Source organism: Schistocerca nitens, chromosome 5, assembly GCF_023898315.1.
Source record: "Schistocerca nitens isolate TAMUIC-IGC-003100 chromosome 5, iqSchNite1.1, whole genome shotgun sequence".
NCBI classification, from domain to species: domain Eukaryota; kingdom Metazoa; phylum Arthropoda; class Insecta; order Orthoptera; family Acrididae; genus Schistocerca; species Schistocerca nitens.
In genome coordinates this window covers 475,737,056-475,809,144 of record NC_064618.1, presented here as the reverse complement: position 1 = coordinate 475,809,144, position 72,089 = coordinate 475,737,056, and positions in this window count along the sequence as shown.

The following is a 72,089-nucleotide window of genomic DNA, read 5'->3' as shown; positions in this document are numbered from 1 at the left end:
TGCGTCCGTAAACTCCTGCACGCAAGTGTACAATTGCGGAGTCCGTCACTAGTCAATACTCAAGCTACTTGCACATATGCCAAGAGTAGTTGGTCGACTCAAGTGCGCGGCAGCAAAGGTACACTTCAGATTGCATATGAACACCACAAGTTTGTACAAATCTGTCTCTCTCCTCAGAGGAACAGATAATGCTACGTGTGTGGAGTCGTATGCTCTAAACTATTCAGACTTGGAGAGTAACCACGAGACTCAATGCCGGTAATTTCTCCAACCCACTTCTCTCCACGCCTCTTGAAGCAGAGCAGCCAGACACCGCGACTGCTCTCCTCCACAGCCGACCCCCGAGTCCTCCTTCAGAGTTTTTGCAAACCTGGCCGTTCTTCGCCGAATGGATCCGTGCGCGTTGGTAACCAATCAAGACACAGTCTTTCATGTATCCGTGCGCGTTTGTACCCAACCATGACACAGAATTCTCCCGCGGTTACTGTTGCCGCCAAACTTTTAACACGTATCCCTACGCGCTCTGCGCCAATCCCGTCACAGTCTTCCGCAAATTTTCCACTGTGGCGCGAAATCGTCTTTCTCTCTTTCGCATATAGCTCGTTCTCGCTTCTTGTTGTGATGGCCCAGCCTCTCGCAACGTCTTTGGTGGTCTGAAGTGCCAGCCGACAAAGGGGTCCGGCCGCGGCCATGCCGTTAGTTTTACATGACATAAACATCTTCCTTAGGGACTCCGGCCATGTTCCAGCCTCTGAGCCCATCTCGTTAGTCTGACATGACACACACAACTTCCTTTTCTGTGTCCATTCTCTCCTACCGGTGTGGCCAATTATCAATTATTATTCGGTGTATTAATACTGATTTAGCATCATGTAAGGTGCAAAATCTGCTACCTTACAGGGTTTCTGTTTACTTGTGTGTTGCATAGCAATGGTATAACACGTGACACATGCTACAAATTCTGCATAAGACAAACCTTTAGTAACTTCAGAATTAGATACAAAGAGCATACCACAGAAAATGAAAATAAACCGTCCAGATTTTTTCAGCATCTACAAACAGAAAAACACGACGTAAAACCTATAAACGAAGCACTAGAAATCCTCCATGTTACGCTGAAGGGAGCATTCATGAACGTCCTTGAGGAAACAGAGACATATTCACATGTGTACAGCAACCCTACAAATTTACTTAACGAACAAACCGACATAACACACAAAAAGTACATAGAAAACTTTATTCACATTATAAATCAGGAAACCGAATAAAGTAATAAATCAGAGCCACTAAATAACACATACCCATAGTAATAGCGACAGCATGAAGAGTACAAATCAAAGAAATAACATATCTCATAGACAATAACAAAATTATTTCGAAAAAAATAACATATAAATCTCAAATAAAATCAAAACAAATAACAGACAAAAATGTAACTCAGTCAAACTTATAAAAGTAATAAAAAACAAACGAAATCTACGAGTATATTTCACTTACTTGTAATGGTAACTATGTAAATATGTAACACCGCTAACCCACTGTCATCCAAGCTGTCAAGAAAAATAGCATACGTAATAATCAACTAAAATCTCTAGTGTACATCTAAGGAGAAACTAATAATTCCAAAAAGGAAACAGGACATAGCACTAACGATATTACATATCAGGTAAAACCACCTAACGATGTACTGTAACTTTTATGATCGTAGTTACTGACCATTATATTAAGACCATTGCTTACGTATATATATATTTACAGAGCACCTGATATGGACAGCATGGCGAAATATGCTCATCGTGAATAAATTATGCTACTAAACAAAGAGATTTATTTTTCTGTAAGTATAGAAATCCTTTAATTGGCAGCGAGGAAATATACTCTACAGGATATAGTCACTTTTCCCTCATATTCTGCGTCGAGGCCCTGTAGGATCACGCAAAGGATTTTGCCTTATTTGGGCATTCTTTCTGATCCTCCACGATTATCTCATTTTTTCTCCATGGAGTCTCTTTCCATATTCAATCCACTTTGTCCTTGTTTCTTTGGCACTTCATTCTCTGACCTCACATTCCACTTGTGTATCTTGTCTCTGCATACATATCCGTCTTCAGTTTCTATTGGATCGACTTTTGCTGTCCAATTTGACTTGTGTGCTTCATGGTATTGTTAATTTGACCCGATGTGTGTAGGTTAGAATTCCCTTGGTGAGTCGTTTTAATGGAAGCCTGATGATGTGCCCATAGAATTTCAACCTTATTTTTCTGATATCTGCTGTTATGTTTGACATCATCTTTGTAGTTTTCCTAGAGTGTAATCTGTATCCCTCTTCAGTCAGCTTCGCGCCGAGAATTTTCCTAATAATTTTCCTTTCCTCCTTCAGTATACTTTCCATATCCCTTTTCGTATGGAGTGTTAGCGTCTCACTTGCATAAGTGTTTCAGGCCTGATTACTGAGTTGTAGCGTCTGACTTTCTGTGAATGGACATGCGTTTTTTATCATATACGTGCTGTGTCTTGCCGAACGCCCCCTTCACGCTTTGTAGTCGAGTCTTCTGTGCGATGTTGTATCCTCCTGTAAGTTCAAGGAGTTCACATAGATACTGGAAGTGTGCAACTGTGTTTATTTTGCCATATTTTGTGTCTAAGTTTGTTATGTTTAATTTTGATCATAAAAATTCGGACTTCTCGAAAGAGATTTGCAGTCCAACTTTTCCGAGCATTCTTTCAGTACCTCTATTTGTTTGGTTGCTGTTGCTTCGTCGTCTGATAGCATGGCCAGGTCGTCCGCGAAAGCTAGGTTTGCTATTTCTCTTTTGTACATGTAAATTAACATACACACAGACACACACACGTGCGCGCGCGCGCGCACACACACACACACACACACACACCTGAGACCTCAAATATCTCTGGAACAACAATAGATATTCTAAAACGGTTTTCACCAGTATGAACATACGGCAGGGACTTAGGAAACCAAATACTACGTGAGATTTTAAAACTTAAACAAATAATATATTCAACACAAAATTGTGTATTTTTAAATGGACACCCCCTATCATTTCGTATGCAATCAATAGCATCAAAAATTACAAAAATAATGGAATTGGATGCATCGCAATACGTCAATTACGTCCCGGGAAATTGCGAAGCGAAGTTGACGCTTGAAATAAATGAAACGCACAGCTAGCGCACGTCCTGAGACACATGCGTGCATTTCACGCTGCATGTGTCAGGCGCTCACACAATGGGAAAGTATGCATAATCCACAAAAATAATCAAGTAACACGTCCAACGCGAAGTTACGTTTTTGAAATTGTAAATTTATGTTTATTCTAGCGAAATAACAACTAGAGCTACAATTAGAGATAACACACTTGAATTCACTTTGCTAAACACATTTACCACTGCCCTGTCACCCACAGAAACTGTATTGCTATGTATTACATCCAGCATAGAAAATACACTCACATCTTGACCATTGAAACTGTGTCACGTCAACATATGTTCTAAGTGCCGTTCGTTTGCATCAATACACGTTTGCAGACGGGTAACGAGAGAGTGTTGCACAGGTTGTAGAGTTTCTACATATATTCCTGCACACGCCGCAGCAGTACGATATTGCTTATCCTCTACTGTCGCTGGAGGTTCTTGATGCAATCTGTCTCTCACTGCGCCCCAGAGTAAGAAGGTTTATGGCGTGAAGTCGGGGGACTGTGCTGGCCATCCGTACCATCCACCTATTTGGAAATGTCGCATCTAGAACGTCTCTGGCAACTTTTGCATTGTGTGTGGGACATCCATCATGTTGGAACCACATTGACAGACGAGCTTCCAATCCTAGATCCTCCATAAGGAGCGCTAGTGTCTGTTGAAGAAATGATGCATATCGCTATCCATTCAATGTTCCACGGTAAAAATAGGGACCTACGATAAAGTTAGCAATGATGCCGTACCAAAAATTGACACTCCACTGTCTTTGAAGAGCAACTTGGCGAATCCAGTGGGGATTTTGCACGGACCAGTAATGCATTTTCCGCAGGTCCACATTACCATGATTTATAAATGAAGCATCGTCCGTAAACAACGTATTGCTTAGGAATACTGGATTACCTTGCAACTGCTGAAGTGCAAAACGACAGAATGCAATGCGGGATTCAAATTCATTCCCGTACAGTTCTTGGTGCAGTGAGATATGGAACGGATGAAATCGATGCCGATGCAAGATTCTGCACACACTACTGTGACTTATTTCCTACACCTCGTGCAATTTCTCGTACAGCCACCTGAGGACTGTGCGCTACAGCAGCCAGAACAGCAATTTCGTTTCCATTGCCAGTCGCTGGCGTTGTACGTCGACGTTTTGTGGGAGCCCAGCTTCCTTTCTCAGTGAGTGTCTTGCATGTGTTGCAAATGGTTTGACGTGACAGACACCGCCGATCTGGGTAGCGTTCAGCATACAGTGTCACAGCTGCGGTTGCATTTCTGTGACATTCATCATAAATTAAAATAATATCTAGTTTTTCTTCATTACTGAAGACTGGCATATCGACTAGATGATGGCAAGTGTAACAAGCCACAAGAAAACAGGTTTTAATGTGACAACGTATGTGAATTATGTTACAGTATGAGAGCAGTTCAGCGGACCAGATTAGAAGACACTTGTACACTGAAGGTAAGGCGTGCCGTGGTGATATTGGTATGTTTACTTCAGAATGAAGGCCACAGTACAGGCAACCCATGCTCTGTCACAGTACTACATGCGATGCATTACGTCAGAAACTGTGACACCGTTGCTGTCCTTCACATGCCACATATTTATGAACTTATGAGGTTTAGAAACTAGAAACCAAGTGTGTTGCCACTAATTGTACCTCTAGTAGTCATTTAGAAACAATAAATATTATTTGCAGGACATCCATCATTCTGATACCGCATTATTTGACACATTATAAGAGGTGGACCGGTTCAAGTGAGGTACAGTTCAAGAACGGGCTAACTATCCACCTTTAAGAGCGCCATCAATGAAATATGGGCCAATGATGTGTTGTCATACAATACCACACCATACATTAACACTCCACTGACGTAGTACGTCAATCACATCACGATAACCGGCAGTGTGAGGTGCAGGCTTGAGTTTCGGGAAGTGCGCCAGGTGTGCGCTTCATTTATTTCAAGCGTCAACTTCGCTTCGCAATTTCTCGGGGTGTAATTGAGGTATTGCGATGCAACCAACGCCATTACTTTTGTGAGTCTTCATGCTATTGATTGCATACGAAATAATAGGGGGCGTCCATTTAAAAATACACAAGTTTGCGTTGAAAGTAGTATTTATTTACGTTTTAAAATTTTGCAAAGTATTTGGTTTCCTAAGCCGCTACCCTTCATTCGTGATGGTGGAAACCGTTTTAGAATATCTATTGTTGTTCCAGAGACATTTGAGGTGGCAGAGTTAGGTGAGACACCTTGTCTATATTGAATCACATGTACAGTTTTCCAAAATAACATAGGAATGGCTGATCTGAAACCGAAATTTCATGGGTAAAAACAGATGTATAAAATGGAAACTTACGACCATACAGATTATAGGAAAGTGACAAGCATTTGTTTGAATGATAAATCTACATGCAGCAGTAACCTCTGTCTTCATGCAGTAGAAGCAATGGAGCATTGTTGTATTGCAAGGATGAAAATCATGAGTTTTGGCAGGAGATGGTGCAATACTCGCAATACTGGCCCGCGTAAAAATGATTATCGGCATACAGTAAATTAAGAAGCGTACTGTGCGCCAAATCCGAGACAGAACTGTAAATTCAGAGGCTCTATCATTTCGCAAGCTATGCGTTGTTGTTGAGTAATATTTAGCAGTCACATCGAGGTGTCGTACGAATGAAGAAGAATCTCTGACTTCGTAAATCGCATTGTTTCTATATACAAGACTACAATAAATGGTTCATTCATTTTCAGAGTTCTATATTTTCCAAAGTACTACGTGTATGAATATGTACGGTGTGTGAACATAACCGTAAACACAAATTTGCATTTTGTTCTCTACAAATGTCTATGTATGTTCCTGTGGTCACACGAAACACGTCTAAGCGGTGGTAGTTTTGAGGTATACATTATGTAGCAATATCCTGTCAGTTATCATGGGTTCTCTGAGCTGATCCAGTGTTCTTGCCAAGGGGGTACATAAATACGATCTGTAATATACCCCAAAGGAAACAGTCATTAGGACGTGTGATCACAGCCACCCGAAAAGAACAACATCACCTTCACCACTACACCCAATGCAGCGATGTGAAAGTTCGTCATTTAGGTAGCAACAGACCTCGATGCTCCGATGAGGGGGTGTTCCTACTTGTTGGCAGGTGAAATTCTAGGAATCCAGCAGTCAATTGTATAAAAATAATACAACTGCAACCTACCAAGGTAAGTCTTCTCACTGAATAGAAACGGACCATTCAGCTTCTTCTGTGAAACTGGACAGAAAACATTAACTCTCGGCGAATGTCGATAAAGAACGACAGTTTCATGATGATTTTCAGTGGCGATTCCCCTTTCCTGGTTAATGGAAGGTTAATTTTGAATACCACCTTAGATACGAAACGTCCATCCCAAAGTGCACCTTACGTTGCAATGCAAAATTGAAGGTGCCGGCCATTAACTTACGGTTTGAATTTCACCACGAGCTGCAGACGGTGCGGTTGGACATGAAAGTGCCTTAGAAAAATCCTCCACACAATTTGCTACGTTATTTCAAGTTCATTTCAAGTTCTTCACTTGCGACGAACTTTGATTTTCTTGCGACTACGAAACTTTCACTCACCCTCCCTACGGTTGCAGCTGGCTGCCTTGGCTGACCAGTACTTTTATGTTTATAAAGATGTAACGTATTACTATCTTTACGACGTTTTTCATCGAGCCATATACGTTATCTCGCATTTCTCGCTGCTTCCCTCATACAAATAATGATAAGAATTCAGAAATTCAGGGTCGCCACCAGCCCAAGCCCTTCCTAACCATTTAGAAAAAAACGGAGCTGGAAAATTATTAGTTTAATTACTTCAATAATTTAATTGCAAGTATGCAAATTTCTTTAAGTAGCCAGATAAATAGCACTCCATTTCGTGCATGAAGCATCTTGATTAATTCAAGATTGGAAATCGGAGTAAGTGGGTAAGATGAACACGAAAGAATTTATGTTTCATGTAGATTATTTATTGTACCTAAGAATTTTGTTGCACATCCTAACTACACATAACTGGTGCCTGACTAGAAATATTTGAGTAAGAATTACGTGAGAATGTAATAGAGAACAATTTGACAAGATCAAGAAGAAACACAGCAAACGGGGGTGGGAGACAATGATACTATCATCTCCTTTGCATTCATACCATAAAAATATCTCAGTGAGATTCGCATTACGATTCTACTCATGCACTATTCTGGACAGAGGTTTAACCAATGCACGAGGTTCTGCGATAATTATTCAACAAACTAACTGCGTCTGCTGCTTCCAAACGGCCGAACTAGAGCACATGGTGCATTCCGAATCAACTGTTGTGCTGCTTTGTAGAAAGCGCACGAAGGAACAGATATTGTTGCAGAAATTATAGCTCATTAAACAAGCGAACTGTTAAAATAAAGCTTGTTGTGGTGCTGTGGTGGACCAGAAGGGTCATTGATTACCAAACACGTGTCACAAAATCGACACACAAAGACAAAAGCAACTTCCACAAAATATAAGATTAAAAATTATTAAAAATCATACTCGCTTTGACACAGTATTACACTCACGTACGATTCAAGTGATCCTAACCAGCTTTTCCTAGTCAGATTTACCGTTTAAAATTCTACTTCATCGTGGTTCAAAATGAACAAAGTAACTTCCACACTTTTAACTCAAACATCCAAAACTCGCCTATTTAAAGCTATATAATTACGGCATATTCGGAAAAATAACTCGCTTCACACGCTCCAGTTAAGATGAAGTTCTTAAGTATTTCAACAGTTAAACATAACGAAGTCCTAACTCAACCCGCTTCCTATCACCTGGCTACGATCCGTACTCACCAAGCCTTGACCAAAGAGAGCCGCTTTCTCTTTCGAGATTACCTAGCACCACGTGCAGCGGAAGCTACCAGAGGGGTAGCCCTCCGTCACCAACCTCACACACAAAAACAGCCTTCGACTAAGATAGGTAAACCTCTCTGTTCAGGTATTGGAAACCTAAGTTGGTCATCCTGTGCTCTCCTTCGAACGAGAAGCAACATCGTCTGCTCCCAGCAGACGATGACCAACTCAGCGTTTTCCAAAAAAACAATACCGAAACCCCACATTAAAACACAAATATAATATTCAATAGGCCTTATTTGAGTGCTCAGTCTTTCTGGAAAAGTTCATGAATTGAGCTAAAATCAGGTAGTAAAGTGAATAAGTTGTACCGAATTCGACAAGTGTCTTACGAAACGACTTCACAGAGACGTTTCAGAGACAACTAGCGTCCATAGATTGCACTGTTTAGCGCAGATAAACATCTCGCAGTCTATAACACACAAAACCTTATTTCTTGCTCTATCGCCATTTTGTCAAGGAATTGTGCTCGTAACATCAACTGGTGTCCATAAAGCAAACACCTTGAGTTTACAGTTGTATTCATGCATCAGTCGTAGTTGTACATGTAACACTTTGGAAAATGTAGAGCTCTGAAAAGAAATGAATCATTTATAGTACAGCCCTATATGTTTGGTGTTGGAAAAATATAATCGTTTTCTTCCAAATGGTAGTTTATCTGCTCTTATTCATGAACATTTATGCAAGCCCATTGCCAAACACTACTTTCCATTTTTATAGTTTCTATTGAGGTTGAAATTTTTAACAACACCGTCTGAGTCTGACATCCACTAACTTCCAAAGCAGTGATACTAGAAATGAGGTGAACTTGTTGACCAAATACGGCATACAAAGTCTGTTTAGGCACAGAACATTTCAACGTACTTAATACGACTGGATTTTTTTCTCAAAAGTTTAATACATGAGAGTAATAGCAGAAGTTCTATCTTCTGTGATTGTTTAATGTTATCAGTGTAACGACTTTGAAAAATTGTATTAGCAAAGTTAGATGCAGTTTGAATTCAAACAGATTTGTGCCAGAGTTTGCACATTATTCGTTGTACGAAATTACGAGTGGATGACAAACTTCGTCAAATACGTCATTACCTGCTCAAAATTAGGACTTTCGATAAAATCATTCAGTAAAAGAATCTATCTGAGATTGAAACATAAAATCAAACTGAGTGAAACTTATTTCCCCTCATTGCAAAGAGTTTTAGGTAGTGTAAATGTCAGGAGATGCTTATTATATCTACAGGTACGTATTCAGTGAATCCATAAAGTCATTCCATGTTTCAGCCTAATAATCAAGAGTAAGATGATCACAGAGGAAAATACAGCAATAAGCAAACTGTATTTAATAGCTAAGAATTGCAATAGATGTAAGTAATAGTTTCTTCAGAGTTGATGTGAGACATTCTCGCCACATCAGATCACCGTGTTAGAAGTTCAGGTTGATGATCATAGAGGAAAATACAGCAATAAGCAAACTGTATTTAATAGCTAAGAATTGCAATAGATGTAAGTAATAGTTTCTTCAGAGTTGATGTGAGACATTCTCGCCACATCAGATCACCGTGTTAGAAGTTCAGGTTGATACCTAATAGAAGAGGCGCTTTCTGCATTCACATGTACAGTCGTGCTCAAAAGTATCCGAACGACCTGAATTGCATTTCGCCTGATTAGAATGCAACCCATATAGCGCAGCTTTCTAGCAGGTCGTCTAATCGCCCCTCGGTACAGTCGTTTGACTATTGAAAATGGTTCCAACAAGTCACCACTAGAAAACACTGCACTGTATCACAAAAACTCAAGACGTAAAGTAATACCAAGGTACTACAAATATCAGGGAACTACTTATCACAGATAAGACGGTTCTTCAGGATTGTAAGTTCACATTTATTACAATAAATGATAGACATGAAATGTTACCACTCTTATTATTACGTCAGATAGGTAATTCACGTAGTAAGTTCGTCGTATTCATGATTTCCTCTTCAAAATAACATACCGTACTTATTATTTAATACAAAATGACATTAAAAATTTAAGTTATTCACGAGCAGCTAGTTGAGAATATGTATGAACTTCAAATGACACGACGAACCGTCTCGTTCTGCATATGGATTCCCACCCAGGTCATGCAGACTAAGCAAAGACTTCGTGACTGACGGAAACTAACAGTCATTCCTGACTAGGCATACAGAGAGTGATATACCTCGATTTTAGACAGTATCAGTTACTAAATATCAACTTTAAATTACATAACGTAAACATTGTTAACGGACGCGAATTCCTACCCAGCATCTATTTTCCATGTTAACGAACTACGAGGGATGTTAAATATTGCTTCTTCACAAGTAACTTACTTGTAATGCCGTGAGGTAAAGCTTTGTGTTGGACAGGGATTCGAACCCAGAACCTAATTGGATTGTCATCGAAGCACAATCAACTGTGACATATCGGATTTTCTCGGCAGTAGCTAGATGTTTTTACTGAAATGACGAGACGAAACATTAATTTTTTCTTTCCCAGAACTCCAACCTGGCACATATCGCTGTTATATTCTAGAGGAAACGAACGTTAAAAATGGGTCTGTTACACCAGCAGCGACATGTGAGCATGTTTGAACTAGAAATAATATGACGAAGAGTTCCGTGCTGGCTAGGAATCGAGCCCCACACATATCGTTCACTGCACACAAAGAGACGTCAGCTACCGAATTTTTCTCCACCAGCAACTCGGAATAATATCCTTGAATTTACAATGATTCCGCAAACAGTTCTGTGTCTCACTGGGACTCAAAAACGTCAGATACCGTTAGTGTTGACAACGAATGAAAATACATTAAAAATCAAAATTATTGCCCACCAGCAGATAGGTGTTCTCATGCTAGAGCTTGATAATTCATAATGAAAGCTTTAGTGCCGGGCCAGGATTCGAACCCTTTCACGCGCAATATGTGGAAATGTTGAGGAACCTGCAGTTTTGAGCAAACAACAAATTGCAGTCGAGCTGTATTGTCACGAAGGGATCAAATTCCGTGTTAAGGGCCATCTGAGTTGCATTCCCAGATCAGAACCAATTTTATCGACATACAGAAGCTCAAATAAAATATGGAATAAGTGTCCTGTGACCCTACATATCGTTTGTTTCGTCACTAGAAATAAATAACTAGTATAAGAAAGGTTGCTGTTGATAGAGTTTCTACATGTCGCGACTCCTGACTTGATTGTGGTTCAACCTAACGTCTACTTGGTAGAGAAGGAATATCGTGCTTAACATGAATGTCAGACTACAATGGCATTATACCTTCTTCACTCGGCGTAGCCAGAAGAGAACAGACTCTGTCTCTCCTTATTAAAAATCATCAGCAGAAGTTGGAATCGAAGCCAGACTATAAGTGTATGAACCTAGCATCAATCCAAGAGACCATCAAATTTCTATCATAACAATGTTGCGCAACACTGGATGAGAATTCTGACACACACACTTCCTGTAGTGCTTGCTCCCTGCCGCCGTTGGATAAGCAGCTGCAGCAGCAAGTAGTATACTCCTAGCTCACTCATTTGTTACATAGTTTAATTCTTAATTCTTTGCGTGTTTTTGGTACTTGCATTGTTTAATTCATAAATTTCGGGCGTATTATAGTATTTGAGAGTTGTAGCACATCGTTTTAGTACCTGAATAGTGTAAAATCGCGTAGTCTCTTTCCGCCGCCGAGCAGTGTGTCAGCAGTGCGCAAGTAGCAGCATTACTGCATTTACTAGGCAATCTTGTATTTTAATAACCGTTTAAATTTTGTCGATTTGTTTGCGCTCTCTGTAGATTAGTTCAGACGTTCTTTGCACAACAGTTTTTAGCATGGATAGGGACTGCAACTGCTGTGTTCGGATGCAGGCTGGCTTGGCATCCCTTCGCTCCCACCTTCAGGCAGTGTTGGCTTCCGTCACACAGCTTGAGGCTGTTGCCAATGGGCATCACTGTGGGGGTCCGGATGGGGGTTTGTCGGGGACGGCCAGCTCGTCCCACGCATCCCCCGATCGGACTACGACTGTGGTTGCCCGGGATACTGCCCGCATTGAGGCTGATCCCTCACCTGTGGTAGAGTGGGAGGTCGTCTCGAGGTGTGGCAGGGGGCGAAAGACATTCCGGAGGGCTGAACGGAAGGCCTCTCCAGTTTGTCTGACGAACCGGTTTCAGGCTCTGTCTCAGGCTGATATTGATCTTCGGCCGGACATGGCTACTTGTCCTGTTTCAGAGGTTGCCCCTCAGTCTGCACTATCCGGGTAGTCGCAGAGGGTGGGCTTACTGGTAGTTGGGAGCTCCAACGTCAGGCGCGTAATGGGGCCCCTTAGGGAAATGGCAGCAATAGAGGGGAAGAAAACCAATGTGCACTCCGTGTGCATGCCGGGGGGAGTCATTCCAGATGTGGAAAGGGTCCTTCCGGATGCCATGAAGGGTACAGGGTGCACCCATCTGCAGGTGGTCGCTCATGTTGGCACCAATGATGTGTGTCGCTGTGGATCGGAGGAAATCCTCTCTGGCTTCCGGTGGCTATCTGATTTGATGAAGACTGCCAGTCTCGCTAGCGGGATGAAAGCGGAGCTCACCATCTGCAGCATCGTCGACAGGACTGACTGCGGACCTTTGGTACAGAGCCGAGTGGAGGGTCTGAATCAGAGGCTGAGACGGTTCTGCGAACATGTGGGCTGCACATTCCTCGACTTGCGCCATAGGATGGTGGGGTTTCGGGTTCCGCTGGATAGGTCAGGAGTCCACTACACGCAACAAGCGGCTACACGGGTAGCAGCGGTTGTGTGGCGTGGGCTGGGTGGTTTTTTTAGGTTAGATGGCCTTGGGCAAGTACAGAAAGGGCAACAGCCTCAACGGGTGCGGGGCAAAGTCAGGACATGCGGGGACCAAGCAGCAATCGGTATTGTAATTGTAAACTGTCGAAGCTGCATTGGTAAAGTACCGGAACTTCAAGCGCTGATAGAAAGCACCGAAGCTGAAATCGTTATAGGTACAGAAAGCTGGCTGAAGCCAGAGATAAATTCTGCCGAAATTTTTACAAAGGTACAGACGGTGTTTAGAAAGGATAGATTGCATGCAACCGGTGGTGGAGTGTTCGTCGCTGTTAGTAGTAGTTTATCCTGTAGTGAAGTAGAAGTGGATAGTTCCTGTAAATTATTATGGGTGGAGGTTATACTCAACAACCGAGCTAGGTTAATAATTGGCTCCTTTTACCGACATCCCGACTCAGCAGCATTAGTGGCAGAACAACTGAGAGAAAATTTGGAATACATTTCACATAAATTTTCTCAGCATGTTATAGTCTTAGGTGGAGATTTCAATTTACCAGATATAGACTGGGACACTCAGATGTTTAGGACGGGTGGTAGGGACAGAGCATCGAGTGACATTATACTGAGTGCACTATCCGAAAATTACCTCGAGCAATTAAACAGAGAACCGACTCGTGGAGATAACATCTTGGACCTACTGATAACAAACAGACCCGAACTTTTCGGCTCTGTATGTGCAGAACAGGGAATTAGTGATCATAAGGCCGTTGCAGCATCCCTGAATATGGAAGTTAATAGGAATATAAAAAAAGGGAGGAAGGTTTATCTGTTTAGCAAGAGTAATAGAAGGCAGATTTCAGACTACCTAACAGATCAAAACGAAAATTTCTGTTCCGACACTGACAATGTTGAGTGTTTATGGAAAAAGTTCAAGGCAATCGTAAAATGCGTTTTAGACAGGTACGTGCCGAGTAAAACTGTGAGGGACGGGAAAAACCCACCGTGGTACAACAACAAAGTTAGGAAACTACTGCGAAAGCAAAGAGAGCTTCACTCCAAGTTTAAACGCAGCCAAAACCTCTCAGACAAACAGAAGCTAAACGATGTCAAAGTTAGCGTAAGGAGGGCTATGCGTGAAGCGTTCAGTGAATTCGAAAGTAAAATTCTATGAACCGACTTGACAGAAAATCCTAGGAAGTTCTGGTCTTACGTTAAATCAGTAAGTGGCTCGAAACAGCATATCCAGACACTCCGGGATGATGATGGCATTGAAACAGAGGATGACACGCGTAAAGCTGAAATACTAAATACCTTTCTCCAAAGCTGTTTCACAGAGGAAGACCGCACTGCAGTTCCTTCTCTAAAACCTCGCACAAAAGAAAAAATGGCTGACATCGAAATAAGTGTCCAAGGAATAGAAAAGCAACTGGAATCACTCAACAGAGGGAGGTCCACTGGACCTGACGGGATACCATTTCGATTCTACACTGAGTACGCGAAAGAACTTGCACCCCTTCTAACAGCCGTGTACCGCAAGTCTCTAGAGGAACGGAGGGTTCCAAATGATTGGAAAAGAGCACATGTAGTCCCAGTCTTCAAGAAGGGTCGTCGAGCAGATGCGCAAAACTATAGACCTATATCTCTGACGTCGATCTGTTGTAGAATTTTAGAACATGTTTTTTGCTCGAGTATCATGTCGTTTTTGGAAACCCAGAATCTACTATGTAGGAATCAACATGGATTCCGAAAACAGCGATCGTGTGAGGCGCAACTCGCTTTATTTGTTCATGAGACCCAGAAAATATTAGATACAGGCTCCCAGGTAGATGCGTTTTTTCTTGACTTCCGGAAGGCGTTCGATACAGTTCCGCACTGTCGCCTGATAAACAAAGTAAGAGCCTACGGAATATCAGACCAGCTGTGTGGCTGGATTGACGAGTTTTTAGCAAACAGAACACAGCATATTGTTATCAATGGAGAGACGTCTACAGGCGTTAAAGTAACCTCTGGCGTGCCACAGGGGAGTGTTATGGGACCATTGCTTTTCACAATATATATAAATGACCTAGTAGATAGTGTCGGAAATTCCATGCGGCTTTTCGCGCATGATGCTGTAGTATACAGAGAAGTTGCAGCATTAGAAAATTGTAGCGAAATGCAGGAAGATCTGCAGCGGATAAGCACTTGGTGCAGGGAGTGGCAACTGTCCATTAACATAAACAAATGTAATGTATTGCGAATACATAGAAAGAAGGATCCTTTATTGTATGATTATATGATAGCAGAACAAACACTGGTAGCAGTTACTTCTGTAAAATATCTGGGAGTATGCGTGCGGAACGATTTGAAGTGGAATGTTCATATAAAATTAATTGCTGGTAAGGCGGGTACCAGGCTGAGATTCATTGGTAGAGTGCTTAGAAAATGTAGTCCATCAACAAAGGAGGTGGCTTACAAAACACTCGTTCGACCTATACTTGAGTATTGCTCATCAGTGTGGGATCCGTACCAGATCGGGTTGACGGAGGAGATAGAGAAGATCCAAAGAAGAGCGGCGCGTTTCGTCACAGGGTTATTTGGTAACCGTGATAGCGTTACGGAGATGTTTAATAAACGCAAGTGGCAGACTCTGCAAGAGAGGCGCTCTGCATCGCGGTGTAGCTTGCTCGCCAGGTTTCGAGAGGGTGCGTTTCTGGATGAGGTATCGAATATATTGCTTCCCCCTAATTATACCTCCCGAGGGCATCACGAATGTAAAATTAGAGAGATTCGAGCGCGCACGGAGGCTTTCAGACAGTCGTTCTTCCCGCGAACCATACGCGACTGGAACAGAAAAGGGAGGTAATGACAGTGGCACGTAAAGTGTCCTCCGCCACACACCGTTGGGTGGCTTGCGGAGTATAAATGTAGATGTAGATGTAGATGTAGTGGTTTGCAGCATGTTCAGTACATTCATTTACTTGGTTGACCGAATCGCCATGAACTAGCTGCCTCGGCTACCCAGTGCATATATTCGACTCTATTTTGTAATCAACGAAATAAAACCACGTAACTGACACGTACACAGAACTTCCAACAGTGTAGGATGCATAAATAACACAGGAAGTGTTCCTTTCGACTTGAGCTACTCTATTGCGCTATCTGTTTGTTAAAAACGTCGTGCAGTGCAAAAGAAAAGCTGTAACTGTCTGTCTTTCAGAAGTCTAGATCCGGCCATATGCATTATCTCACAGCACTGTGCAATGCGCAAGTTCTGGAGGAATTGTTGAGTTCTGGAGGTGTTGTAGCTATGTGACAGCTATTAGCGTAACGGTAAGCGTCGTGCACTGTTGATAAGACGTCGAGGGTTTGGGTACATTCACTGCTACATTTTTTAAAACGCCATACTGCTGTCTGCTGAAGTTATCGATCTAATGGAACTTTGAACATAATTCCCTTCACTTCTCAACCCAAAATAGTTGCATGAGGAAAAAGGGCTAACTTCTGCGACATTTTGTTCTTTTCAGGTTTAATAGATGGCCAGGCTGCAGATGCATCTCGAAACTTTTGTATTATGTATGGGGAGAGCGCATCGTGCCAAAATACGTCAGAAAAGTATTTTCTACATTAGCTGTCGTCTGGCAGTGGCATTTTATTCTTCATAAAATCTTGTTTGACAGCTTTAACTCAGAACAAGTTTTCTACATGCATGTAATCAATAAACTGCATGTGCATTGTCAGGCTGTCATAGATAACATCAGAGAATTCGCATATATCGTTGATGATTAATTTCTCTCTCATGTTAAATAATGTTTTAACAACACTAAAAGAAACCGTACGAAAATTGTGCACTGTATTATAAGAAGTGAAATAAAACTATCCACGATAACCTTACGACGAAAGTCTGTTTCAATAAAAGTGCCTCTATCGGCACGAATTAGTAAAATACTAATCACTCAGATTTCGATTGGGTCTGTCTTTGATTGGTATGCTGTGTCATACTCAACTGGTATGCAAATGTGCCATTTCATAAACAAAGTTATGTATTCCTAGAAACCCAAAATTTGTTTGTCAGCAGCGGAAAGAGGCGTTGCCTGTTGTGCAGCATTGTAAGTTTTACACCATTGCACTATGAGCCGAAAGTATTTTCTTGCGATTTCCTTATCGATGTGTGATCTGACTGCTTGTAGCTCTTTCACAGGAGGGATAAAAACGCTACAGTCAGCAAGACTGGAACCGCAAACCATAGCAGACGCTTTCTTTCACGTTAGCACGTTTCCACAGAACTAGGGAAGAGGCAAGCGTCTACGTCTCCTCTTACGAGACCTTGAAAGGTGGCTACACTGAGCCACAGCGCCAGAGATCGCTAGAGAGCATTGTTCGCCCGCCTCCACTGGCACAGTGATTATTGAGAACTTGTAGTGGTCAGTGCTTGGGGAGAGCTCGTAGTAGTCACTTCGTGTTGAGATGTGCTTGCTGAGATGTGATACTGAAAAATTCTTGTTGAGATGTTGTAATAGCGAATCGGTGTGGAGATATATTTTAATTATGAGAGTGATTTTGGTCAATATATGAAGGTAACGAAACTTGATTTATTTTTCATTATTTCCATGTTTTAAATAATGTGTCATAACAGGTTCAGTCAACAAGGCATCTGGCTTGTGTTCTTGGATTAGAGTGTAATTGTGGTTCTCTTGAGTAATTATGGTATTCGTATTTTCTTTAATTAATTCAGTATAAATGGTATTTGAAATTCTTGTCTTTTGAAGAAGAACCGTGCCAGATGCGTACGTTGAGTCATACTTCCACACACAGAACAGTTATACTTGTGCTTTGGTTTCGTAGGTTTTATAGTTGCTGGGGACTTAATTAATTAATTAATTGTGTTAATGAACATTTCCATTTCATTCCTTGTTGTTATTCTAAGCAGTCAGATTGCGTAATAATACTAGTCAGGGCCAACCGGTACGAGACTTCGTAATCGGACAGACTAATACTAAAGCAGAAATTAAAATTATTTGCATTTCCATTTAATTAAGCCCCCATGCACGTGGCGACCACTGCTTCGGATCGTCCCTTGGAATCTTCTGATTGTAAAAATAGTAGACAGTAGCATTGTTGTAGCAATTTGTAGTTTAGTAATTATAGTCTGTTTTGCATGTGTAGATTTGGTAATTGTCATTCTTATAATGGTATTTTTTTCAGAATTTAATTTTGTTGTCTTGTATACGCGTTTGACAATTTAGTGCAATTATTTCAATTGTTCGATTAATCGTGTTTGAGGGAAACATTTCGTGTGAATGGTATTGTTGGAGATAAAGTGTCATTGTGTGTAATTTTCATATAGTGACGAGTTTTGTATGTTTTGTAAATGATTACGCGATCGATGAAAAAGGCAAAAATGATGGATAGTGAGAATGACGAAATTGTTAACATGGCGAACTCGCCAACAGAGGAAAACAGTATCATGAATAATGAAGTGAAAATAATTTAATAAGTCGGGAAAGTAGTCCGGAACCATTTCAAAATTTTTCACTATCAAAAAATTTTCAGAATACGTTGTTAACGACAGAAGACATGGAGCAGTTGATGAGTGCAATATTAAATTTGGGATCACAGTTACGATCTGAATTAAAAACAGATAGGGAAACAATGGAAACACGGTTAGACTCACTGGGATCACAGTTACGATCTGAATTGAAAACAGATAGGGAAACATGGGGATCACAGTTACGATCTGAATTAAAAACAGATAGGGAAACAATGGAAACACGGTTAGACTCACTGGGATCACAGTTGGGATCACAAATAGGAACAATTAAAGCAGAGATGGGAACAATGGAAACACAGTTAGGCTCACGAACAGGGACATGTTTCAAAAACATGGAAAATGAATCAAAGAAAGAAATTAGAGAAGAAGTACAACCGGTTTTGAATGCTCACAATTATAGTTTAATTTCAATAGGAATTAGACAAGAGGAACAGGACAGAGAACTGGAAGAAAAAGATCGCGTGATAGTACAAAAATTTTCAGAGTTAAATTTACAACGCGCACACGATAAGGAAGAAATATTTGAGAAAATCGAGGAATCCGTACCAAATGACAGAATAAATAACTTAACGCAACAGTGTGAACAGTTAACTACTAAATGTGACAATACCGAAAACCGAGTCGCGACACTTACGGAAGACGTAAATAATCAGAAAGAACAATTAAGTGACTCTTCGGAAAGAGTTGAGGAGATCTCAGATAAATTGACAAGTGTTAGTTTAGCAGAAGGGGGTGAAGAAAGTAATCTGTTTCATTTACGGGATGCAACAAGAGAGCGCCAGGCGCGCGAACTTGACAATAATCGACATTGGGACGGGTACAGACGCGGTAGGTCTTTGTCGCCGCGAGGCGGAAGCTTTGACTGTAAACACTTCTTGACTGTTCGAAAATTTAAGATCTTTTGCAATTCTAGGAATGACATACGTCCATGTTCATGGTTGGATCGATTTACGTGCGCACTTCCGCCAGATTTGCCACTAAGTCACAAACTAAAATTTATGTGCAGTTATTAATGTCCTCAGGGGATTCACTACACTAAGTGAATATGTGCCGTAGCGATCACAGGGCTCCGAGCTGTAGTGGTGCTATTTCCCTTTTAGTTTTCTGCACCGCTGCCTACTCTTTCACTATTCTTTGCATCTATAAAAAACAGTTCTTCTACTATCCATCTATCTAGACAGTAGGTAAAGATTAACCGTATATGACGATTTTACGCAAAAGTGACTTTGGAAATTACCGTTTGGACTTACTATATTTTCTGCAGCATTCATTCGTAGCTTAAATGAAATTTTACCTGTTTATCTTCGTGACAATATTACTTTATATGTTGACGACATTCTTATTGCTAAACATTCTTGGAGTGAGCACAACAAAATTTTGGATTCATTATTACGTATTTTTGCAAGAGTTGGCATTACAGTGAACTTGGAAAAATCTGAATTTGGTCGTTCTCAGGTGAAAGTTCTCGGTCACATTATTCCTACAGAAGGTATTCTTCCTGATACAGAGAAACTAGATGCTATTCGTAATTATGCTGTTCCTACCACAAAACGTGATGTTCGTAGTTTCCTTGGTGTCTGTAATTTTCTTAGACGCTTTGTTAGATTGGATGATTTGGCCACACCTCGTTTACACATTTCAGTTATGCGCACTTTGGTCCCAGAAAATGCTTTCATAAATTGCGAGAAAATTGCTACTTCAATAATATGGAAAAACGTAGTCGATCTGTTCTTGCCAAATGCAAATTATGTCAAAAGGCTAAGCCGTCAACTGTTTCTCACAGAGCACCGTTGTTTCCTATCATTCCAGCGAAATTAAAAGACATGGCTGCAGTTGATTTGTTCGGTCCAGTGGTTCGTTCTACTAATGGTTTTGCGTACATTTTTCGTAGCAGTGGAATTGACATCAAAATATGTGTGTTTTACACCTTTACGCAAAGCAACAGCTCATTCAGTATCTAACGCTTTCATCAAACATTTTCTTAAAGAAGTTGGTCATGTTGATAAGGTTATATCAGATAATGGATCACAGTTTCGCTCTAAAATTTGGCTTCGTACTCTACGGCGTCGGAAGATTAAACCAATTTTCATTTCACTTTTTCACCCTCAGTCTAACGCTTCAGAAAGATGGATGAAAGAAATTAATAAATTGTGTCGTCTTTATTGTCATCAGAATCACAGAACGTGGGATCAGTATCTTCATATTTTTCAAAACATTCTGAATGAACTTCCTAATGATTCAACTTCTTTACCGCCTCTATTGCTATTAAAAAATAAAGTACCAACAAATCGCATTTCTGAAATCGTTCCTTTTCCGCCTTCACGGAAACTGCGGCATTCGGAAATTGTCAACCTGGCTCTACGAAATATTGCGTCTGCGGCTGCAAGAAGAGAGAAATCAGCTAAACGTCCTGGTCGTTTAAAAATCTTGTCAGTTGGCCAGAAGGTGTTAATTAAGTCCCACCGTTTGTCTCATAAAGGAAAAGGCTTGTGTCGCAAATTTTTTCTGCTTTATAACGGTCCATATAGAGTCCGCAAAATTATTCATGATAACACTGTTGAAGTAGAAACTCTTAAATCTCGGCGCTCTAAGGGAATACATCATATATCGAACGTAAAAATTTTTGGAGAATGACATACTTTAGAGAAACTAACAGCTACGTAAACATGCGGAGAATGCAAGAGTACCGCGCTGTGTTTTGGCGGCGGCACATACTCAAAGCAACAGTCAGTCTGCGCGCCGCACAAGGCAGTCGTTGACCGCAAACAATCACTTCCTACGTCACGCGCCTACAGCTGATCGAGCGCTCAGTGTGAATGCACTGACAGACGTAAATAAATACACAGTTTAATTTCTCCGAATAAATTCTGTATAAAGCTATAAGGACTTCATAAATTATGTTATTAACGTTCAGTATTTTTCAGGATACGGTTGTATAAAGTATTTAAGACCTTCAGGTAAATTCTGTGCGTGTCCGACGTTAAGACGACTTGCTTTGGAGAAAATTTTCAGGAAGAAGGTCATTTCGATGATGAAACTAATAAACTAAAAAGGGTAACTATTAATTGAGTTTATTTTTCAGGTAACATAATTTCACTTAGGTACGTACTTTAGACGTAATTTGCTGCTCGCGATTACGTGACTCATACTTTGTGCTAAATTTTATGTTCTATGAATTTACTTGTGAAGCGACGTGCTTGTGTACTTTTACTGATTTTGACAATTATTGATTAATGAACAGTGTTATTACTTGCGTATATTATGCATCGCTTGGCTGCTATGCTTTTTCACTGACGTCATATTTTTTTTTATTATGTGCCAGCTGTGCTTATTTATTTAAATTATAATTGTCACCTGATTAATTGTGCTGATGTGGTTAGATATGTAGGTTATACTTTGTGATTTATCTGCTTGCGCCTTCATGTTTACTTATTAAGATTACATATGAACATTTATTTGCTTATGTCGATGTGATGCTAATGACCTGTTTATTGTGTAAGGCATGTTTGCTGCTGTGCGTATGGATTGCATATTTACACGTTTCTGTTTTGTTGTCATAACTACTCTTCAATTTAGAATATAGAAATGCTGATATACTGTGTACGAACATAGAGTTTAGGTTACACTATGGTATTAATTATAGATTTTTCGCTTGGCAGAGCCTCGTTATAGGGATTGTGCTGCATCCACTTGTTGACATTCTGTTCTCTACTGGTATATTTACTCGCTATTGCATGTTTTGCTTACGCTCAGTGCCTTATATTTTTAAGATAAGAAAATGAACTGCTATAATTCGACGAACGACATTAGTAAAAGAAAGTCATAGAAGTCACATGAGCTGAGGTTTTATGGAAGCTGTATAAATTTATGCTAATAGGAAGGAAGCTAACGACATGACAGACCAAAACTAGGTTTAGACCATTGACAGTATTACACTGCATTTTCGTGAGCAATTGAAATAGGAAGTGACACTTGACACAAAAAATACTCCACATGTTTGCTTCTGCTATGATTCTTGAAGTGGTGTACACACTGTGAAATATTATGATCATTCACACTCCGTAATCGTACTTAATTACTGAGAGTTATTCGAACTAAGTCTGTTAGAGGTCATGTATGCATTTCTTTTATTTAATGATGGACAAGGAACCAAAATGTATCTTATAATTTATAATGAGTAGAAAATTTGGGTCAGATGGATTACACAGAGGTTGGGTGTGGACACTGTGTCTTCGGATTGTATGGGATGCTGAATTGAAGTTGCACTAGGATTTTGTCTGTACTTGTTCGAGGAGACTGACTAGAGGAAAGAGTTGTTATGGAAGTGAAATGATATTGGCAATAAGGTTTATAGGTATCGACGTATTGAAGATTTATTATTGAGGTATTATTGAGATTATGTGAAGTTGAAGAGGTATTAGTGAAGTATTGAGATAAGATTAAGTGATGATTATTGGAGTTTTCGTGGACAAAAGGTAAGGTAAATGATATTGAAATGATATTGGTGCTGAGGTTTATATGTATCGACGTATTATTGAGGTATTGAGATTAGGTGAAGTTGATGATTATTGGAGTTTTGGTGGATAAGTAAATGAGGAGCATATTGTTTTTGTTGGTTTATATGGAACAAGGAGGATGAAGATGGCAGACTAGAACACTAAAGTGGAAGGAAGATTGTCTATACACACACTTTGTTAAATCACTAAGCAGTACATATTTTTTTTGGGAGAGAGGAAGCAATTGCATATCTTGGCTCACTGACAGTTGTTCAGCAACAGTACAATTTGATCTGGCTTGGCAAACATTGGTCTTGACATGATGACTATGACGTTGACTAACTATTATTGACTGTTATACATTGCTGCCACTACTACTTGATACACATGATGAACATAAAATTTTGACAGAATTGCATTTACACAGTTAACACTTTTCAATTACACAGTAGCAATAATGTGGATGAAAGATGAGTGAGTGTGTTCTGTGTGTTTTCCTTTTATAATCCCAGAGAAGTGATCCCAACCTATCTCCTAAATATTATTTCACTTGTTTGTTGTGGCTTGCACTGACACCCATAAATATTATAGGTTAACTGTTATTGTGTACTGTAATAGTTAATGTGACAATTAACTGATATCATTTGTGTGTTTATTATGATTTGTATGTTTAGTGTAAGAGCATTGATTATATTTTGTTAAAGAAATTGTATGTGCATTCAAACTATTGTTCATGACTGAACTGTCTCAGTAGTTATGGTGAATAGTATGGACTGTTACTTGCACCTTTTCTACATGATTGGTGCTACAAGGACATGTTTAATTTCTGCTGATGAACTGTGTGATCAGTGATTGTAAAAAACTATGGACTGTTACTTGTACCTTTTCTACATGATTGGTGCCACTAGGACATGTTTAATTTCTGCTTATAAACTCTGATGAACAGTGTGATCAGTGACAGTGTATTTTATGGAACTGCTTCTACTGAGAAATGAAGTCACCTGTTGCTGTGTGCACCTGCTCAACATTTCTGGTGCCACTAATGGACTGCTTATACTGAAATGGTGTTACTTGTTGGTGTCTGCACCTGCTCAACATTGCTGGGTGCCACTGATGGACTGCTTCTACTGAAAAGATGTCACCTGTTGCTGTGTGCACCTGCTCAACATTGCTGGTGCCACTAATGGAACTGCTTATACTGAAATGGTGTTACTTGTTGGTGTCTGCACCTGCTCAACATTGCTGGGTGCCACTGATGGATTGCTTCTACTGAAATGAAGTCACCTGTTGCTGTGTGCACCTGATCAACATTGCTGGTGCCACTAATGGACTGCTTCTACTGAAATGGTGTTACTTGTTGGTGTCTGCACCTACTCAACATTGCTGGGTGCCACTGATGGACTGCTTCTATTGAAAAAAATGTTACTTGTTGGTATTTGCACCTGTTGACCATTGCTGGGTGCTACTGCTGGAACTGTCAACTGCTTATTCTTGGGCTATGGAAAGCGTTTATGTGAATATTTGTATCAACTGATTTTTTGTGTATTACTGTTTGTGGAAAGTTATGAGACTCTTACCTGCACATATTCGTCATTGCTGACGCTATTGATTGAACTGTTTAACCACATAATACTTGTGTAAACTATTATGTAAAGTCACATGCATGAAAGAATTTGTATTGCTTACTGTATTTTATATATTAGGTTATTGAAAGGTCAGTGCAAAGCCAAAATTTTATCTAGTTATATGGTATTTACGTATTAATATTATCTTTTATTTTTGTCTGTATTTTTTTGACGAATTTGGTGGTATTTTCACCACCAATGCTGGCAAAAATACCATCAAATTCTAGCCGTGGAGGAAGGGCATATGAAAGGTGGCTACACTGAGCCACAGCGCCAGAGATCGCTAGAGAGCATTGTTCGCCCGCCTCCACTGGCACAGTGATTATTGAGAACTTGTAGTGGTCAGTGCTTGGGGAGAGCTCGTAGTAGTCACTTCGTGTTGAGATGTGCTTGCTGAGATGTGATACTGAAAAATTCTTGTTGAGATGTTGTAATAGCGAATCGGTGTGGAGATATATTGTAATTATGAGAGTGATTTTGGTCAATATATGAAGGTAACGAAACTTGATTTATTTTTCATTATTTCCATGTTTTAAATAATGTGTCATAACAGGTTCAGTCAACAAAGCATCTGGCTTGTGTTCTTGGATTAGAGTGTAATTGTGGTTCTCTTGAGTAATTATGGTATTCGTATTTTCTTTAATTAATTCAGTATAAATGGTATTTGAAATTCTTGTCTTTTGAAGAAGAACCGTGCCAGATGCGTACGTTGAGTCATACTTCCACACACAGAACAGTTATACTTGTGCTTTGGTTTCGTAGGTTTTATAGTTGCTGGGGACTTAATTAATTAATTAATTGTGTTAATGAACATTTCCATTTCATTCCTTGTTATTGTTCTAAGCAGTCACATTGCGTAATAATAATAGTCAGGGCCAACCGTTTACGAGACTTCGTAATCGGACAGACAGCTACTAAAGCAGAAATTAAAATTATTTTCATTACATTTAATTAAGCCCCCATGCAACCTGTTGTGGCTAGAACTCGTAAACTGCTATTTAAAGGACGAGATTAGATGCGATTTTCACGTGCAACCACTTTCCTGGGCTGAAAACCGTAAATTTACAATCTTTTGTTACAGCTCAAGCGTTAATAATAACTCAGATTATTCAATGGAAATGACAGGAAAAATCAAGTGAACTTTGGGGCTTAATTCCGTGCACACCAGGAAGTAACTCGTCGATCACAGGGTTGCCAAATATACCTTGCCTTGTTGCCAAATCTCAGTTACATTACCAGCAGGAAGAAGACGAACCAATGTGATCCTACAGTGGTCTGAGAAGTGACCATAGCTGACGTCTCAAAGACGCGGCTGCTATGGCCTGGAATACGTAATCCGCCTGCTTCACATTTCTATACCTGGGTTTAGGGACTGGAGCGTAGTTACTAATAATACTCAGAACTGACTGCAAACTAAGCTTCATAAATCAGTAACTCTCATAGTTGTTTTTATATATCTTTCGTAAGTGTACTCAAAACTAAGAAAATCATTGACGAACGTTTTCGTGCCTCGCCGATAGTCGCGCACAACAAACAAATAAAAATAAAAAAGACTGTGTGTGTGTGTGTGAGAGAGAGAGAGAGAGAGAGAGAGAGAGAGAGAAGAGAGAGAGAGAGAGTGAGGGAGAGAGATAAAAATAAAAAAGAATGAGAGAGAGAGAGAGAGAAAAAAATGTTGCAAAGAAACTGAATCATGGTATGTAAAGAAATCTTTCATTAAAATGACACGTTCTACATCATTACGAAATGTCGTATTCATGATCTATGGAACAAGTATTAATCTAATCTAATCTAATCATATCATATTGCTGACTAGTCATGAAGAGGCACGAATTACAGAAATTTTCGCCAGTATCAGTAACCAAAGATAAACTTGAAAAAAAAAGACGACAGTTTTTGTAATAAACCGGGACTCCTTTAAAGACCATTTCGTCCCTGTTAACTAACTACGAAATATGTGTGATATACCTCCATTCAGAAGGAACAAAGTGTTAATGCTTTTAAAGATGAAGCGCATGATGTGAAGTTCTGTGACGGAGATACGAACCCAGCACGCAATCAGATTGTTAACGAAGTAAAATCAAATGTTACGTATCGGTTTTTTTTTTTATCAGCTGCTAGATGTTGGAATCTAGACCTGCTAGAAAGCTGCGCTATATGGGTTGCATTCGAATCAGGCGAGCCGGCCGAAGTGGCCGTGCGGTTAAAGGCGCTGCAGTCTGGAACCGCAAGACCGCTACGGTCGCAGGTTCGAATCCTGCCTCGGGCATGGATGTTTGTGATGTCCTTAGGTTAGTTAGGTTTAACTAGTTCTAAGTTCTAGGGGACTAATAACCTCAGCAGTTGAGTCCCATAGTGCTCAGAGCCATTTGAACCATTTTTGAATCAGGCGAATTGCAATTCAGGTCATTCGGATACTTTTGAGCACGACCCTACATATCCGAGTAACAATACAGTGAAATAGGGAGTGAATGTGTTCGAAGGTAACAACGTATACGAGATGCAATGTACTTTGATATCTATTGTTTCCTTCGCTCTTTGCATCACTTCCGTGAAATGGAAGTTGCCGAAGTAACTGTCCTATTGAAAACTCAGAGTTTAATTTAAAATTGTACCTCATAACTTAATATACTTAGTTACCAACCACCTTCCATATGTATTCTCGTGGTAAATGAGATCTTTAATAACAGTCTTATTGAATGTGGAAATATTTTGTGGAAATTAGAATTTATGTTGTCAAAACTGAACATTAATGGTGAACTTTAATTACCCCCTCGTGCAGTTAACTTGATTTAAGCGTCAGCATTTGCTTTGAGATAGTTTACTACTTAAAGTTACTGGGACCTGAATGTAAAAATTAAGAGTCACTGTGAACGGCTTTTTGTCCTTCTTTATATTTGCACACTTCAGCCGACTTACTAGCAAAGAAAGTAAACGAAAAAGTAATCACACTTCCTACCTCTCTTATGAGTACCAGGGACATTCCGTCATCTTTCTTCGCTGTTTGGGATGCAGAGGTAGTATGTTTACTTCACCTAAAAAACAAAGCATCGTATCATTTGTATGCAAAGGCAACGTATGTGGCAAGTGTACTTCTGCGTAAAACGCCGTACGTTTCGCCGTATACTGAATGGTAATCGTGGAAAGACACAGCAGGCCACAGCTCGACGTACAGGATTTGGACTGCGAGGGTCAATGGCGGTATGTCATTCGTTTTTAGCCGAACAGAAATTAACAGAGATATTTAAATTCCCTCTCCCCTCCCCAGACCCCTCCCGTTTTGACCTTGCGAGGTGAGTCAGTAGTCAGCACAAAGGACTCGTATTCTACAGGAGTGAGCTTCAGTTCCCTGTCAAGTCATACAGACTGAAATTTTCCGCTGCTTCCACAAGTCGCATAAGGCAAATATAACCGAAAACTTCACAGATAGTCTCAGGTCATCATTAGACGAGACTTTAATCATCCAAGATTCGACAGAGATAATTAGAGTTTATTGTATAACAAGACATCTTCCGAAATAAAATTAAATAATTGCTAAAAAAATTCTGAGAATAGATACTCCGGAAGCGCACTCAAGACGGAATTATATTACATCTGACTGGCAACAAATAGACGTGAGATCATTGGGAATGTCCACGTTGTAGCTGGTATCAGAAATCGTGAGACAGTTGTAACAATAGTAATAAATATCGAAGTATAAAGTTAAACTGAAGCAACTATAAAGATATACATTTCAGTGTAGTAAGTAAAGAGGAAGTTGTATCTTATTTCACGGAGGAATAACACTTAACAAAAGGCGGCATTATGAAGAACAACCCTAGCTGAAATTGTAAGAGTAGCTGACGAACTACTTGTAGATATTTACCTAGCAGAACATTTAATGATGTGAGAGACTCGTCGTATTATAGTCTTTGTAAAAATTTCTAATAGGGCAAAGAACGCTGAAAAATAGATGTAAGACAATGAACAGATCAGTTGATAGAGATACGTTAAATTAAACGCGTCAAGCTGTCTGAAGCTGATGCAGGAAGCCTTCAGCGACTGTTGTAGTAGAATCTCATCAAAAGACCCCTCATAAAACCTAAACAAATTCTGTTCATACTTAAGGGCTGCTAGTTGCGCCGAAGTTAGTATGTTCCTTTACCAATGAGGACACACAAGTTCTGGCCCTGTTTAATTCTCACACAACTTCAAAGGTAAATAATCTAGACTCTACTGTCGGTGGTTTTGGGATACAACTCTAATTGCTAAGGAGAGCTTCTGTAAAGTTTGGAAGGTAGGAGACGAGGTACTGGCAGAAGTAAAGCTGTGAGTACCGGGCGTGAGTCGTGCTTCGGTAGCTCAGATGGTAGAGCACTTGCCCGCGAAAGGCAAAGGTCCCGAGTTCGAGTCTCGGTCGGGCACACAGTTTTAATCTGCCAGGAAGTTTCATATCAGCGCACACTCCGCTGCAGAGTGAAAATCTCATTCTGGAAACATCCCCCAGGCTGTGGCTAAGCCATGTCTCCGCAATATCCTTCCTTTCAGGAGTGCTAGTTCTGCAAGGTTCGCAGGAGAGCTTCTGTAAAGTTTGGAAGGTAGGAGACGAGGTACTGGCAGAAGTTGAGCTGTGAGTACCGGGCGTGAGTCGTGCTTCGGTAGCTCAGATGGTAGAGCACTTGCCCGCGAAAGGCAAAGGTCCCGAGTTCGAGTCTCGGTCGGGCACACAGTTTAAATCTGCCAGGAAGTTTCTAATTGCTAAGGTTTAACAAAATCCCGAAGACCAATAATATTCTTACTAGAAACCCTACGTAATTTTCAGATAAGTAACGTTGCCGGTTTTTTTTTACTATAATATACCACATATCTTTCGAACGAGGAAATGTACCAAATAGTTGAAAGAGAACAAAGGTTAAACTCGTCAACAAGAAGTGTAGCAGAAATAGTCCACAAATTCACTGTCCAACATCAATGACTTCCATCTGTTGTAATATCCTTGCACATAATCTGAGCTCATACCTCACGCGGTCTAATCTAAACAGTGCCAGGATGGATTCCGAAAACAAGGGTCAAGCGAATCTCGGCTCACTCTTTCCACACTTGACTCCCTGAAAGCCATCAGTTTAGTGCATTATTTATCGACTTACAAAAAGCACTTGACTTACTACTACACCAGCGGTTGTTAACGGAAGTGTGAGTATAAGGACTATCAAGTGATCTTCGTGACTAGATGGAGAATTTGTTGCTAGGAAGGATGCAGTATATTTTCTTCAATGTAAAACCATCGATTTATGTATGAGTAATGTCACACGTGGTCCAGAGGAGTTTACTGGAAAACTTCCTCTACATAGGTACTGTATATTGGTGACCTGGGGAACTGTATCAGTTAGTAGCAACATCAAAATTGTCGCAGATGATGCAGTTATCCGTGATGAACTATTGTCTGAAATATTTTACATGAAAGTTCAGTAATGTCTTGGTAAGATTTCAATCTTTCACAATAACTGACAACTTACTTTAAATGATTCTAAACGTAAATTTGTACATTGCACTAAACGTAAAAGCGTGGTAATCTCTGAATAGGTCATAGATTAGCCACAATTAGAACTACGCAACTCACACAAATAACTGGGTGTAGCAGTTTGTTGAGATATGAAATGAAAACATCACACTGGCTCCGTCGGAAATATAGCGGGTACCAGACTTAGTTTACTCTAGAAGCTCATCGTGGAATATTTCTCAGGTGTGTGTGTGTGTATTTGTGTGTATGTGTGTGTAATCGTACCAAAGACTATCGGGGAATACTGAGGGTGTGGAACGAAAAGCAAGAAGAGTAGTCACAAGTGTATTTGATTCATAGGAGAATATCAAGGTAACGGTGAAACACTTCAAATGGCAAACGCATGAAGATAAGACGCCAAGTATTCCACGAAATTCTCCATTTGAAAAAATTAACAAGTATTAACGGAAGAACCTAAGAACCTAGGAATATAACAGAGCACCCGATATTTTGCTTCCGTAAGCAAACTTTTAAGGAGCCATTTTTCTCGCGTTTCTTACATTAGTGGAAGGGAAAGAGCCTCTGGTACCTGGCAGAATACAAAGCATCCTCTGTCTCACACTTCGCAGTGACTCGCTCAGTATGAATATCGTTGTAGATGTAGATACACAGCTTTTATATTGACTGCTCATATAAATTTGTGGTTTAGAATTGAGTGGAGTGATACTAAGTTACAACAAGAGGTGTTCTCTTGCTTAGGATTAACGTAGGTGGACAGAGGTTAACTTGATAGAGAGAGTTTAAACAGAATTGCAGTTACCTGTACGCTGCAATCATTAGGTGACAAGACACAGGAAAATACTATGTGCGGAAGAGAAACAACTGATTCACATTTATGACGATTATTTAATGAGCCTCTCGGTTGTATAGATGAATTCAACAATTTATGCAGGATTCGAACTTGAATAAGTCATACAAGATGATTATCCAGTATTCTTATGCGATCACTAATACAACATACAGAACTCTCATGTGTATGGGCGTCAGAGAAAACAAGGGTTAACAGAAATTGGACCTAATTACTTCTAATAAACGGGGCCACAGGGTTTGTATATTCCAACAGAACAAAAAGCACTTCTATGGACGGTCATATTACATCTAAATGTAGGTTATTCATGCATACGAAGGAACCAACACCAAACATTCGGCATTTGAGTGAGCAGTTCTTTCAAAATAACCATCTGGACACTATTAACTGGTCTGTAGTCCGTTTCTGTTCCAAAGATTAACAATTTCAGTGAAATTTCTAAATTTGAACGAAATCGTGTCTTGAGACCGTCGTCTCAGAATCAACAATACTTCTTTTAACAACTCATTTCGAAAAGCACCGATTAACGCCAAAGAGTCTTTGTCTCATCTGAAATCAGCGCTCTCAGTCACCAGAAGCTGATTTCCTCCAAATCCAACAATAGAAATCAGGAAACTCCTAATACCGAAATCTTGCATCTGCTTCCCTCCGAATCTGAGACTGTAGTCCTATGTCTGCTTCCCTCGAAAGTAGAGACTAGAATCCTCTTTGCACTTTACTTCTGAGCCCTGCTTGGACTCTTCATAAGAAAATCACTTGAACTTGTAATTGTCCAGCTATGTTCTATCATAAATTCATTCACCAATCAGACGACGGAGATTCTACCACTCAAATCCCTTATACGTGAATTTTGTAGACTGACAAATGGGACAGAGGGAGGTTGCCATCTTGTCATAGTCTCCTAACAAAATCTAACATTTTTCGTGTTGAATTTTCCACGTAGGAAGATAGAGAGAAATGAATAGAGGGGGAGACATATACAGCGCCTGGAGGGTCAACAAACTGTTCCGGCGCCAGGTCGTCGGCGAATGTATTTGAAAATTTCCTATCGTTTAACTTGTTTTGCTTTAACGAAGGGTTACGTCCCAGTCTACTTCTTAACCCATGACTCCCGAGTAGAGATATTCACTCATCCTCAGCTCTTCCGTCGTTTCTTTGTTGTGACTCACAAAGAAGGATGCACCATCAGACAACAAATGTGGTTCAAAATGGCTCTGAGTACTACAGGACTCAACTGCTGTGGTTATCAGTCCCCTATAACTTAGAACTACTTAAATCTAACTAACCTAAGGACATCACACACATCCATGCCCGAGGCAGGATTCGAACCTGCGACCGCAGCAGTCGCACGGTTCCGGACTGCGCGCCTAGAACCGCGAGACCACCGCGGCCGGCCAACAAATGTGGGGTTGCAGAAGTATGCGTAGCGATTATGTATCACCGGCCAGCCAGGCACCTGGAGAATGTTTTTATATACCAGGTTGCCTCACACCATCTTCACTGAAAATATAACAAGCAGACTATTGGAGAAGAAACACAATACCCCCCTCTCCTTGGCATAGCCATGGAGCAGGACGGCTTTCTTCTCTTGTGGGCAGAAAGCACTAGGTCCCGTCACCTACAATGGTTCAAATGGTTCTGAGCACTATAGGACTTAACATATGAGGTCATCAGTCCCCTAGAACTTAGAACTGCTTAAACCTGACTAACCTAAGGAGGCAGGATTCGAACCTGCGACCGTTGCGGTCACGCGGTTCCAGACTGAAGCGCCTATAACCGCTCGGCCACCGCGGCCGGCCCTGCGTGGTTGGAAATGACGTACATAGCTCTTGAGTAGACCAATAGTACAATGGGACTGAATATTAAACAGCAGGAAACAAAATATATGGCCGGATTCACCTACTGTGTCGAACTACTGAACTACTTGTTCCTCACAAAAGATTCTCCATCGTGGCTTAAATATAGGGACAGCTGGGAGTGAAAAAAAAGCATTAAGTCATAAGACAAAAATCTATTCTGTAATAGCGAGCAATAAGAATTGCCCAAACTGTGCCTGCACTAGAGGGCATAACCAAATAACAGTCTGATGATGTTATGAAGGAGACCTCAGTTACTCACCTTCCCCAATTGATTCTGCTAGTTATTACTGCCTCGCCCATTCCCTTCCTAGTAAAGAGAGGGAAAAAGGTTGACTTCAAAGCCATAACCTAGCCAGCAGTGGGTGGGATCGTTTCACTCTCATCTGTTATCTTTATTATGTTGAGTGTTGTGAAATGTGTAGAAGATTTCATGACGCACAGTGTTCCACTTCGCGCTACCTGGGTCGTGCCTTGGGCACCTCAGCGAGGAATATGACTATTGACTGCAGCTACCTTGCAGCTTCCCAGAGTGCAGTCATCAAATGGTGTCAGCACTGTGATACGACAGTGCGTGCTTCGGAACACCTTTGTGGCGCCGAGCTGGTGCTGATTGGTTCTGGCGAGTATTGTCCAATTGAATCTTCTCCAGATCCAGATGATTCTAAATCCCTTTATAGAAGAGCTGAATGTGCCAAGCTTCTTCTCTAGCGGTAGACAGCTATTGGTGTTTACTTTTCTCTCCAACTCTACGAGTCCTCTGATAAGCGTAGTTTGCATTATTTCACATTTAGGTATGTGTACTAGATCTCCCTGTCAGTTGTGACAATTCTTACAGAACCCTTCTCATATTATCCATCCAACCGCAGTCTTTGCAATTTCCTCTTGTCTCTAGTGTTATGAACGTTCACTTAAGCATTGGCAACACAGCTTAGCAGAGATGTTTCTAACATTGAAACCAAAGAGTGTCAACTTATTATGCCAGTACTGCAGGCCATTCTGTTATCCACTGTTGGGGGCTGTATGCGCTCTCCCGTATGTTGATGACAGCGGTGAACTCGGACTTTAGCGGCGGCATATGGCTTTGAAACAAGACTGTACTATATCGTAACTACCCCGCCAGCATCTGGAGGCACATCTTTCATTGCTTATGTTGCCCCTACTGACGTGGTACTAGCGGAAGTTGTGTGTCTGCTCTATAGACTTTAGTCTACACAAATGAAAGTAAAATAAAAATAAATTTTAATATCACAAAGGGACAAGTAATTAACAACATGATTATGTGACGTGTTTACCTCAGTGGGGACCGAAATTCTAAGGACTGTGGAAGAGGAAGGTATTTCAGAGGATATCATATGGATGGGGGATGTTTGTGGCGGAAGTAACTGATTTTTGGGATATCCATAGGATTTAATTCTTATGCTCAATCAGTTAGTAGTTTCGTTTGCTGTAGGCTTCTGTTTTGATGTATAATAGGTTGAGGTAACAAGCAGATTTTTAGCCTGGTGTAAGTTGTAGGTATTTCAGTATTTAATTAGGCGGATAGGACGGAAGTGGAATGTAAGGTATTGGTCTCAGGAGCAGAATATTCAGCTAGTTTTTTCTGTATTAATGACTGGTTTTTCGCAGGATTTATTGGTATAAACTATTGATTGCGCCAAGAACCATATTTATGATGTGTTATTGGAATGAATGGAGCCTGACGTGGACAGCAAGAAGATGTGTTATAAGCGGACGCGAGTAGGTTCGAATCTTAAAAACATCAACTCTGTGAAGAAGTTAAAAGTATGCTCATAGATTGTAAGTGCTCTTCTAAAATGATGGGAGAGGAGAGGAAATATTAGAGGGCTGCATCAAAGCAATCAAAAGAGTAATGAGCCATAAAAAAAGGACAGATTCTTCGACCTTGCCCGTAGCTGGGCAAAACTGTCAGAGTGTATATTGTTCATTGCTGTGCAGAACGGACGGTTAGTTAGAAAGGAGGCAATTAGGACCATGTAATTGATTGTAAGATACTAGCAGCAGATTTTGTTGGCCGTACATAGTCGTAGGTATTTTTATTGTCTATGTTAACAAAAAGGAAGTTTCGACACTTGCTGCGTTTTGGTATAGGAGATTGACTTGATGTAAGAATGGACTGTTTCCGGAAATTTTAGTAAGAAGCTACATTGAGCGGAAAAGAGAGAAAGAAATTAATTCAAGGCACTGAATGCGACCTGCGACTGATGCTGAAATTGTATAATTTCTAGTGTCGGTTTCTTCCACTTCCTTTCATTCTTGTGGACTTTAATTCTTCCTCAGATACAAGGATTTAACGATGCAAGTCGTATTTACGTTTGATGACTAGTAAATACGGTAACAGACTATTTTCCTGCGTTCAAAATATGGATCGGATTGTTATAATTCTCAGTGACTATAACATTACAAAGCATTTTGGGTCAATATAATCACAAAATGTCCGTCATTTTTATGTAATTAAATCTTAAAAATCATAAATTTCAAAATGTGATCATGTGATCGAAAACACTCTTATTCTGTTATTGGCTTAAGCTCTGATGACGTCACAGACTAGTAGTAAGACGAACCTATGCTTATGTTACAAGAGTGTTGGCCAAAGTTTCCATATTTTTCAGTGCTTTTTCTGCAAACAGTTTAGCTGTTTAGTGAGAGAAAGTGCTTTTACAACTTTTATATAATAATGGAAAGGGATGTTGTGAACTCTGTTAGTAGAAACCTTCCGAAATCTGATGCGTTTACGCTCCACCCATTTAGACTGGCGATGTGTGCAAGGATGGGTATTCTTTCCCTTATCCAACACAAAAGGATTGTTTCCAATAAGATAAACAGCATGTGGGCACGTTAACTAGAAATCTTCATGAAAGTGACGTACGTGAACAGTGTTTGCATATGTAAGCGCATGCAAACGCCAGGGAAAACTCAACAGTACTATGTTTTCGATCGGTATAGTGAACTTTTGTAAATGTGATTTGGTTTTCATATGATCTGTTGAGTCGTTTAGAAATGAACTGAAATTTACCTTTGGACCAGACCTGAAACCAACAGACAATAGAGAACTGTATATTAACTGTTATAGTCCACTGTCCTATTAACTGAGCGACCGCAGCATGTGTGTGTGATTTTGGATACAGTGACACTCCCTGCGAGTTTAATGTCGTTGAATGACGATGTCCTTCCTTGCAACAGTGGGGAAGCCTATCTTGGATGTAAATTAAGCCACGTTTTATGCTGCTCCTAATTCCTTGGAAAACTAATATATATATATATATATATATATATATATATATATATATATATATATATATATATATATATATATATTTCAGGGGTTTTTAGGGATGTATTTGTACAGTGTGATACTTTACATCTTCCGAAACGTTAATACCGTAACCAGATTACACTGTGAGTGAGCTTTACGACAGTAGGAGCAGCGAGCTGACCAGTGAAGCCACAGGCAACAAGTAATTCAAATGGAGCGTTTTAGCGGGCTTTCAAATGATTTTCAATTCATTTTAGTTAATAAAAAAAATCATGTTATGAGCATAAAATGATATAATGAAGCGCTTAAGATGATTTACAGTAAAAAGTCAAATACTCCATTGAAAAACTGATTATTTATTTCTCTAAGCTTAGCAGATAAAAGAGTTGTCACTAGGAGATTACCTGTATGTAACTAGAACTAGAACTAAACTCCTCCCGAACAGACTATGAAGGCCCAGTGGTACAGACCGGCGGCCTTGTTATCCTCAGCCCACAGGCGTCACTGGATACGGATATGGAGGGCCATGTGGTCAGCACACTGCTCTCCCGGCCGTATGTCTGTTTCCGAGACCGTAGCCGCTACTTCTGAATCAAGTAGCTCCACAGTTTGCCTCACAAGGGCTGTGTGCACCCCGCTTGCCAACAGCACTCGACAGATCGGATGGTCACCCATCCAAGTCCTAGCACAGCCCGACAACACTTCAGTGATCTGACGGGAACCGGTGTTACCACTGAGGCAAGCCCGTTGGCCATTACCTGTAACTACATCGTGTATAATAAGTCAATGTGGTGACCTACTGTCGAGTAGCTGACTTTTGAAAACAGCCACGACATCTCCGAAAAGTATGTGATTACGGATATAGATTGAGCTAATTGGTAACAGAAACCACAGATGTGAACGAAAAGTGTGGGATAATAATTCGGAAATTTTGAGGAAAGTATGTCGACTGTGTGGTTTTTGCGGATTAATTCACACAACACTGCTTGTGAACCATCTGGTCTGCGGTGGTGCTGCGCGAAGGAGGGACAAAGTGAGCGATGAAATTAGGCGGAATCCGCCCCGCCGGACGTGTCCGCTCTTTATTCGCGGCCGGGGCCGGCGGGCAGCGGCGCGCGAACAATAACAGGAAGCGTTTGTCCGCCGCCGCCGCCCCACGGCGAAAATTGCCAGCAGCGTCCGGCGGCGGCCGCGCATACGCCCACACTTGCCGCCCCCGCCACGCTCCTCTGCATTCCACTTTCCTTTTAATTTCCGTCGCTTTGTCACAGCCCCCACGTGGTTTCCCCGCGTTCTTTTCCATCTCCTGCCGCCTGTTTCGCTACTGTTGCTTGCGTCACTTGTAGTCCTTTCAATCTGAGGCGTCGCTATCTACACTGCCCTAGAAACGATTCTTTTGCATCATAGGCGTACGAAAACTGTATGGATAATCGCCGTAGGACTCAATTAATATTGAAATGTATTCCTTTCTGGTCCTAAGTATTTCGATTAGATTGTTGGTATTCACCAATATCATTCTTTAATTATCATTTGATCTCTAAGTAGCTTATGCACTCGACTTCCTCTATTTCTTTTTTTTTTGTTCTAGTTTTTGCTTCTCCTATATTTCCCCTCTAATTGCTTCATGGAGCGACATGCTAACTGATTATTTATACTCTGGCGGATTTACTCCTGCTTTGCGACGAGCTTCGAGTGTGTTTTACGCATCATTAGAGTTTATTCTGCATACATATTGGTGTAGGGCTCAGATCCTATCAAGAAATGCTACACTCCAAGACCTATATCAAGACATAAAAATCGGTTAACGTCACTTTTCGCTGTCCTCTCTCTCTCTCTCTCTCTCTCCCGCGATACTCACCCCACTTCATCTCATTTTCTCCAAAGAAGCGACTGCATGATCATTACAATCGACATAGTTTCTAAACTACCACGCAGTTGCAGCATAACTCCGTATCTTTTCTTTTGGTATGTACACTGAAAAGCCTAGGAAACTGGTACACCTCCCTAATATCGTGTAGCCCCCCCCCCCCCCCCCCCTCCGAGAGCACGCAGAAGCGTCGCAACAGGACGTGGTATGGACTCGACTAATGTGTAAAGTAGAGCAGAAGGGAATTGACAACATGACTCCTGCTGGGCAGTCCATAAATTTCGACTCATCGTTGGTCTCGTTGTTGCAGGATCTTTTTCCGGCCACAGCGACGTCGGAGATTTGATGTTTTACCGGATTCCTGATATTCAAAGTACCCTTGTGAAATGGTCGTACGGGAAAACCCCACTTCATTGCTACCTCGGAGATGCTGCGTCCCATTGCTCGTGCGCCAACTATGACACCACGTTCAGACTCACTTAAATCCTTATAACCTGTCATTGGAACAGCAGTAACCGATCTAACAACTGCGTCAGACACTTATTGTCTTATATAGGGGTTGCTGACCGCAGTGCCTTATTCTGCTTGTTTACATATGTTTGTATTTGAATACGCATGCCTATACCAGTTTCTTTGGCGTTTCAGTGTGCACCTAAAAATGACTGATGTCGAACGAAACATACTTAAAGTACGTTGCAATCTACGAGCGGACTTCAAATGCAAGTTATTTATTACTGTTTTAGGGGATGTAACTTTTGCTCCACTACACTTCAGACACGGATAAATGACAGTATTTCTTCAACATAGTCAGCAAACCTCGTAAACTGCATTGATAACTTTCTACCAAGCGTTCTGTACCTTGACGATAGAAATCCGGTCCTTGGTCACTAAGCCATTCGAGAGCTTATATTTCCCTATGGTTTGAAAATCTATCTCTCCCAGATGTTCCTTCAGCTTCCCCAAAAGACTGCAAGCTAAAAGCCCAAAGATGTTCGGGCTCACATGCGGTTCCTCTTCGTCGAAATGTCTTGGATCAAACTCGTCTACGAGGTGAACCACACGTGGTGGTGGTGGGTTTCAAGCTTAAAGGGACCAAACTGCACGGTCATTGGTTCGAACAGCATGTCTCGCATTACTCGCAGTAAATTACACTTGTGACCCTTTCGTTAAATTGTATGGCTGATGCCAAGTTTGCGAAATACAAAGTTTATATAGCATATAGTAACAGTAATAATAATATCTGGAACTAAATTAACGACCAATAAATGATGCAGGCCACACAGTTGCGATTTGGTTAGAATAATGTTTATTCAGAAACCAAACTAATAGTGAAAGTGGTCGTATTTAGAGTTACTACTATACTCGATTTGATACAGTTCGATCATTCACAATCTCATCGCGGAATACAAGTCATCTACGCGAAAAGTTAGAGTTCACACCACGCGGACGGCTGCTGAGAGACTAAGTCCCGCAATACCACATAACGCGAAATTTTCTGAGTCGCTTCACTTTCTAGCTGCCCAAAGACCGAATGTCCTCTTTCGCGTCTCAATCCCAACTGTACCCTTTGGTGTCCCCAGCCGAACTGTCCGCCTTTGCGTCTGCACCAGTAGTGCTTAGTGCAGTAAATCAACCTCAGACTTTGGTTCAAATGGCTCTGAGCACTATGGGACTTAACATCTACGGTCATCAGTCCCCTAGAACTTAGAACTACTTAAACCTAGCTAACCTAAGGACATCACACAACACCCAGTCATCACGAGGCAGAGAAAATCCCTGACCCCGCCGGGAATCGAACCCGGGAACCCGGGCCTCACACCTTCATTGAGACATTAACATGTACTGAATTAGACTTGTGTGAGCCTTGGAACTTTAGTAATCCTTGGCCTGTTCATCCGGCATTGTGTTAACTATAAGGACGCCCATTTCGCGTGGGCACGTTCTTTATTTACGTGTGTTTTCAAGAGGCTTTTGTTCCTGTACGAATAACAGTGTGCCTGTAAGCAGCCTAAATGAGCTGGCATGTAACCATCCATCCCTGTCTGAAATGACTCTTCAAGGCCCTGGGTGGCTTATTACGCCTGGATCCTGACGTCTCCTGGCTAAAGAACCTTGTGTCCAGAACAGTACATTAACTGCACAGCTCCCAGTTGGCTCCCGTGACTCAGATGTTCAGATGTCCCATCTGGCTTACACGTATTTCACACTTGGAGATTAATTTAACACTAAGCACACTGTGTGAATCCGAGCAGTGACTCTGTTTTCCCCCCACTAAATATCATGCTGCGTTAAAACAAGAATTATTTCTTTGTAATGTCTCGTGGCGTAAGAATCTGTTACCAGCTCAGCACAAGAATTTAGTACTCTCTTCACAACGTATCAGCGACAGCGCGCTTAAGTTTGTCCAGTTAGCGAACATGTCTGTGTCTAGCAGGGCGGTTTTGTATGACTAAGCTGCTACTGCGTTGCGCATTATGGCACCGGTAACGTAGCTGGGCTAACAGTAAAATTTTACCTGGTTAACACCAGAGATAATTCGCACCTAATATAACCAGCTGTGGACAGGAATTTGAATTTAACTAAAACCACTGTCTTCAGATAATTTAATTAGTAACTGTGTTCCTTAGCGTAACAGGTATTATCTGGACAAATTATGTAAGCTGTACACACGATCGTCGCTGATTGGCTGTTGTTTTATCACCATAGCTACACAGTGCTGAACGTCCGCCTTATGTTTACTTAGAAAAATGAGCGTCATTCGACATCCCCTGTCCTGCACTGATCTTATTTGTATAGGGTTTCTCTCTGCCGTATTTATCTACCTGTATACTATGTAAACCACTGTGAAGTGTATGGCAGAGGGTATAGTACATTGTGCGAGTACCATTTATTTGGGTGCGTCTCTCGCGTATGAAACACGAAAGAATGACTGGTTAAGTACCTCTGTGTGCACTGTATTTATTCTAAGCTTGTTTCCGCGATACGTACAGCACCGATACGCAAGGGTTCGTGGTTTATTCCTACATTCCTCACTTAAGGCTGGTTCTTCAAACTTTTAGCAAGGTTTTACGAGAGATTTTGCAGCTGTCTCAAAGCGCCTGCCATTTCATTTTTATCAACATCTTCGTGACGCTCTTACATGGGTCAGACAAATCGGTAACCATTCACGAAACTCTTCTTTGCATACGTTCAGTCAGTTGAATCTGAAAGAGATTCCACACACCGTGAGTAATTTTCTAGGCTAGGTAACGTGAGTGTTCCGTATGCGACCTCAGTATTAGATTCACTTTTTCAGTATCCTACCAATGAACCCATGTCTGTCAGGAGATCGTGGTCGTGTGGTTAGCGTTACTGACTCTTCATCACGTGGATCCGGGTTTGATTCCCGGCCGGGTAGCAGATTTTCTTCAGTCAGAAGCGCGTATGTGTGTTGTCCTCGTCGCCGAAGCAGCATCAAATAAAAATATTTTCACCAGGCGCCCGAACATCCCAGATGGGACCTCCCGGCCAATAATACCAATTCACATTTCATATACCACCTGCTGTTCCTACTACTGAGTATATGTGGTTGATCCACTTCATATCACTAGAAACTGTTACACCCAGGTACATGTTGCAACTAACTGATTTCAGTTGCACTCATGGATATTGAATTCATCGGATACTACAGTTATTCAGATGTATGAAATACCCAACTTTACATTTCCACACATCATCTTTCCACAGATCAACACAGATTACGAATGCATCTCACGTGTGACACTCAGCTTATCCTTTTCTCGTACGATACGGAACCCTGTGAATCATGGATGAAGGGCAACAGATAGATTCCATATTCCCAGATTTTCAAATGGTTCAAATGGCTCTGAGCACTATGGGACTTAACTTCTGAGGTCATCAGTCCCCTAGAACTTAGAACTACTTAAACCTAACTAACCTAAGGACATCACACACATCCATGCCCGAGGCAGGATTCGAACCTGCAACCGTAGGGGCCGCGCGGTTCCAGACTGTAGCGCCTAGAACCACTCGGTCACTCCGGCCGGTCCCAGATTTTCGGAAACTGACTGTTAAACGAAGATCTGAACATACAGAATAATTTATCAGGTACTTGTGTGGTTCAAAGAGTTTTTAAGTAATACGGCCCAATACGTTGTCCTTGTAAACGTTTTCTTAAATATTCTACCGAGCGAGGTGGCGCAGTGGTTAGACCCTGGACTCGCATTCGGGAGGACGACGGTTCAATCCCGCGTCCGGCCATCCTGATTTAGGGTTTCCGTGATTTCCCTAAATCGCTCCAGGCAAATGCCGGGATGGTTCCTTTCAAAGGGCACGGCCGACTTCCTTCCCCATCCTTCCCTAATCCGATGAGACCGATGACCTCGCTGTCTGGTCTCCTTCCCCAAACCAACCAACCTTAAATATTGTTACAATACAATTTTCCTCAAAGTTGTCTGATATGGCACACTGCTGTTGAAGGGTAGAAACGAGGATGTCTTCGAGTCTTTTTGCAGCAAACAAAGATATAGAGGGGGGAGCAGCAATAAGGTAATAAGACCAGACGAGAAGCCGGTTATCCGTGCGAAACCTGGGAGAGAAATTCAAACGGAAGATTCTACATCATTCTACAAACTGTGATTCTGGTTTTTTTTATTAAATAAAATGTTTTATTTCAAACAACTAAAGTACATTGTAACTTTTTGTAGTATTTCGAAATACGCAAGTATTTAATATACTAACTTAAACAAGTAGGTTGAAAGACGACCAATGAAAGAATTTATTGTTGACACCAGAAGTGACGGAGGAGGTGTGAGAGTGCGATGTTTGTGAGACAAAAGGGGGCAAGAGGTTGCTAGATGCAGACGACTGCGTGTATGCGAGGCAGCCACTGCAGCCATCAATGGTTCATGACGCGATTCGGCGATACAGGACGCAACTGCAGCAGTGTTGCCAACAGTTAAAATGAGCTCCCCACTAGTTTCAAGTGCAAGAAACCACAAACAAAAATCCCCTACTCTGATAATAGCTAAAATTTCCACTAATGTTTTAATTATTATGAAGGGAAACAATAAGTACATCAGTAATTAATTTCTTTTATTATGAAGTAATAAAACATTCACTATCATTATATGAACATACAATAAATAAACCAGTTGCTCAAGGTCAGAACATACAAAAAGTAATATAACAACAAATTATTTAAATGAATTCATCTTCTTCAGATGAATCATTTTTATCTACATCATCACCGTCGGTTTCAGATTGATATGATTTTTGGTTCCAATTTGTTTTACAGTGTTTATTGGAATTTCATATTCACTGCAGCATTTTCGTTTCAACATCAAACCACAGCGTATTCTTAATATAGCAGTGGAAGACTTAACTTCATTGTATTCCTCTGCTTGTTTTTCACTACATTCATACTGCTAAACAGCCTCTCAACATCGGAACTGGAATGAGGCAGTATTAGGAGAGTAATCGCAAAAGTCGCTAATTCCTCAAATCTGGATTCCCCTTGAGCATCTTTGAAATGCAATACTTTGCCGGCACTGATCATACACTCTTGCTATACATTCTACACTTTTACTGATCTGAGCCATTACATCAATGAGATTTTCTTTGTTGTGATTAATTGCTTGTTCAACATTTATTCTGCCTAATTTTTTTCATCAGCGTCAAATTATCTGGTAACCTGTTACTTATTTCTTCAATCAGACTTACTATAAATGTTATGCACGGATTACAGAACGTTTCTTCGTATTTTAAATAGCTTTGTGGTTGAGAGATCGCATTTTTAGTAACTGAAACTGAATTCTACTAAACCACTATAAAATCCACCAGCCACTAGAAGCAATATTTCGCCACTAAAAGGAGGATAAATACCACCAGTTTTAGTGCATAATCCACTAAGTTGACAACACTAAACCGCAGCTCCACCTTACACTGCCATAGAAGGCAACACTCGCACTGCTATTCTGGAGATTCCATCCAGGATTTCGGGCGCTAAGTCAGCTCGTGACGTCTAGGGTGCGTGACTATAAAGAAGGCTGCCATTCGCTGCGCCATATAAAAGATGGGGCCGCCACCACCTTGTGGAACGACCCATGTGGAGTCGAAGACTTACTGAAGAACATTTTGTTAGCTGAATTTAACACTGTTGCAGTAATTCAGAACTGCTTAATATATTTTTTTGGGAATATAATCATTCAGAAAAGATAACAGAACAAGTGGTATTCTATCTTTCTAAGTTATTGTAATTACTGCCCCTGTCAATTAGAAACTTTCTTCAAAATCATTAAGCAGAGAACACTATCAGAGCAAGAAGGGAGGTACATGACACGAACTCGCCGAAATCAACTTTATGAAGACATTGCAACTAAGTGAACTTTCCAACTACCTCGAAGTGAAAGAGGATAAATGCAAATCATCGACTTCACTACTTTCAATACCTTTCACTTACATAATTGAGTCACTAGTGTGGCATATTACTGGATCTCTCAATGTTAATTTGTTTCAGCGCTATTTCTACAGTTAAATTAATAAGAACTTTTTTCATTTCATTATTTTGTGTATGAATTCAACTTCTCCCATGAAGTCGAGAATCGTCATTCAGCTTTGTTGTCCAGTGCATACTGTTCAGAGACCCGATTTATCTGGAGCAGTGGAATGAACGTACACATGTTTACTTAGCGCTAAGTCCGCTATGGCCAAACATTGAGGAGAGCTGGAGAAAGAGGCTACAGAGAGAAACATGAAGAGAAAACAGTCCAGCCTATTGCCAGTGGCGGAAACGTTTGTATGGACTTCACAACCCCTAGCGCAGCGAGAAAAGAGAGAGTGAGCTGTCCGCTAAAGGCTATCCTTACTGTCGCCAGTGTCCTTTATTTGCTTACAAGAGTACACACATCAAAAAAGTTTTGCATCACCCGGTTCCCAGAACTCCTGATAGACGTTGACTGTGGATATTGTATCACAGAGTTCCTTTGACTGTTCACAGATGTCACTAAACCCACCCAAAGATGTAAAGAACCATTCATGAGCAGCGCATATTAGACGGAGGGGATCCGACAGCCGATCAGTTCCAGTCATTCCACCAGGAAGGAGATACATGGCTCGTGTTGTCTGTAGTTCAGCCATGCCTGGTCGGTCAATTCCACGGTTCGATCGCGTCTGCAACGTTTCTTTGAGCCAGAAAGGGCTCTCAACAAGGGAAGTGCCCAGGCGTCTCGGAGTGAACCAAAGCGATGATGTTGGGACATGGAGGAGATACAGACAGACAGGGACTGTCCATAACATGCCTCGCTCAGACAGCCCAAGGCCTACTACTGCAGTGGATGACCGCTACCTACGGATTATGGCTCAGGGAATACCTAACAGCAACGTCACCATCCTGAATAATGCTTTTCGTGCAGCCACAGGACGTCGTGTTACCACTCAAATTGTGCGCAACCGGCTGCACGATGCGCAACTTCACTCCCGAAGTCCATGGCAAGGTCCATCTTCGCAACCACGACACCATGCAGCGCGGCACATATGGGCTCAACAACATGCCGAATAGATCGCAGAGGATTGGCATCATGTTCTCTTAACAGATGAGTGTCGCATATGCCTTCAACCAGACAATCGGTCGGAGACGTGTTTGGAGGCAACCCGGTCAGGCTGGATGCCTTAGACACACTGACCAGCGATTGCAGAAAGGTGGACGTTCCCTGCTGTTTTGGGGTTGGCATTATGTGGGACCGACCTACGCCACTGGTTGTCATGAAAGGCGCCGTAACGGCTGTACGATAAGTGAAAGCCATTCCCCGACTGTTAGTGCAAACATATCGGCAACATATTTGTGATGCATTCGTTTTCATGGACGACACTTCGCGCCCCCGTCGTGCACATCTTGGGAATGACTTCTTTCAGGATAACGACATCGCTCGACGAGAGTGGCGAGCAAGTTCTCCAGACGTGAACCCTATCGAACATGCCTGAGATGGATTGAAAAGGGCTGTTTAAGGACGACGTCACCCACCAACCACTGTGAGAGATCTACTCCGAATCGCCGTTGAGGAGTGGGAGAATCTGGACCAATAGTGCGTTGGTGAACTTGTGCATAGTATGCCACGACGAATACAGGCATGCATCAATGCAAGAGGACGTGCTACTGGATATTAGAGGTACCGGTGTGTACGGGCAATCTGGACCACCACCTCTGAAAGTCTCGCTGTCTGGTGGTACAAAATGCAGTGTTTGGTTTTCATGAGCAATATAATGGTCGGAAGTGATGTTTATGTTGATTTCCATTCCAATTTTCTGTACAGGTTCCGGAATTCTCGGAACCGAGGTGATTCAAAACTTTTTTGATGTGTGTATCATACTAATTACGTCGACGTAAATTTAACTGATTGAACTGTATTTGTAACACTTCGAATTGTTACTCAGATCTGACAGAAACATCTCATTTAAACATAGTATTCCGTACTTCCCCCGAACAAAAACTTTGCCCAGTAGGTGCATGAAACCACAGGTCAGTACCGTATAAAACTAAGATAGTAGAACAGACCCACAAAACTACCTTCCAGTATCGTTCACATACAACGGTTGTAGAATCCTTGAACAAATTCGCATCTCAGCGTAATTAGGAACCACAGACGGAATTATCTCCTGCAGGACATCCAGCACGAATTCCCAAAACAACGTTCTCACTGGAGGCAACTTGCGCTTTTCTCACATGACATCCTGGATCAAGGCAGTCAGTTTGCTGCTGAACGCTCGGAATCGAGGTGCTGCTAAACATTTTCTGATGTGTTTAGTAACCAAAACAAAGTTGGATGGCTGTAAAACTGCTGCAGCCGAAAGAAAAAGGCAGATTTGTGACATTTAGTGCTTAGTCGATTGTACGTTGCGATTTAAATATCTAAGTGTTAGCAAATATTACATCCTGGACATATATAGGTGTCTTCAGGAGTGCTCCTGAGGAGTGCGTGCGATAGAAGCGCTCTTGTTCTCCATAAACATAAAATGTCTGAAGGCTAAGGTGTGCAATTTTGGACTGTTTACTTATGACTCTGTAGTGTACAGGGAAGTGCAGTAGTCGGGTGGCTATAGGACAAAGGAGGATCCGGACAGAATTTCTGTTTGATATGATGAATACTGGCTTAACATATGGGCGTAGTATCAGAAAGAGATAGGAATGTAAATGAGAATGTAAGGTCAGTTGAAGGGAAGGTGAATGGTCGGCTTCGATTTATCGGTAGAATTCTGAGGACGTGTAGCTAACGTGTATAGGAGTTCTCATACCATATACTGGTACTTTTTGTTGAGTACTGTTAGAGTGTTTTGAATCCCCATCAGATCGATTTAAAGGAAAACACAGAATTCAGGGGAGTACTGCTACATTCTTCACCGATAGCTCTAGTCAGGATAACAGTATTACAGAATTGCTCCACGAAGTCTAGAGGGAATCCCTGAAGGAAGGACTTTCCTTTCGTGAAGTACTATTGAAAAATTTAGAGAACCAGTATTTGCCACCGATTTCAGAATGATAGTTGTCCCAGTAACATATGTTCCACGCATGGACCGCAGACACAACAGTAGTTAAATCAGGGCTCGTTTGGAAAATTATCAGTCGTCTTTTACACCTGGTTCAGTCACTTAGTGGAACATCAAAGAGAATTACTATAGTGCCCGTCACAAAAAAGGGCACCTTAAGGTCACCTCACCGTCTAACGGCATTGTCAGTTAGTGTCAATTTGAGAAGTTAGAAAAAAGTTCGGAAAAAGTATTACACGTCCATGTTTTTAGTATAAAAATGATGGAGTACTTTTTCAATTTGCTCTAAGCACTATGGGACTTAACATCTCAGGTCATCAGTCCCCTAGACTTACAACTTCTTAAACCTAACTAACCTAAGGACATCACACGCATCCATGCCCGAGGCAGGATACGAACCTGAGACCGTAGCAGCAGCGCGGTTCCGGACTGAAGCGCATAGAACCACTCGGTCACAACGGCCGGCGTACTTTTCAAAAGAGAATTCTTGCTAGCTGCTATAAAAAAGAAGCACGGACTGAACAAAAAATTTGAACGTTCTCAAAGTTTATAGATGCTTGTGGTACATATTTCATTGTTGAAGTGTAAAAGTATTCCGAGATAAGTAATAAAACACCGTAAAAGTTGTGAAACTGTTCCTCCTGTGTAACGAAAAATGTCGTCACTGGTGAATTTGCGTTCTGTTCGACCTAGAAACTTACAGCGAAAAAATTGTTAGGAAAACAATAACATTAATTTTGGTAACATCTGGGACATCGCTACTGCATGGTGTCACTTGTGAAAGTATTTCCTTTACGAGAGTCGCCGTGTACGGAAGCGAGAGGGTACTTGGTTCTTAGCTCCAACGGCATGCCTTAAGGGGAGGTGTACTATCTTTGGCCCGAAGAAAAGCGTGTTCTTTGAGAATTTTTTTCTCGAGATGTGTTATACATATCAATGACAAATTTGGTCAAAATTTTTATTGATATTTCCTCTAAAAACTGTAATTTTTTCGACTGGAAATGTGGAAGAGCAAATGCGGAAGTGCCATCGGAACGAAACAAAATATCGATGTAGATGTCACAGGTCAGCCGGCTCGTCTGAAATCAAAATTGAGTCGACTTCAGTGAAGTATATAAGATTCTTTAGGAGTTGTACCTCGCTTAAGTTATTTGGGCCATAGGGATCAAAATGGCGGCCATTTGAAAAAAATGGTTTTTTTCTCATCGATTTTTCGACTTCGTCGGCCAAGTAAAAATATTTACAGTTGATGGATCAGAATAAAAGTTGTACAACTCCTTGACAATTTAGTTAGTTTCGTCGGAAACAAAGAATCATGCCAATCGGTTCAGTAGATTTGAAGTTACCATACCGCGCGACAAAAAAGTAATATCGAGAAAAACGCATTTGAAGTTTTGACTAAATATAAATGCAATATTATTGATCTTGCGTTCAATCTGCTATTCCGGGTCCATAAACTAGTCCTTGCTCTTCCTCATAGAGGGCGTTCTGCTCGTTCTGGGCAGCTTGAATCCGGTGGTCGTCCGAATGCTTGGCGAACTGCGTCGAATGGAGTCCCAGGGTGACGTCCATCACTGTCATGGTCTTCAAAATTTCTGAATACCCTTCGTTGAAGCTGCTCACTGCCAGGAAAGTCGCAGTCTCCACAGTCTTCGCAGCAGAATGCAAATGCTTTGGGGCTAACTTCCAAACACACGCGTTCAGACTTTCATTTGAATTTTGTGTGTTTCCTCCCAAGCACCGATACAATAACTCGTCCTCCGAAAGAAAAAAACTGTTGCGTGAATAAGCCCGATTTCAGGCAGGTTCATTTTTTTGTTCAACCGCGAATAACAAACATTTCCGTTCCGTATTCGGAAAAACCGTTTCAGGGGTGGATTGTAAAATTTTTATGGATCCAAAAATGAAATTTAAAAGAAATCGATTTTTTGAACCAAAAGATAGTAAACCTCCCCTTAATACGACCGAGAATTTTGGCAAATTCCAGAACATTTTTTATTTGCAGCTCTTACGGACCCTTCGGCAATGCTTGCATAATCCATATCGTCAATATACGTAATAGTTAAGAAACTGTAGGTACTTTCAGTACAATATTTCGGTTGCGTTACAGCGAAATATATGCGTACGGTTTTGTGAAACTCAAGTTTTATCGAAGTACGCTACACATCTACTGTCGTCAGCTCGCAACAAGTGTTTGGCACACAAAACTTTGTTCTTGCTGCTGCAGTGTCTCTGCATTGGATTAAACACTTTCGTCCATCGTTACTCTTTCTGAATCAAAAGCCAAGTGAGCGAAAACGAAAAAGAACAGAGGTCTCTGAGCCAGAACACTTCATTTTTTCACCGATAATATCCTGTATGTTTCTAACCGTTGTATACTCTCTTATGTCGTATTATCCAAGAACAGATTTAAGCACCAACTTTTGGCACAGTCATCCAGTTCTGTAATTTCCATTTGTATTTTTATCCATTTCTTGGAGAATCAGAACACATGCTCGCATCTAGAGATTCTGCCGATGTCGCTACACTATTAATATGGAATACAGTCGATTCTCAAACACCACAAGGTTCTGTTTTCACTTAATGAGCTTTTCCTGAGCTTATATTACTCGTGGTTTCTTCACTCGCAGCCAGTTCAGTAAAATACTTCAGCGCATCCGATATGACAAATTTAAACTCTTTTCTAATGTCTTTTAACCCTTTACGCACACTGACTGGAGTAGCAGCACACGTTGACCCTCTTCCGACATTTCACTCTCTACCAAACACACGTCAATGCACCGTTCCGCAGGAGATTGAAACAACTCGTGAACACATGGTATCGCACAGAAACACTGAATATTCGGCTTGCGCTGACATGTTGCACTGTGGCAACAAGGTTATGAGGCGGGCGAATCACAGCTCTTAGCGCCTGTGAACTGCAGGCAGTGGATGTAGCCTTGAGTTGTCTTAATTTCGAGACAGCCACTCTAGTAGTGATACAAGGTACCTTCCGTCATGCACCACATTGTGGAATGCAGAATGCGTGTGTGTAGATGTAGTATATTGTTATTTTAGAGCAGATGTTCCCGACCTTACACCATTACGCCCGAGTGCAATCAAACGTTAGGCAGTACCCTCGCACCCCCCCCACTCCCCCTCGCCAACTGTTCCCCCCCCCCCCCCCCCCGTCTCCCCACACTATCACCAACTTTAGCACCTAACTGCACCGTACAATGAAAGATTACTTGGGACATCTTTATTTTTAAAAGTGATGAATGATATTTAGTTTGTGTGTGTGTGTGTGTGTGTGTGTGTCTGTGTGTGTGTGTGTGTGCGTGTGTGTGTGTGTGTTATAATGAATGGCGAAGGAATTATCGGTGCATCGCAAGTTCTATCCACAACTTCTTATCAGAAACGAAAGCCAACTATCCACACTGAGGGTACACACTTGTTACAAAACATGCTTCCACTGAATTACTCCTCTCCATTGTGGCACTTGCTTAACCTGCACAGTGCAACGCCATTTAAAATCAGACACGTTGAGACGTGTGCACTGTACTTATTGTTCGTAAATCACGTCATTGCTGCACACCCTACCGCCGGCAGTAGTGGCCGAGCGGTTCTAGGCGCTTCAGTCTGGAACCGCGCGACCGCTACGGTCGCAGGTTCGAATCCTGCCTCGGGCATGGATGTGTGTGACATCGTTAGGTTAGTTAGGTTTAAGTAGTTGTAAGTTCTAGGGGACTGATGACGACAGATGTTAAGTCCCATAGTGCTCAGAGCCAATTGAACCAATTGCACTCCCTACCTCTGAACTGGCGGAAATTGGGTGACTTCAGGTTGTTAATGGTTTGTGTCTAACCTCTTTAATACTAATAATGAAACTGTGTACAGCATTATAGTAGCTATGTCTTGCTGTCAACTGAGTTATTTATGTATTTCGAGGCAAGAACTGAAGCAGATTATGGACTACTGCAGTTAATATCTTCAAGTTCTAGAAGACATTTTCTTGAGATATTTAGCGTTTGTTACATATGTGTCTCACTTTTATCACCAGCGATGCACGGGACAAAGAACAACACGTGTGGGAGGTGGGCTATGTGAGGAACCTGTAACCTCCACCGCATTAATGCTGCTAAAAGAGAAAAAGTAATTGTTGATAACTTATGTAATCAGTATTAGAGCCTCACAAAATTGTTAAAATAGTAATGATCTCGTGAAAATAATTTAGTTTCCTGACTGAAACAGAATCGAATCGTTTACCTTTCAACCCTCAGAAAGTTTCATTTTACCCCTCAAGGGTAATAGCCCCCAGGTTGGGACTAGGCTTTTCATTTCTCCTTTCGTGTGTGAGGCTGCACTTTCTTTGGTCGGTATGAGGCTCTAATCTCTCGGCCAGGCGACCATTAGCTGAGGGCAAAGCTCCCACGACGCGACGCCGCAAAGACGTGCGCCCTCCCCTCACCCCTCCTTGATCCCACCCCTCGGGCTGCCCCCATCAATTACGCGGCGGCCGGCGAGCGAGGCGCGCTGCCCTAGCAAAATATACGGCCCTTGCGGCTCGGTAGCGGCCACTGTGCCGTGGGATTCCACCGGACGGCGGGCGCACCGCTCTAAATCCCGGCCCTGTTGTGCTGCGCCGGACCGCGCCGGGCACGGCGCTAAAATTTTTCCCTCTAAATCATTTCTGGTAGCTGGCCGGCCCTCTCTTGTTTTCTGACCGATCCTCGCCAAAACACCGCGGAAACATTTCGGAGCGTTCTACTCTACAACTGTTGGCGCAGTTGGCTACCGAAAAGGAAATAAACAGCTGTGTTGCTAATTCCCATTCTGTTCTTTTATATGTGAAAAATTGTTTTTTTCTCTCACTTTACATTCCCTTTTGTATCAACTTGTGCCTTCATTTCTTTATGTAACCAAAGATCCAGTTGAAAACGGGACATACTTTATGATACATGTATCATTCCGAACAGGACCAAAATCATACAAGAATGTTATTTTTCTAATAGACGTTCAACTATTTAAAACAAGAGTTTCCAACCATTTTAGAGAAGTGAACAAATATATCATTTCGCAATTCTACTAACCTCCTTTCCCCTTACTTTCCTCTTCCTGATTAAAGCGATCAACACAGTGCAATCTTAAAGGGGGACGTAGGTGAAACTGGTCAAAAATCTGGATTTTTTTTGCCATAAGATGCTTCTATAGCTTGCTAGAAATATTGTCTCACATTTTCACAGTTAGTTCATGCTACAGATGATGTAAACCGTTTTAATTCAGCAAAAGTACAGTAAAACATTCCCTTTTAAACACGACTCTGTCCTTATTTGTGGTATTTTAGTATTTCCTGCTATCAGAGAAGGCATATACAGAGCACAGAAGGCTGTGAGCCCATTTACAATACGAATAATTGCGATTTATTAAAGAAATTAACACAAAGTTGAACGCTAAACTTAAACGGAAGCTTTAAATAGCTCGTTTGGAAGAGACGCCCAAAGACAACATTTTCTTCAACTGCTATTTTCACTTTGCCCTCATATGATGGTAGTCTGGTGTTCAATGATGGTAACACTGGAATGATCAGAGCCCTTATGATAGTACGATTTGGTGCAGGTTGCTTCACTGAAAACCTGCTGAAGAAGACTGATGATGTGCGTATTGCTAGTTATGAAATGTCAGTGGAGGATGTTGCCAAAAGGACGCCCCAGAAAGATTGAGCTACAAGATAAGAGCTACTTGAAGACCAAAAAGACCAAACTTAAGGTTATGGCCAACATTAACGTACTTTTTCTAACATAAATGCTAATAAAACTTTCATTTTTCAGTGTATAAGGAATATTGTCTGTTGAACAATTCCAGACAAAAAATGGTTCAAATGGCTCTAAGCACTATGGGACTTAACTTCTAAGGTCATCAGTCCCCTAGGACTTAGAACTACTTAAACCTAACTAACTTACGGACATCACACATATCCATGCCCGAGGCAGGATTCGAACCTGCGACCGTAGCGGTCGTGCGGTTCAGGCTGTAGCACCTAGAACCACTCGGTCCCCCCGCCCAGCAATTCCAGACAAAAAAGTGAAATTTGCTATAGATTTTGTGTGTACTATAACAGAACTTCCTGTGGTACGAAATTTTTCAAACTGTATTACTGGCAAATTTATTTAAATTTTTCTGAAATAAAAGCTGGTATGTATCATACATCTAAATTAAAAAAAAAATATTGCAAGTATTCTGAGACTGACATTATGAAACTGTTATACAGATTTGTTAATCTAATTCAGAGGATGACGTACAACATTTTGAAAGTGATAAGTAATGTAGCCTTTGAGCAACGTTCCTCACGTGGTAGTACGTGTTCTAAAAGTATCGAGCAACATCCTGCTCCAATCATTTGACAAAAATTGAAGCAAAAAGTATCAAAATTATAGCCAATAACATAATGACAACATGCGCAAAATGTGGTTCAATTAAATCTCAGACTGTAGCAGTTACATTAGCTAATATATACTTGCGTATACCTTCAAATGTCCCCCATTAACGGAAGAGCACATGCCAGAATTACGCAAAAGGTGTATTGTATGTAACAGATAAGATCCAATGAAGGGCTGTGCGTTTCGTCACGTCGTTCAGTCGTTCAGTCGGAGCCAGAGCGTTATGGGGATGCTTGAGGAACTCCAGTACCAGACGTTCCAAGAGAAGTATTGTAATCATGGTAAGATTTAGTATTGAAATTCAGAAAAATAAGTTCCAGGAATAGTCTGGCAAAAAATTACTTGCCACCATACATGTCTCACAATACGACCACAACGAGAAAATACGAGAAACTGGATGTAATACTGTGGTTTACCTACATTTATTCTTCCCACACACCGACAAATAACATGCGGTGTACAGCTGAAGCTGTAGAACGAAACGAAAACTGTAACTGATGAAAGTATATAATAATAGGATATTAAATACGAACCATTTTCCTGACGTTCTCCAGAACATTATTTATTTTATCACGAACCGTTTTTCGGCCTCTTAGGCCATCGACCAGTGACAGCTGCATGGGCCGACGGAAGGAAGTCTCAACCGACAAGAGCATAGTTTTTGAGTAACTGCGTTTTAGATGTGTGGTTAAATCTGTAAATCGTAAATCATAGCCGAGTTAACTGTAATTTTTTTTTACAAATTTAACACTATTTTCTTTGCAATGTCGTTTGGCATACGTTTAAAAAAAGTTTAAAAGCGCTATAGCGGCGTTTAAATATAACATTGTGCCCAGTGTTGTCGGTTAGTACTGTCTTCAGCAGAAAGTGCCTGGAAATGTTCTGAGAGAAAATTTGAGACATTTAGTGTCTTATCTGTCTAGTGTCCTGGTATACTAGAGATACCAAAGTGAACAAACAGAAAAACTATTAAAGTAACGCTTAGAAAGTGAAAATGTTTGATCTTCCAATGTAATTGAATTAATACACCAAGTATTTTCCAACTTTCATGTTCATTTTCTTCTTCATTACAAAACAGAATACAAGAGTTCAACACCTTTTACATGAATAAACCAAAAGTCAACTTGGATGAAACGCTAAGGAAGAAATGACGCTAGTTTTTGTTAAGTTTTGTAAGAACACTAACAGAGCAATTTCGCAATTTCAGTTTCATCAATAGTCATCCACAGGCTTTCAAAATAGTAATAATGTATTCGAAGTTTGTGACAAGAAACAGTTTTTTATAAGATGTGCTCCAACGTATTTTCTTGCTATATCTAAGGCGTTAGCAATTGTCTCCCTACCTTTTCTTGATACTGGACCTTCACTGACATTAGTACCTGCATGCCACTTCAACGTCATTGCATCCAGTATATGCTCCTTCGCGAAAATAAATGCGCAGAAATATTTGCAGCGAAATAAAACAGGATAAAAATGTTGGTAATTCACAATCCTTAACGTTTAGTGCCTAGACAATGATAACTCTGGAGTACATATAATATAGGTATTACTAGTGTTAAAGATAAAACGACCCAATGATTGTTCCTACCTTGTAGGCATTAATCGATACATATTAAATTCAAATACACCTAACATTCAAGGATTACCCGAAATGTTAACATATGCTATGTCTGAACCTCTTGAGGCTAAACTGGTAGCAGTATCATGCTAAACCCCGCTTATGGTATTTTCAACATGTAATGAATTTACTCGTGCGTAATCAGGATCCGCATCACTGTTCTCAAAAAGTGGATCACTGTTTTCATTTGCCATAGCACTGTTTTTCATCCAAAGACAAGAACATAAATATCGAAAGGGAAAACGATGTACGTGGCTGACAAATGTTATCTAGCAGTTCAGATACAAATACTTGTTCGCAGCATATAGATCATCTAAAACCACGTCAGATAGCGTAATGAGACTGATTCCAGCCACACTAAGGATGAGAACTTCCTTCATCTAACCCCTTCAGTTGAATGCAGCAAACACAGATAAAATGACGTCTTACTTACACTGATTTTACACGGACGGAAAACAAGAAAAACAAGACATGTAGAGTATTTGCAGAGGAAAGTATTGCATTTTTATGTCACAAACAAATATGAGACAAATTTTTATATGTGGGTATACTGACAATTAAATACAAATGAAAAATAAAGATGAATTTAGAGTTGTAATCTAACATTTGTGTAACTGAATCTTTATTTAACAGAGGTGAATAGGGAAGTTGGCCTTTATCATTACCATAACATTTCTCTTTATTGAAAATCAAACATTTTCGCGGCCAACACGTTTACTTTGCCCCCGGATAACTGCATTGACGTTCTGTCACACTGTTACACGTACTACATTTCCACCACCTCGAAGAGCTATACTCGCCTGGGAAGCTTGACAATTATCAGTAGCAGGAGGCCGTGCATGCTACCCAAGAAACAGTTCGTTCAGCTAAAAATATAAAAGTGTTAGGTATAATACTTCAACAACTTGCGGAAAGCATGTTTTTATCCTCCTGTATTTAGAAAATACCTTTGGCTCTGTATCATAAAGACAGCTGAAACCGTTTTTCGATCTTACGAATTACCTTTCCAAACATATTTCTCAAAGAATGCTTGAAAGGTAATATCGGTTACGTCACACTTGACTGCTACCAATTCTATAGTACTGGTTCAACGTTTGGAGTCGTTAGCTCGATGGAGAGACAGCAGACATCGTAAGAACTCAGAGGCATGCTGCTACAGACCAACGGAGCTCATACCGAAATACAACAGAGATGCTGAAGGAGCCTTAACGGGAATCCTAGGAAGAAATCGACATTGTGCTCGTGAAATTCTGTTGGATAAATTTAGAGACACTGTATTCGAGACAGATAGCTCACCAATTACGTTGCCTGCGTAATGCATATCATGATCATTCGATTAAGGGAAGAGAGAGTGGGTAACTTACAAAAACATGAGCAGTCATTTTTGCTTGGTCAATATGGGACAGATAATAATGGTCTTAAGTAACATCCGCCACGCTCTGAACAGTAGCTGGCGGAGTATGCATGTAAATGTAGATGTAAATTTTCTAGGATGCCTGAAGTCTGAACTAATGAGACACAGCACACGGGTTAGACACTGATTGCATGACACGAGAACGTCAAAACCCACAGTGTCCGGAATTTGGTGACTATAGTTTCGTCGACATGTCTCGCTAGCGAACAGTAGGCAGACTGGGTCACAATTACGGAGATTCTTTTCGTAATTCTTTAATTGTTTTTGTTAGATTTATCGCGTTTAAAATGTTTAGCCTTATAACATGATTATTAAAGTATAACTTGGTGTACATACTTCTAACTCATCATTACGTTTACGGGTGCAAAATAAGTTTATACAGGCTCAAGTCGAGTGCTTAAATGTGCCACAGGCATGGGCGCACGTTTACGCTTATCATAGTCCACAATTATGAGTAAAAAACACGCTACTAAACATTTCAAAACATGTTTTGCTGGAAGTAAAAAAAACTATAGTCTCATACCAATTATTACCACTGTGAAACACAAAAATTGTACTGGCCGGAAAGCATTTTTGGCGAACTTCCACCTGTTCGCATAATACACCCCACATAGAAGTTTGCATGTTAATCGAAGGCCTGTTAATTTTCACTGTCCGAGTTGAAATTTACTCACACAAGAATTATCTGCCTCCCCCGGGACAGTCGTTGGGAGCCCAACTTCTGCATTTGACACACTTGACCCATTCCTGACTTCTTGGTACGTTGTATCGTTTCAGGCATTAAACACGAAGGTAAATTTCATCGTCTTTACAAGAGCGTGGACAAGTACCATGTGAAAACCTGCCTATGGTCAAAACACTAATGATATCAGATGTAGGCTTATCCACATCTTCCTTGTTCTTGCTTTTAGGAATTTCTTGCCTTTATATACTATGTGATCAATTGTATCCGGACACCCCCAAAAACATACGTTTTTCATATTAGGTGCATTGTGCTGCCACCTACTGCCAGGTACTCCATATCAGCATCCCCAGTTGTCGTTAGAAAAAGTGAGAGAGCAGAATGGGGCGTTCAGCGGAACTCACGGACTTCGAACGTGGTCAGGTGATTGGGTGTCATTTGTGTCATACGTCTGTGCGCGAGATTTCCAAACTTCTAGACGTTCCTAGCTCTACTGTTTCCGACGTGATAGTGAAGTGGAAACGTGAAGGTACGCGTACAGCACAAAAGCGTACGGGCCGACTTCGTCTGTTGACTGACAAAGACCGACGACAGTTGAAGAGGGTCGTAATGTGTCTATCTAGACCATCACACAGGAATTCCAAACTGCATCATGATCCACTGCAACTACTATGACAGTTGGGAGGTGAGAAAACGTGGATTTAATGGTCGAGCTGCTGCCCATAAGCCACACATCACGCCGGTAAATGCCAAACGAAGCCTCGCTTGGTATAAGGACCATAAACATTGGACGACTGAACAGCAGAAAAGCATTGTGTGGAGTGACGAATTACGGTACACAATGTGGCGATCCAATGGCAGGGTGTGGGTGTGGCGAATGCCCAGAAAACGTCATCTGCCAGCGTGTGTAGAACCAACAGTAAAATTCGGAGGTGGTGGTGCTACGGTGTAGTCGTGTTTTTAATGGAGGGGACATGCAGCCCTCGTTGTTTTGCGTGGCATTGCCACAGCACAGGCCTACATTGTCGTTTTAAGCACCTTCTTGCTTCCCACCGTTTAAGAGCAATTCGGTGATAGGTATTGCATCTTTCAACACTATCGAGCACCTGTTCGTAATGCACGGCGGAGTGGTTACACGACAATAACATCTCTGTAATGGACAGGCCTGCACAGGGTCCATACCTGAATCCTATAGAGCACTTTTGGGACGTTTTGGAACGCCGACTTTGTGCCAGGCCTCACCGACCGACATCGATACTTCTCATCATTGCAGCACTTCGTGAACAGTGGGCTGCCATTCCCCAAGAATCCTTCCAGTACCTCAATGCCTGTGAGAGTGGAAGCTGTCTTCAAGGCTAAAGGTGGGTGGACCAACACCATACTGAATTCCAGCGTTACCAAAGGAGGCCGCCACGAACTTGTAAGTCATTTTCAGCAAGGTGCCCGGATACCTTTGATCACGTAGTGTAGTTCTTCCTTTCACAGAATTAGTTCTTTCCGTTTGTGATTTATTAGCTTCAAGTAGCATTTTTATCCATTTGTATCTTTTACTATTCTGAGCTTTCGTTCTTACAGATTGTGTTTCCAACTACTGCTGGCTTAAAGTTTCCTTTACCGGGTTATTAGGTAGGATGGCAATGCAAAATATTTCGTAAACACTTCCAATAGAACTGCGTAAACGTGTCTCGTTGCCATGTTTGAGTTAAGTTTCGGGACCACAGTAGTAATTTTCGGGCTTTCATAGTATACAAATGTATCCGATAAAGTAGAATAATCTCCTGTGAACGAACGTATAGTTATCAGTTCTCAGTTCTGAAAGATATGCTCCATAGGAATGTCGACACCTGAGTAACAAAATGTTCCCACCTTCCCCAGAAAGAGAAATATAACTTTATCCATATTTTGCAGCTTCAAACGTGACGGTATTTAATACACTGGAGGTATGAATTAAAAAAACGCCTTCAGTCACAACTGTTCGTGTTTTATTAAATACACGATGCATTTTAGATCCTGTGGGTACATCATCAGGTGTAATTTGTCTTAATACATGTTTTATTTCTTTTCTTGACTGAGGTGAAATGCATATTCCTGTCACAAAAAGGTTTAATGTTAGGTTATGAATGTCGTAAGTCGAACGCGGAAATTATGTGCAAAATAGTGGAAAACATGAACAGTGTAAACTTACCACATAATCCAAGAAAAGCGTTTTAAACGGTTCCAAGAAAATAACCCGTGAGTAACCGTGGCCCGGTATCCCCTACATTACTCTAATCCTCTTGCTACCCATTTGCTTAGCTAATGAACCATGATGGCAATATGCCACCTCGTCACTACTAAAATGATTTATATATGCTTAAGTGTCTCGTATTTGCTGGTGATCGTCCTTCTACACCCCTCCTTCCATACGTCACTTGGCGTTAGTCCCAGCTGGCACAGCCAAATCCGATGGCGAGTGTCAGCTGTGTGGCCAGTTCCGAGTTACGCTCACGACTTCCAGGAATGTTCCCATCACTTATAACAGCACTATACAGGTGACACGGCGGCAGATGGTGGGAGAGGGCGGACCCGGACCTATGAGAGGGAAAAAAGGGGGAGGAGAGTAAAAGAAGAGCATGAAACGATGTGGCATAGCCGTCATCAGGATGAAACGAGACACTGTGCGCTACTAGATAGGTGATTTCACCGGACAAGCTACTACTCACCCCTTTAAAATAACTGTTACTACATGGTCATGTGGCACTCTATCTTTGATATATATCATGAAAGCGATGTGGTCCCTGTGTGCCAGGTGCCAGTCGGTTGTACGTCACATTTTATATGGGGCTGGGGGGGGGGGGGGGGGGTGGACATGGAGACTTGACAGAATGCTTCAACACCCTGACCGTAATAGTGCCGATGCCTTTCCCGTGAAATTACCGATGATACTGCAAGACAGACATTCGAAGTGATACACTGCCTTACTTCTACGAATGTAGTGCAATGCAGAGGTCGCTTATAGCATCCAAAGCAACAGTCGATAGAGGGAGCTTCCTGTGTAGTGTCGGAGATTTGTGTTTCCACATTTTTGTTACATAATTTACGTGACGTTTGGTTTTTGCAAAGTGGTCGTATTGAAGAGATCATTGACAGTGAAGGTAAAATTTGAGTTAGTGTTACAGCTTTTCTTAGTGGTTTGGACAAGAAACCACTGGGGCTGTACATGTTTCTATAACTAATTTTGTAACTACATGTAAATTTCTTAAATTTTATGCCAATTTGTGCTTGTTATTTATGACTATAATATGTTTTAGGCATTATGTGTTCATGGAATTTTCGTTTGTTTTTTTTTCTTTATTGGATTTCAATTCCCCCACCCCCGACAGAGGGGCTGCGGGCTGGCAGCAGCGTAATATGCTGCTCTACAGCCTACAGAGAAGTTAAAAAACATAATGAGAATAGAAACAAACAAGAAAAACAGGCGATAAAACGGTGATATTGTAAAAATCTGTAAAATGGCGGTAAGTTCTGGACTTTAAAATATAAAAAGACTGGGGTGACGATGCGGCTGAGGAGACACAAGAAGGAGACAGGCACAATTAAAAAAACACACACAAAAAAAAAACACGGCGCGCGGGATTAGCCGAGCGGTCTTAGGCGCTGCAGTCATGGACTGTGTGGCTGGTCCCGGCGGAGGTTCGAGTCCTCCCTCGGGCATGGGTGTGTGTGTTTGTTCTTAGGATAATTTAGGTTAAGTAGTGTGTAAGCTTAGGGACTCATGACCTTAAGAGTTAAGTCACATAAGATTTCATATATTTGAACATTTTTGAACAAAAAACACAGCGGCAGTCTGGTTTCTGTTCGCACGAGATAAAAAACACAACTAGCGACACTATGGCGGTTGTTTGAAACACTGACAGGGGGCGCACAACACTGAACACTCACTTAAAGCAGCACTAACATCACTGTACAGGTGACACGGCGGCAGATGGGGGGAGAGGTAGGACCCAGACCTGGTTCAAAAATGGTTCAAATGGCTCTGAGCACTATGGGACTTAACATCTGAGGTCATCAGTCTCCTAGAACTTAGAACTAATTAAACTTAACTAACCTAAGGACATCACACACATCCATGCCCGAGGCAGGATTCGAACCTGCGACCGTAGCGGTCGCTCGGCTCCAGACTGTAGCGCCCAGAACCGCACGGCCACTCCGGCCGGCGGACCCGGACCTAAGAGGGGGAAAAAGGTGGGAGGAGAGGAAAAGAAGAAAAGGGAGGAGCCGACGGAGGGAGGGGACACAGAAAACGAGTAGGAAAGGTAGTGGAGGGGTGAGCAGAGAGGACTCAGGGGAAAGAAGGGAGGCAGAGAGAGGGTAGGCAGGGAAAAATCACGATGGAAGAAGGGGGGAGAGGGAGCCTGGAGAGAGGACAGAGGAAAGAAAGAGGAGGTGAGGATTAGAGTTGATATGATGGCATCATCTGGGAGGGGGAGTTGACGGAAGCCACCTTGGGAAAGGAGACGAAGGGTGTAGAGATGGAGGGTAGGGGGGACACAACAGTGAAGGCGCAGCAGAGGGCGTGGGTTTTGGAGAGGAGAGGAGCAACCAGTAGATGAGGGGATCAAGGTGGCGGGAGGTGTAGATTATGCTGATATGTTCGAGGAATAGGAGTAGATGAGGGAGGAAGTTTCAGGAGTTACCCATGATATAAACGTCCGTCTTTTACAAGAAATTCCGAGTGATTTGGATTTAGAGACATCTGCGGCTGAAGTCATCCCAAGAATGCTTCTGTAAATGTTCTTCACCGGACAAGTACGAGGGATTTTCAATAAGTAATGCAGAACATATTTTTCTCTATAAATTTCGACTAAAAAAATGAGGAATTGGTTGTGAGACTCTTGGAATGTTGCGGTTTTAGCCCCTATAGTTTTATGACATTCCGATAGGTGGCTACGTTATACGTAACCTTCATAATGACCTCTGTAATGGAAGTGCGTTCCACACACAGACCTGTTATTGAGTTTCTTTTGGTAGGAAACCAGAGCATCGCAGATATTCACAGATGCTTCCAGAATGTCTACGGAGCCTTGGAAGCGAACAAAAATATGGTGGATCGTTGGGATAGACGTTTATAATCATTGTAAGAAGGCCGAGGAAACCTGTCCGATCTCTCTCGGCCGCGCGGGATTAGCCGAGCGGTCTTAGGCGCTGCAGTCATGGTCTGTGCGGCTGGTCCCGGCGGAGGTGCGAGTCCTCCCTCGGGCATTGGTGTGTGTATTCGTCCTTAGGATAATTTAGGTTAAGCAGGGTGTAAGCTTACGGACTGATGACCTTAGCAGTTGAGTCCCATAAGATTTCACACACATTTGAACTTTTTTTTATCTCCCTCGTGACTGCTGGCCACAAACAGCTGTAACTCCTGCAATGTAGGAACATGTGGACACTCTCATTCGAGTTGATCGACGTATCACAGTGAAACATCTCCATGACACAAAAGGTCTCACACAAGTCTACGAATCCAGAGGAGCTCGCAAAACTTCATCCTAGCTTTCTTCCTGATTCAGGTTACAGCCAAATCCCGCAACATGAGTCCATTGTATTGCAGGTGATTATTTAGATAAAATACTCGTGTTACAATCGAGGAAAGAGAATGGGCTAACCCAGCGTTCACAATAAAAAATATATGTCTATGAATGCTCCGTCATTCCGTTCTCTTTTCTCGTTCGGGACTTGACTTCATTTTATTGTTCATTATGATGCAGCTAAAACGTTGCGAAATCGGTCGCGAGTATAAATAAAGGACCTATAGTTAAAGCGGTCTCATCTTCTCAAAATGCATGACTCTAGGTCAAAAACGTCACAAAAATCACAGTATCTTTTCAATGCACTGACTTAAAACTTTAAATTTTTTCACTATCAAGAGAACACAGACTTTACTATATGACAAACTTCAATTTGATATGTCTACCCGTGTACGAGGAAAATGGTCTTAACAGACGGATAGACAGACAGACAGATAGACAGACAGTAGGATAACAAACACAAAAAAAAAATCTTGAGCTATAATTACAAACTAACAATTTTCGGATTTTGACCTTGAGATTCACTGTGAAACACTTTGTTTCTTGCTACATTTCATGATTCTGGGACAAAGGTAAGGTTTTGATAAGTGAGTTTGCGAGTATCAAAATATGTGCCTTAATCGGCCATATCTTTTGATTGAATTTACTTAAAAGCATCGATTTTGTACAGCACTAATGGAGCCTAGATCTTAGTATGTAATGTAAATTTTAACTTGATCCTTGTACCAGTTCCAGAGAGAAAGGATTTTTTAACAGTCGAACGCACAGATAGACAGACAGACAGACGAACCGCAACGTTGTCCTATAAGGGTTTTGATTTCACAGATTGTGGTATAGAACCCCTATAATGGACTAAAACTAGCAAATGGTAAATTGAGTCCCTTAAAATAAATAGTGATAGAATGTCTTTTAAGTTGAAATACAGTTATAGGTGGAACTAACTACACACACACACACATACACATACACAAAAAGGAAAAAAGAAAAAGAGAGTTCACTTCTACAGCAAAAAGTGGTTTGAATCTTAAGTATTCAAACTCATTTCTCTCCCTTTGATAAGAACATCTACATGAGGAAACCATCACAGATAGCAATGACAATCTGAGAGGCCATTAACCTTTGCCTCAATAAATACACAATCTAGTTCTGGGGCGCTAAACTGAGCTGTCACACATATAAATATGTACAGAAAGCTTACGCATCCGTAGAAGAAAGAAAACACATATCCTGTGTGACCATAATATTGGAATGAGCCTAACTCAAGGTTAGCAGAAGCAGATAAATGAGAAACTGTTCAGTAAAGACTCTTCAGGCTGAATTAATAGTGCTTGCCATCAACAGCATGAACCACTCATTAAGTAAAATAACTTTTACTCGATGAACTCATTATATACCAGATGGTAGGTCGATAAACATGATCCGAGAGTAAATGTAAAACACGTAACAGGTTTTCTTAACTTGAACAAGTAACTGATTAACTGACAGCAAGAACAACCATGTTTTAGGGTGAAAATTAATTCAGTATTAGAATGCAGTCTATGCACAAGACGTGCCATCTTGAAGCTTGCCATTAACCTTGAAACCATGAATTTTAAAGCTTATAGTTTAAACTGCCATGCCCAACTGTCTGCTGCGTGTTACCAATGAAAGGCCGCAGTTAACTGCACTTTCCTTCACACAACAGAAATGAGCTTAGTGACGGTTTGAAATTCACAAGTTGCAATTAGATAATTCTTTCATAAAATAACAGTTGGCGATAAATAGCTTAATGAATCAATGCAAAACTTCATTCAAACGAGGCAGGTCGCTTGACATGAGCAAACATGTGAATTACTCCGCAAAACTACTACATTTTCGGTCATCTGCCGATTAATGCTGAATACAAAAATTAATAACTAGTACTGACATCTGTCACAAGGCAGTAAACTAATCACTGTCCCACAATTAGGCACTGTGTAATCAGAGAGGCGAGTGACACTCCACACAAACGTTGGAAGTTCACCAAGAACCCGACTCACCGTTAATTTCACGCAATGACAATTAGCTATGGTGCCTTCCTTCCAACAGATGAGTGTTCAGCCCCTTTCAAATAGTCATGGACTAGTGATATGCACATATACAGATGGTGGTAGTATCGCATACCCAAGATATACCACGGCAGTGCATTAGCACTCAAGCGATTCATGTGAATAGGTTTCCAAAGTGATTGTGGTCACACGACGAGAATTAACAGAGCTTGAACAAGGAAACGTAGTTAGAGCTTGATGCACAGGACATTCAGTTTCGGAAATCGTTGGGGAGTTCAACATTCCGAGATCCACAGTGTCAAGATTGTGTCGAGGATTCCAAAATTCAGGCATTACCTCCCACCACAGGCAACGCAGTGGCTGACGGCCTTACCTTAACGACCGAGACCAGCGGCGTTTTCGTTAAGTTGTCAGTGGTAACAGACAAGCAACATTGCTTGAAATAACTGCAGAAATCAATGTGGGACTTACGATGAGCGTATGCGTTAGGACAGTGCGGCGTAATGAGTGTTACTGGGCTACGACAGGATACATCAGACGAGAGCGCCTTGCTAACAGCACCACATCCCTTGCAGCGCGTTTCCTGGGCTTGGAACCATATCTGTTGGACCTTAGACGACTGGTAAACCGCTGCCTGGGGAGAAGAGTCCCGATTTAATTTGGTAAGAGCTCATGGTAGGATTCTAGTGTGGCGCAGACCCATACGAAGCCACGGGCACAAGTTATCAACAAAGCACTGTGCAAGCTGTTGGTGGCTCCACAGCGGGGTGGGCTTTGTTTACTTACAATGTTCAAATGGTTCATATGGCTCTGAGCACTATGGGACTTAACATCTGTGGTCATCAGTCCCCTAGAACTTAGAACTACTTAAACTTGACTAACCTAAGGACATCACACACAACCATGCCCGAGGCAGGATTCGAACCTGCGACCGTAGCGGTCACGCGGTTCCAGACCGAAGCGTCTACAACCGCACGGACACACCGGCCGGCTTTACTTAGAATGTACCAGGTCCTCCGGTCCTACTGAATCGAAGTTGACTGTAAATGATTATGTTCGGCTACTTCGAGACAATTTTCAGCCTTTCATGTTCCCAAACAACGATGTCACGTAAGCAGGCCACAATTTTTCGCGATCGGTTTGAAGAACATTATGAACAGTTTGAGTGAGTAATTTGGCCACTGAGATCACCCGACATGAATTCTATCGAACACTTGTGGGACATAATCGAGACGTTAGTTGGTGCACAAAATCCTCCGCCGCGGACAGTTTCGTTTATACGGACTGCTGTAGAGGCAGCGTCGCTGAATATTTCTGCAGCGGACTTCGAAAGACTTGTTGAGTGCATTCCACGTCGAGTTGCTGTGCTACTCAGGTCAAAAGGAGATCCGACACGATATTAGGAGGTTTCCCATTGAACGTTTACCGTCTTACCTCCTTGCCTATGGACGCCAGATGAAAGTTGAGGTCGTGAAGCCCTGAATCAAAATTGCGCAACGGATAACTGGGGAGAGGAGCTTGAGAGCGCTACGTAGAGAGCGTGTCCTTTCTGTACGATACAAGGCAAGGGGTTGGAGGGCTCACACGCTGATGTGTGGGTCCCTGCATTCTATAGTTTTTATTTTAAATAAATTCCCTTAACTTGACTTCTTTGTCATTTTTAAGGTATGTTAAAGATTGATGACAGTTGATTACCTATTTATTTTAAACATTATCACTGGACTTTACAGCGATAGCAGCAATTGTTTCAGTATACAGATATTACAATTTTACAACTTATAGTTCGGGTATATTATATACTAATCCGCACGCACATTTCTAAGGGTAAGAGGGAATTGCGTTGGCCAAATGTATACCACCAATGTCTCCCAATATTTTACATAGGACATTCACTATGTGAGGATAACGGGCAAACACAGGGGGTCAAATTTCCGGAATTAAACAGGCACATTCATTACCTTGCACAATCCGAAGCTGGAAATAAAAGAATTAGTCAAATATTCAAATACCTTTCTTCCATGCGTGACCATTGAGACAGACGCACTGACGGCACGTCTGCTCACTTATCCGTCTTCTTTCTCACTTCTCGAATATGGCGGACACCCGGAGGTCTTCCTGGGCCCCGGTGGAGGGGGTGGTCGAACCACTTGGCCGTGACCAACCTCTCCACCCCAAATCTTGTGACACTGGAAAGTCTTTGACTTTTACCCGCCTGTGCTGTCTCTCTGATCCCCTAGCCAGGAGTAAGGTTGTCACTACTGTACTACAGAACTACTTCCCAACAAAGATTTGGCCTCGCTTTACGGAAAGGTGTGAGGAGGATTAGGAAAGTTCATGTGCAGATTCACGTCCACGTACAAGAAATGCATAATACACGACACATATAAATACGTATTATAAAGCCTGACAGATTTCTCTCTACCCGTCCACATGGGTTCTGTTGCACCCGCGGCCGGCCGCGTCGTGTAATAAAACTGGCTGCGGAGCCGCCTCTGTTTCTGTTTCCCGGTGCGAGCGAGCAGCGAAACCTGCTGCTTGTAGAGTGGAAACTATTGTACCGTTTCACCATGACTTTTGTGACCTCACTGTGTAATCTATTTGAGACCTTCCGGTTTATCAATTGCCAGAAAAACGTGCCCAGAAATATGCTGTCCAACTGTACCCGAGGGAACACAAAAAGTGGTAGGCAGAGACGGGGGAACGCTCAAGTGAAGGAGCCCCGCAGTTCGCCCTCAGACTGCCTCGTTACTGGAAGTTGCGCTTAACTGTTTCCGCGGCCCGGGCCGCCCGCGGGCAGAATCTGCGGCGGCCGAGCTTTCGCGGCTCGTTAGCCGCGCGGTCGTTACGCGGTGACGGATAGCGCCGGCGCCTCTCCCCACGGTCGGCAGGCTGGCGGGTATCGGGGGTCATTGTACGGCGCGCCTTTTAAGAACCGACGCCACGCCGCAATCTCCTCCACTCTAACTTCCTGAGAGCATTCCCGTCTTCCGCTTATCTTCTTGCTTTATGGTAATCGTGTTCGCGGTTCGGAGAGCAGCGACGCTTATACGCTGCGATGAACCCCCTCGCACTTCCCTATCAACTGTTTTCCCACAACCGCACGATGGAAGCGCCTATCCGCGGAAATCTGCGTAACTCGATTTACAGCTCGTAGTTGCTACATGTCTAGCAGCCTGTTGGCTGCGTTGCAAGTTTCAGTGAGACACACTACTCCATTTTCGTACTGGACGGAATGAAACTTCATAAGTGAAAACAAAGTGTTAGTCGCTTGCATGTTTTTAGGACGCCTGATTGTTCTGCAATTATGCCGTGCGGTTCTAGGCGCTACAGTCTGGAACCGCGTGGCCGCTACGGTCGCAGGTTCGAATCCTGCCTTGGGCATGGATGTGTGTGATGTCCTTAGGTTACTTAGGTTTAAGTAGTTCTAAGTTCTAGGGGACTGATGACCTCAAAAGTTAAGTCCCTAGTGCTCAGAGCCATTTGAACCATTTTTTGTTCTGCAATTATGATACACGAAACAGATAAAATATTTGTAGTAATAACATTGAATACTATACTATGGCATCAGCATTTACACATTTTCGTCTTTTTTTGTACGACCATTTGAATCAGATCTTCTATGGAAAGGTATTAAAAGGGGACAGGGTACACTGGTTAATCAACGATATTCGAATCACTTCTGAAGAGCTACACTGTCTCGAATGTCGGGTACACTACATTTTATCGGAAAATTGAGTGCATCTGTGTGTTCGTGTGCCAGTTGTGAGAAACTAGTATCGTGGAGTTGTTACAAAAATAGCGTAATCTGAATTAGAACAGGGAATTGATATTGTGGAGTGTTGTATAAACACTTGTTGCATCAAGGAATGTAAAGAAATGTTTCAAGAGGAGTGTCCTGGTACGGAAATCCCCACGACCAGCACTGTTGAACATCTGTACAAGAACTGGAGATTCTAGGATCCGTTCAGACTGTGCAGAGCAACAGGCGACCGACAGGGAGGACTCTTGAAACTACAGACAAAATTCGCATTGACGATTCGAGAAATCCCCGCTAGTCGGTAAGGAACTTTATACCAGCGGACTGGTGCATCTCGTACAGCGTGTCAACGTGTATTAAAAGATGTGAAATTAAAAGTGTGAGTGTCGTGTAAGAGCTGAAATTGGAGGACCGGGAAAAACAAGAGTCCGTTATTGTAAGTGGCTGTTTACATCAACTGCTAACTGTTACCCGAGACCCTTGCTTTTCTTCATCTCAGATGACGCCGGGTTTCATTTGCCAGGTTTGTTAAACTCCAGAACTGCAGATACTGGTCGCAGGGCAACCAACATTTTCTGCATGAAGTACCTCTCCACTCAGAGAAGATAGGTGTTTGGTATGCTATGTCCGGTATGTGTATTATTGGCCAAATATTTTTCAATTACACGTTAAACACTGACAGATATCTAGAGACCTTTTACTGCTTATGTGCACAACTAACAAATGAGGAGGGGCTGTATTCAGTATTCCAACAATATGGTACAACCACTCACACATCCAACCAAAGCATGGGCCGCCCCACTTACGTGTTCCATGAAGGAGGACTTGTCAGTGGGAGCCTCTGCCCTCCAAGGTCTCTGGACTTATTGTCATAAGATTTTTATTTAAGGGGCAGACTACATCGTGTTGCTGGAAACGTCATCACACTAAGTCAGCAATGCTTGAATGCCCATGGTCACCACTTCCAGTACGTCTTATAAACATCTTTTTAACGTCATTGTTATCAATTGTTTTTAATTAGCTCGTTGTTACATGAACCTTGAGCGTGGAGCGTATCGGTGGGACATCCTGTAGTTTCAAAGTGTAACGACGACTTTATGTAGAGCTTTGAGAAATAATCTGTTAATATATGCTCTTGAGGTATTTAGGTAACCTAATTTTAACCCCATTGCGAAGGACTCACTTCAGGTGGGACCTGCGCAATGAATTAAAGATTTTTCTACACACATCAAAAAAAGTTTAGCATCACCCCGGTTCCCAAAACTCTTGAATATAGACGCTGAATGTAGATATTGTATCACAGACACAGTCCATTTGACTTTTCAGAGATGTCAGTAAACCGACCCAAGGATGTAAACAACCATGCATGAGCAGCACCTGTCAGACGGAGGGGCTCCGACAGCCGATCAGTTCCAGTCATTCCACCAGGAAGGAGGCACCGGCTCGTGTTGTCTGTAGTTCAACCATGCCTAGACGGTCAATACCGTGGTTCGACCGCGTCTGCATTGCTACTTTGTGCCAGGAAGGTCTCTCAACAACGTAAGTGTCAAGGCGTCTCGGAGGAACCAAACCGATGTTGTTCGGACATGGAGGAGGTACAGAGAGAGAGAGAGCAATCGTCGAGGACATGCCTCGCTCAGACCGCCCAAGGTTTACTGCTGCAGTGGATGACCGCTACCTACGGATTATGGTTGGAGAAACCCTGACAGCAACGCCACCATGTTGAATAATGCTTTTTGGGCAGCCACAGGACGTCGTGTTACGACTGAATCTGTGCAGAATGAGATTAGAGAGATACGATCCGACTTAAGGGAAAATATCATTGACACAGTTCCAACGATATCAGGGCTGATAAGTGGGGAAACTATCGTGCTGTCAACTTAACAGCACATGCATCAAAGTTACTGATATAAATTATAAACATAAGAAAGGAAAATAAAATTGAAGGTGTGTTATATGACGACCTGGTTTGATTTAGCAAAGGCACCAGAGAGACAATTCTGATGTTGCGTTTCTTAATTGAAGCAATACCTAAGAAAAATCCACAATAGTAGGGGGACCAAAAAACGTTCAACAATGTAAAATGGTGCAAGATGTTCGAAATTCTGAAAAAAATACGTGTAAACTATAGGGAATAGCGGGAAATATTCAACAATTTTAAAAACCAAGAAGGGTCCACAAGACTGGCAGTCCAAGAATGATGTGTTCGGATTAAAACATGTGTAATTCAAAGATTCTGGCTTCCTCCTCAACTGTTCAGTCTGTGCTTCAGGGAAGCAATCGTCGGAAACAAAAGATAGACTCAGAAGTTTAGCTAAAATTCAGGATGGAGGAATATCAGCCGCAATATTCGGGGATGCAAATGTTGTACTCAATAATTGTGAGGAGAAATTGCAGAAAATGCTGAACAGAAGGAACAGGCTACTGAGCACAGGGTATGGACAGAGTGTGTGCCAAAGAAGGACGAAAGTGATGAAGAGTAACAGGAACGAGATTAGTGATAAAATTAACAACAAAACTGGGAACCAAAGTAGAATAAGCGAAGGAATTCTGCTACCTTGGAGACAAAATAATGTATGACGGACGAAGAAAGGAGGCATAAAAAGCAAATTAGCACTAACTGGGCATTCCTGCTCAAAAGAAGTCTACTATTATCGGAGGAAGGACCTTCTGAGGGTGGACGTTTCGAGCACAATATTGTACAAAATTGAAGGATGGACAGTGGTAAAACGGCAAAAAAAAGAGAGAAAGAGAGAGAGAGAGAGAGAGAGAGATAAAGAGAAACGAAGCATTTGGGCTGTGGTGCTATCAGAAGATTTCAAAACTAACTGGACTGATAAAATAAGAAATGTGAAATGTGGAGGTTCACCGTAAAATAAACGCAGAAAGAAACACGCCGAAAACTTTGAGAAGAGGAACGAATAGGATGGTAGCGAATGTGTAGTGACATTAATATTAAACTTCCGTGGTATTACAGGGAGCTAGGGGATAAGAACTCTAAGTGGAGACAAAGATCGAAATACATCCAACAAGCAATTGGAAACGGTGGGTGTAAGAGCTGCTTTGTGATGAGGCGGTTGGCGCAGGCGAGGAGATTGTGGCGGGCAGCATCAGATCAGTCAGAGGATTGATTGCCACACGTGAAAAGAGGGA